This window comes from Rhinoderma darwinii, chromosome 6 (assembly GCF_050947455.1).
Source record: "Rhinoderma darwinii isolate aRhiDar2 chromosome 6, aRhiDar2.hap1, whole genome shotgun sequence".
Classification (NCBI taxonomy): Eukaryota; Metazoa; Chordata; class Amphibia; order Anura; family Rhinodermatidae; genus Rhinoderma; species Rhinoderma darwinii.
Window position 1 is genome coordinate 133,295,623 of NC_134692.1, and position 60,245 is coordinate 133,355,867.

The following is a 60,245-nucleotide window of genomic DNA, read 5'->3' on the forward strand; positions in this document are numbered from 1 at the left end:
CCGCTATGCCCATCACCGGGGGGGATCTAGAGCTGTTCCGTACCATTTGTGCCAGAATTTTACCCGATTGGTTGCCCAGTTCAAAATGGGATTGTTTGCTAAAGAATAAGCTACGCGATGTCTTATCCCTCAGGATCTGCAAATACTGTCTACCCAAATCCAGCCATGCATTCCGGTTAGCTGGTGTGGGATCCTGAACAAATGCCCCTTCCGCCTGTGAACATTGATATGCTATGTCCTCCTCCTGCAGGGCGGATGCTCGTTTTACATAGGATATGGAGGATCGGAGACACCCCCTTAAATAGGCCTTGAGGGTATCACACACCAGTGACCGATTTTCCATCTGAGCATGCGCTTCTATAAAAATTGATAACTGATCCGGTATGCGATCATTCTGTTGGATGAGCTGAAGCCAAAACGGATGTATTTTACCCATCCCCCTTCTGCCTACCTGTGGCCTTTTTAATGTCAATAATATCGGGCTATGATCCGAGATCCCCCTCGGTAAATGATCCACTGATTCTATCCCCTGGAAAACCGCATGTGATCCAAATATATAATCAATTCTGGACAGCGCGTTGTACTGCAAGGTGTGGCATGTAAATTCTCTGATCCCTTCATGTGTCACCCTCCACAAGTCTATCCATCCCATTTCCTTTACCAACATGCTCAACTGAGTGGGACTACCAGGGCCTCTACTCCCATTCCCCGGCAGTCTATCCATACCTGGGTCCATAACCAAGTTGAGATCCCCCATCATGATCACTCGAACCCCGGGGTGTGCTGCCACAAACCGGACGGCTTCCTGAATGACTGCCAATGAGGCTGGTGGAGGATTATACACCCCCATGATCACATATGGGCAATCATCTAGAACCGCGTGTAAAAAAATGTACCGCCCCTCCGGGTCTACACTGGATTGTAGCAATTTCCAACAAAGCTCTGCGTGTACTAAGATGGCCACCCCTCTGGAGTACGAAGTGTGCGAAGCGTGTCCCACCCACTGTACCCAGGGCTTATTCAGAATCGACACAGTGTCCGGTGTCATGTGTGTTTCTTGTAGACACGTTATATGTGGACGCTGTCCCCGCACAGTAGCAAATATCATATGCCTCTTTTCAGGAGACCCCATTCCCCGGACATTCCAGGACATTAACCGTAATCCTGCCATTTCATACTGTTAACACACATTGGAGCATTACTGCCCTGAAACCTATCCCCCAGCCCCTGAGTAACAATTATCCCAGTCCCGTATGCATTGCCCTCCATGACTCGTAGGTATGCAATATCTAAGCCGTGTTCTGCTGTAATGTGAATTGACTCAATATCCTTCATAACAACTTCAAAAACAAACATTGCTCAACAGGAGCTAACCTTTGTAGCCTATACTCTAGGGGGTAGTTTCTACGGCTAGCGTGCTTCTGCCGTAAATACACTGTCTGTATAAGTGTAGCACACCCCCGAGCCAGCATCCCCAGGCCCTTTTAAAGAGACATTTTAATACCTGACGTATAATATCAGTCCCCCATACCTTCAATTTAGAACATATAAGGATGTTACTATGGGCCTTAAACTGCCCACCTTATAACATGGGCCTCATGCCCCCCATAACAAGTTGCAGACAATACGGTACATCATCACATCATTATCTTAGAAGGATACTTTTAGCTGGAACGTCCGTGCTATAAGCAATATGGGGTATCCATGAGTTCCATATGTCAGATATAACTTCCATCCTGCATAGCCACAGCTCTCATCTTCGGGGAGATTGCCTATGCTTTCTTGTAATCCATTCTTCCGCCTCAGTTGGATTCGTAAAGAATATGGCCCTGTCTCCATCCACAACCCGCAATCTAGCCGGATATGCCATCGAATAAGGAATCTGCAGGTCCCGTAGTCGGCGCTTGATAGGGACATAAGACGCCCTCTGTCTCTGCAGATCAGGAGAAAAATCCGGGTATATGGACACAGAAGCATTTCCAAATCGAATCCCTCCGGCCTTCCGAGCTTCCAGCAGAACCGTATCCCGATCTTTGCAGTTCAGCATCCGAGCAAGCAGAGGTCTTGGGGGAGCACCCGGAGGTGGTAATCGTGCTGGAACCCTGTGCGCCCTTTCTACCGCATACGCCAACGAAAATGGCGCATCTGGGAAGGTCTCCTTCAGCCATTTCTCCACAAACTCTCCCGATCTCTGCCCCTCTGCCCTCTCCGGCAGCCCCACAATGCGGAGATTATTACGGCGCAATCTATTTTCCAGATCGTCGGCTTTCTGGCGCCACAAATCCACTTTACGGTGCAGGTCTTGTATAGCCGCAGGCATATTAGCAGTGAGATCTTCCAAGGCCGAAATCCTGCCCTCCGTCTCCGTCACTCTTTCCCGCACATTCTGCAGGTCTTGCCTCAATAGGCCCACGTCCACTCTCACCTCATCTATCTTGGCCGTGAGTGTCGTACGTGTCTCAAGGATGGCTGTCAGCAGCTTATCCGATGCCTCCTGCAACGTGAGTCCCGCATCCTGTTCCGGGGGAGCTGATGTGGATGTCCCTGCCATTGCCGCGGCCTGCCCAGCAGAGCACCCGCCAGCGCCATCTTGGATCACCACGCGGGCATAGGATTTCAGTTTTTCCGCCGCATCCATCGCTTTAGGCGGGCTCATCTTTTTTTTGGGAGATGTCCTTCCCTTCCGACGTAGCTGGTAAGGAATTTTGGCAACTTTCACGGATTACAGTACCGTCAGGAGGATATAATGCAGGATGCCGGCCCGGAGCTATCGCCACACACGTCCTCTCACATCAGTAGCTGGCCACGCCCCCTACTGTTCTTTTTTGACAGAACAGTCTCGGCCTTCTCATTGAATTTGGTCCGCGAAACAACGCTCCATGGCCGACGTAAGTGTGCATGAGGCCTAAACTTAGTCATGACCTCTGACCGGCCTGGGAAAACAGTAAAACATTGATGACCTTTGTAACTGTGTAGTCGTAAAGTTTGGATTATCGGCTTACCACTGGTTTCTTGGGCCTCCAAAGTCCACTAGACGTGTTTGATCAGGATGTGTTTCAGAATCGCAGTTGACCAATAGTGTCAAAAAGGTAGAAAAAAAAATTGTTTCGTATTTTAAAAACGGTCCTAATCTCTGCCCCCTTTTTTAGTAACTTGATAAATTGAAAGTCCAAGAGATTATCTGAATTATTATATATATATATAATTTTGTATTTTTTTTATTTATTTTTTTGCTGTGGCTGCAAATTATATCAGTTTATGTAAAGAAGCAGTACTTACCTATCCTTTCCCCTGGTGATCTGTCGCTGACATTTCAACGGCACTGCTGGTGGTTGTTTACGTATAGGCTACTGCCAATCAGAGGGTCTCAGCGGTCATGTGTTGTATTTCTGGCATTATGCCAGAAATACGATTTGTCAGTGCTGAGCCCTCTGATTGGCTGCAGCAGTCACATGCTACGTGTATGTAAACAATCACCAGGCGTGCCGCCGGAGTGTCAGCGCTGGATCACCGGGTGGAAGGATAGGGAAGTACTGCATCTTTTCTTAATCATTTGCATTCAAAAATTCAGAACACGGATAACCTCTTTAATATATTCGTGTGTAATAGTTTAGATTTGGTACACGTCTAATCCACCCCTTCAGTCTGCACTTACATGGGCAATTTAAATTTCCCACCTGTTTTGGGAACTTAAAGGGCATGTTCACCTTTTGAACATTTCATGTAATAACCCTTAAGAGTTTAGTAACTTTATTAAACCTCATACCATTAGTCTAAAATAAAAAAATTACCTTGTTGCCCATAGCAACCAATCAGAGCTCAGCCTTAATTTCTTAAACTGCCCTTGAAAATAATGAAAGGTGCACTGTGATTGGTTGCTTTGAGCAACAAGATCAGTTTTTCTGTGACCGTTTTGGTAAATGAAAACCCGTGATAATGACTGACATTAAAGAGAACCTTTCACTTCCCCATACATGTGTAGCTGAGTGCAGCACGTAATATGCAGGGCTGCACAAACCCTGGGCCACTTTAAAAAAAAAAGGTTTCCTATCTTCCTCCGTTATTTAGATATCGGTATCATTATAGTTGGTGCCCGATATTTAAATAACCCCCTGAACTGTCAATAGGGCGTGTAATATCGTTGTCACACTGTCCAATCCGTTACGGATAGTGTCAGCAGGAGCGAGGAGAGCGTGTGTACATGCGCACATGCGCACATGCGCAGCTCTGCCGCCACCACGGAACAGAAGAGAAGAAGAATCTGAATGCCGTTCCATGGCGGCGGAAGTATCTTCGGCAGCCGCTTCGGAGCTGCGCGCGCGCTCTCACTCTTCAGCTCTCGGCAGACAAGGACAAGTCTGATCTCTCGCGAGAGTTCCCACAGTCTTGTTCGGCTTGTCTGCCAAGAGCGAAGGAGTGAGAGTGTGTGTGTGCGCGCGCGCACACGCACTCTCCTCTCTCCAGGTCTTGCTGTGACCCAGTCCGGAACTGATTGGACAGTATCACAGTGATGTTACACGCCTCCTTGCCAATTACATGCCCAATTTGCAGTTCAGGGGGTTATTTAAATATCGGGGGCCAAATATAATGGCATCAATATCTAAATAATGGAGAAAGATGGGGGGAAAAACAGTGCCCCAGGGTTTGTACAGCCCTGCCCATTACATGCTGCACTCAGCTACACATGTATGGGCAGGTGAAAGGTTCTCTTTAAGCCAAACATCCCTTGCTGATTTTGTAAGTTTGCCCACTGTCAAAGACATGAACAGTCTAGAATTTTTAGGCTAGGTTAATTTTACCAGTGAGAGATAGATTATATATATATAAAAAAAAAAAAGAAAATCACATTGTCAAAATTATATATATTTATTTGCATTGTGCACAGAGAAATAAGTATTTGATCCCTTTGGCAAACAAGACTTAATACTTGGTGGCAAAACCCTTGTTGGCAAGCACAGCAGTCAGACGTTTTTTGTAGTAGATGATGAGGTTTGCACACATGTTAGATGGAATTTTGGCCCACTCCTCTTTGCAGATCATCTGTAAATCATTAAGATTTCGAGGCTGTCGCTTGGCAACTCGGATCTTCAGCTCCCTCCATATGTTTTCGATGGGATTAAAGTCTGGAGACTGGCTAGGGCACTCCATGACCTTAATGTGCTTCTTTTTGAGCCACTCCTTTGTTGCCTTGGCTGTATGTTTCGGGTCATTGTCGTGCTGGAAGACCCAGCCACGAGCCATTTTTAATGTCCTGGTGGAGGGAAGTAGGTTGTCACTCAGGATTTGACGGTACATGGCTCCATCCATTCTCCCATTGATGCGGTGAAGTAGTCCTGTGCCCTTAGCAGAGAAACACCCACAAAACATAATGTTTCCACCTCCATGCTTGACAGTGGAGACGGTGTTCTTTGGTTCATAGGCAGCATTTCTCTTCCTCCAACACGGCGAGTTGAGTTAATGCCAAAGAGCTCAATTTTAGTCTCATCTGACCACAGCACCTTCTCCCAATCACTCTCAGAATCATCCAGATGTTCATTTGCAAACTTCAGACGGGCCTGTTCATGTGCCTTCTTGAGCAGGGGGACCTTGCGGGCAGTGCAGGATTTTAATCCATTACGGCGTAATGTGTTACCAATGGTTTTCTTGGTGACTGTGGTCCCAGCTGCCTTGAGATCATTAACAAGTTCCCCCCGTGTAGTTTTCGGCTGAGCTCTCACCTTCCTCAGGATCAAGGATACCCCACGAGGTGAGATTTTGCATGGAGCCCCAGATCGATGTCGATTGACAGTCATTTTGTATGTCTTCCATTTTCTTACTATTGCACCAACAGTTGTCTCCTTCTCACCCAGCGTCTTACTTATGGTTTTGTAGCCCATTCCAGCCTTGTGCAGGTCTATGATCTTGTCCCGGACATCCTTAGAAAGCTCTTTGGTCTTGCCCATGTTGTAGAGGTTAGAGCAGGGGTGGGCAAACTTTTTGACTCGCGGGCCACAATGGGTTCTAAAATTTGACAGAGGGGCCGGGCCAGGAGCATTTGGAGGGAGTGTTTGGGCCGGATATACTAAAGCATTAAATGTAGTGTGTGCAAACCTCATAGCACAGTAAGAACACTACAACCCAATTTATTAACTGTCTTTCAAATGTGAAAAATAGCCCTTATCAGTTAATAAATTTGTCTCAAGGAATATGCAAGATATGGCATTTACATACTATTTCGCAGATACTGGCTGATATTGTACTCTTTGAAAACCGCAACATCTTCTTGGCATATCAGACATACAGCCGTTGATCGGACTTCAGTGAAGAAGTATTTTGTTGTCCACTCCTTATTAAACACTCGGCATTCGCTGTCCACTTTCCTTCTCTTTGGTCCGCTCATTTTCACAGAAGGGCTTAATGGTGACGTGAAACGAAGTGAAAATTAAAGTGAAATAAAGAGAAATACGCGCCACATTAACAACGGTCAATGTGTTTTGAGTGCGCCATCTATTGGGAAAACGTGGGCATTGCAGGGAAAGGGGAAAAAAAAGGAGGTTTTTACTATAATTTGGACAAGTTCGGCGGGCCGGATTAAAAAGCCTAACGGGCCGTATGTGGCCCGCGGGCCGTAGTTTGCCCATGTCTGGGTTAGAGTCAGACTGATTAATTGAGTCTGTGGACAGGAGTCTTTTATACAGGTGACCATGTAAGAGCTGTCTATAAAGCAGGCACCAAGTTGATTTGGAGCGTGTAACTGGTCTGGAGGGGGCTGAACTCTTAATGGTTGGTCGGGGATCAAATACTTATTTCTCTGTGCACAATGCAAATAAATATATATCATTTTGACTATGTGATTTTCTGTTTTTTTTTAAATTATATAATCTATCTCTCACTGGTAAAATTAACCTAGCCTAAAAATTCTAGACTGTTCATGACTGACAGTGGGCAAACCTACAAAATCAGCAAGGGATCAAATACTTATTTCCTTCACTGTAGAACTACAGCCCCTCCTGTGCATGGAAACCGCGTCCCCAGCGGAACTGCAGGTGACAGACATATAATCCAGAGAATAAAGCAAATCTATATACATATCTATAGGAACTATATAAGAGCTATAAGTGATAGATATTGTCAGAAACAATACAACATTAAGATGAATGTTTACACCTTAAAGTGAATCATCGTGTCATTTTTAGGTCTAAAATGTAGTGCTTTTTAATTTCTTAATATATCTTGAAAGTGGTCGGAGCTCAATTTTTCCTGACACAAAGCTCCAAATCTCCTGCATAGAGGTGAAAGATATTATTCTGGCTACCTGCAGCCACCACTAGAGGGAGCTTACTGTATACTGTTCATACTTTCAGCTCCTAAATGTGTATAATTTCGATGTCCTGTCCTCCTGATAGGGCAACCCATTTAGGTCTGTTCTGAATATAACTTTATAGTGACCGGAGCTCTGATATAGAGCTCTATGTCCCCTGCATAGACATGGAATTGAAAGATAGAATTTTGGCTGCCATCACTAGCGGGAGCTCAATTTATATCACTTTATTATTGAGTTAATTTGTGCTTGTACATGGACAAAGAGGGCTGACTGTAGATTGGTTCATCCAAGAGATATATATATATATATATATATATATATATATATATATATATATATATATATAAAATCCCAAAAAATGAAGAGGCAGCACTCCAAGGAAATTGGTGAAAAAAAGTGGTGTGTTTATTCACCCCAGGCAGGCAACGTTTCGATCCGTCTCTATGGGATCTTTGACAAGCCTGATTCTCGTCCGTGTTCTGTGCGTTGAAACAATACACAGCAAACGGACCCATTGGTTTCAATGGGGCTATTCAGAATATATAAGAAACATAGTCAAAATTTTTATTTTTGCACCACTTATGAATGAACATGTTCTTTTATGGTTATTGTATTCTCCCTAACAACCCATACAATGACGTAAATGGTATTAAAAAAATGTAAAAAATAAATAAAACACCTTTCTTTAATTTTTTTTCCCCATAATAAAAATGCATATAAATAAAAGGTGCCGCCTCATAAAGACAACGTCCTTCTGAATGGAAGCCAGGTCTGTAATGAACGGACAGGTCAGGACCACCAGAGCTCGGAACCCACTCTATGAGGTCCATAAGTCCAACGGATTTCTTGGTTGAAAATCTGCAGCCTAATTCAGTAGCAGCAAAGTGGATGAGATTTGAACGGAAATGATGAGCAGAAAAAAAACCGCTCAGAAATGGATCTGCGGAGCGTTTTTAAAAAAAATCCGAAACGTGTCAATTATATTTGTGTAATCGCTGCTTTTGTGTTGCGGGTTTTCCCCCATTGAATTCAACAGGGTGGTAAAACCCGCAACAAATAGCAGATGTTGCGTTTTTTTTGTGGCGGAAAAGCAGTTACACCGCAGAACACTTTCCGCACGACTTTCCTGCCTTTTTTTTACCGCATTGTCGGCATGAAATTTTCTACATCTTTTACTTTGCTGCTACTGTAAACGCTGCGGAATTTCCAGACAGAATTCCGTTGCGGAAATTCCGCAGCATTTACACTACGTGTCAAAAAACCTCGGCCAGTGAGCTATCACTGGAATCGGTAGCCATCACTGGAATCCGCATCACGGTTGCTGTGTAAATGGGGATTTGTGTCTTTTTGCATTTTTTTTCCCAGCTCCCATAGAACTACATTTAATCCCTTCATAACTGACAGCCAACACTAGATGGGCTCAGGGGGGGGGATTAAAAAAAAACAACACAACCCTCCCCCAGTGTTTACATAAAGAAGCCACAAGTCACGTGACGCCCAGCACAGCGGTGACTCCTCTGCTGTTACAGTCTCCTTGCTAGAGATCCACCGATCACGTGACACGCTCTGGGTCATGTGACCTAACCCGGAAGCGGCTGGCTGAGGCTGATGTTTGCGTTTTGTTTCTGGGGAGGGTGGTGACGTCACCGGCTGTCTGGTTGCCACAAAGCTCCTGCTGCACCTGTGCCGCCTGCTGCCTACCGAGCCATGCCCGGATTCCTGTCAGCCTGAGCTTCTTCTCATCATGACCAGAGGGAGGCTGCAGCAGCTGCTGGACGACGCGACAGGAGAGCGCAGGGTCAACCCCGATGCCTGAGGCCTCATCTTACACAAAGACAACACAGCTGAGCCGTCTACATACTACACCATCCATACCAGGAGATGCCAAGGACCCTGCCCTGAGAGGTGAGATACAGCAGCCATAACCTGACATCTAATATACAGTCCCATCGTATATGTCCAGTCGTAGCTACAATTAGCGCGTACATGTCCTATAATCCGATACGAAAAAATTCTGATCGACATTTTTCAGGCGTCCGCGACAAATCGTATTGTAAATGTTCATTAATTTTTTTACATTTTGCTACAATTTAAAATCTTTTGAAACCCCCCTTATGATCAGTTGAACAAAGGGGACCGTAGTGGTCTTCACGGCGCCATAATATTCCGCTCCTAGATCAGAGATTTTGGGGTCTTCGAGCTATATAGGCAGTAACTCCTCGTTATAGTGTTCAGTGGGGGTCTAAGCTCACGATATCCCCTCCCTCCCTTCGGCAACAATCATGCAGCTTTTTACCATACTTCCTCACCCTTGTCTGGTTCTCTGCTTGCTGTCAGTAAATGGAAACCTTCATTGTTTAGATCCTGAGATGGAAAATCTCTCCTGATCTTATCCGGTTGACACAGGTGCATGGTGCGTTACAGTGTATCAGAGCTGTTTCTTATAACGAACTCCCCAGCTGTGTCAGTCGGATCTGAACAGGCGCTGTAGACCGGAAATTGTTCTTGAAATCGGCGGTGATTTCAGGGGATGCTCCCCCCTCATTTCCGTCTATATTAGGACTATGGTACCATCTTGTAAGGTGGGAAGACCCCTATAAACCTGCTCTATATATATCTGCCTGATCCAATAATCGTGCCATGTAATAGGCTGATGATGCTAAAGGTCATCTTCACCCGAGCGATATTTACATATGCTGCAAATCTCTCAGCAATTTAATTTCAATTTCCCTCGTCTCGTAGAGAAGTGATGGATTAGCTTCCTGGTGCCCTGCTGGTGCTAGTGGCGGCATACCCACAGATCAGGGGGTGGCAGTGCGATGTCTCATAGACGCTCGAGTAAGGCTGTGTTCACACTGGCGTCATGATCGCTGTTTTCAAACATATATATACGTAAATCCTGACTGACCCTGTTGACTTTAATGGAATCCGTTGGATCCGGATGATTTTGACTTCAAGAATGACATTCCAGTCTGCGCTATTCTTTCCTTCAAAAAGAGCGACTGCGGCTTTGAACGTCAGTGTGGACACAGCCCTAAGATACCCCTACACTTTAGATCGCACGCTGCAATATTATGTCTGGCAAAATGACGGAAACCACGTGGAAGAACCGTCGAAACCCATTACAGTCAATTAGTTCTGCGGGCGCCGATGGTTTCCGTCACGGATCCCGAGCTTCCGGTATTTTCGCTGTTCCGATTCTATGACCGAGCAGAGGAACGGAAATCCGAACGCTGATGTGAACCCGGCAAAATTGCTCTTTTTTTTACGAGCAGTCAGATAATGCAGCATGGCCGGGGTGCAAATTCCATGCAGCCTGTAGCGGAGGTAGGCGGTTTTATGACCACCCGTATAGTTCACCATATACAGGACGGCGCGCTATGCTGAAGAATTCATAGGGCAAAGGCGTGCAGGATAATTTCCTCACCATTAGCCCTCGGCTGTATTACGGATCTGTAATGCGACCCCCCCCCCCACCCCGAAGTTTGCTATAATCTACTTGCCTGTAGAGGTTAGAACAAAAAACGTAAGCGTGCGAAAACGTATCCGTGCAGTGTAAATATTACGGAGCGCTGAACTGAAGAGATTCTTTGGTTCCTTTTAAATTTCATAAGGATTTTATAATCACATATACAACATGTTAAACAGTGAAGCCAACGTGGCCGAGCAAAAGATACACCGTATACGCTGCGTCGCACTGCGGACATAGAGCTGTGAGATAACAACAAAATAACAGCAAACAGTATTCCAAGGTTGAAAGCGAATCCACGTGCGATTGGAGACCGTTGAGAGCCGCCGTTAAAGGGTATAACTCCCAATATGTGAAGAAGAGATAAGGCTGATATAATAATATATTAAAGAGAGACGCCATTCACCAGATTGGGGCAGAACAGGCGGGGGAAGTCCCGGATGTCACATAGTCACGCCAAATAGACCACCTGGCTGAGAATTTTCCAGCTAAATTAAGCCACCATTTTTTCCACCGAATAATCAAACTTTACCAGATTGACCAATTCCACAAGTGTTAAAGCGCAGGAGATTTCCATGACCTGGCGATCATCGATCTGGCGATCATCGATCTGGCAGCCAGAATGATATGATCTACTTCGTGTCGGATTGCTGAGGGGATATCCGAAAACCAACAAAGCACAATGCTAATGCAGGAGAGGGAGTAATCTTGGTAGATGTTATAGAGCTAATAAGGGTAAGGGCACGCGGAGCGGTCCTGACACGGTCGCAGCGAAATACGCTTTCTCTGCCTCCCATTGATGTCAATGGGAGGTCAGAGACGTAAACGCCCGAAGCTAGAGCATGTCCCTTCTCTTTCCCGTGAGACAGTTTTTCCGCTCCCATTGAAATCTAAGAGAGGCATTTTCGGCCGTTTTTTAGCCCGTTTTCCGACGCGGTTTCCGCGTCAAAAAACTCTGTGTGAACTGACACTAGAAACGGGGAGTGTAAGATATGACTAATTTTAAATCTTTATAAAAATCGAGATTCTTTGGTTCCTGATTGTGTAAGCAGCAGAGCAGGATCTCCGTATAAAGGCTGAGGCTACGTACGGTATATGGGCCGCAGCTGTCGCCTGACAAGAAGTCTGTGTAACACCAGGTTCACGCGTAGCGTAAATACGGCAGATATTCCACAATGGATTTCATTGCGGAAAATCCGCAGCATAATACAGTAGCAGCAGAGTGGATGAGATTTGAACAAATCTCATCCACACACAGCCGGAAAAAAAAAAAGCGTAGAAAAAACGTTCATTAATTCACATGCAGTGCGTTTTTTTGAATCCGCAGCATGTCCATTTATGTTGCGGAATCTCTGCTTTTCTGTTGTGGGTTTTCCCCATTGAATTCAATGGGGAGGTAATGAACCCGCAACAAATATATGTTGTGATTTTTGCGCCGGAAAACCTGCGATTCCGCAGCAAAAATCGCAAGTAGGATTTTTTTTTTTAAAACATGATTACAGTACGGGACAGTAGCCCTGATGCCATGATGCCAGGAGCCCGGCTCCCTGCATTGTGTTCGGTCCGGGAAATGTGGCCGACATACAGACCGTACATCACGGACCGAACACGCTGAAAAAGGTCAAGAAAGATATAAAAAATGGCCCTAATGTCACTGAGCACGGAGGTCCTCGGTAAGGGGCTTCATGTGAATTTGGCCGTACTGGGAGTATATACAGTATGTGTATCTGATAGGTAAGGATATACGTGGATACAGTCCATGTACTGCGCTGCGGAATATGTTGGCATTTTACAGACGCCTGAAAATAAAATCAGGAAAAAATATGGCGTTACAATTTTTAGTTTTATCTGATATGGGATGTAATTCATAATGAGAAGATCTGGACACCAAAAAAATAATAAAGGGGTTTGGGTGGGTGAATAGATATGAGAGAGAGACTAAGGCCTTATTCACACGAATGTGTTTGGCGGCTGTGATACGTGCGTGAAAATCACGCGCGGCGCACGGACCTATGTTAGCGAATGGGGCCGTTCAGACATTCCGTGTTTTCCACGCAGCGTGAGTGCGCTGCGTAAAACTCACGACATGTCCTATACTTGGGCGTTTTTCGAGCATCACGCACCCATTGAAGTCAATGGGTGCGTGAAAATCACGCGCGGCGTTACTGGCAAGGCGGCATACCCAGGTTTAGTCTCAGTCTTCTGCAGGCCCCAAGGAGTGTGGGGGGGATGGCGGCGCCCAACCTTTACTTATATTATCTGGCTTCGCAGCTGGTACTGGCTCACTGGTGGATTGACATTGACTTAAGTAATGCGGCCACGGCGCTGGCTGGAGCACTCATGACTTCCTATGAGAGTCTTACCAACCTCTTATATAGGTTTAAAACTTTGTGTCGGGCGCCCTTACCGTTAAAAACTATTGCGAATGCCTAGAAGAAGGCACAACTCTTAGGCCTCATGCACACGACCGTAGTGTTTTTCTGGTCCGCAAATTCCAGGACCGTGTTCCGTGAAATGTCATCCGCAGTTCATCCGTATGTCCTCCGCAGTTCATCCGTATGTAATCCGCAAAATGCGGATGAAAAAAAAAAAGCCTAGGTAAAACATGACGACAGAACTCATTCCCGGTCGTCGCCTAGCAACACTTCCGCAAATCCGCAAAACTGCGGATGACACACGGAGGTGTATCCGCAATTTCCACGGGCCCATTGACTTCTATTGGCATGTCCGCACCGCATTTGCGGCCCATAATAAGACATGTCCGGAGTTTCTGCGGCACGGATTTGCGGACATGCGGAGAGCCGTGAAAACACGGATAGTGGGTATGGCCACATAGAAATGAATGGGTCCGCAATTAACCCGTGGATTTGCGGTTGAATTGCGGACGCAAAAACACGGTCGTGTGCATGAGGCCTAACTAAAAGATACTACGGATTCTTCTGTTTCCCCCAGGACTCCGTTATGGAACAATCCATGGCTGCCTCACCTGGTGTCCCTGCCGGGAGCGATGATGTGGGCTGGGGTAGGGGTCCGATTTTTAGGCCAAATATACTCTGTGGACAGCGAGTTTGTCTCCTTTTCTGAGCTAGAGGAGAGGTTTGGGGTCTCGAGGAAGGTTTTTTTTATCATTCTCTCCAGTTGAGACATGCCTGCTCGGCTCAGTTTGGATCTGTCACGCCAGCTTTGGGGTTTTCCGGATTGGAGGACCTACTCGGCACCCCAGACCTTCCTAAGACACTTACTCGGACGTATGCCCCGTTGCTGTCCTCTGTAAAACGTCCCTTTGATAGGGCGTACCTGGGGTGGAAGAGAGATATCCCTGATCTGTCGGAGGAGGAGTGGAGGGAGGTGGAGCTTTCCTTTTTTGATTCCGTAGTTAGTGCTCGAGATTTTTTGATACAATCACGGTTTCTGCACAGGATTGACTATACTCCGGTTAGACTTCAGAGAATTGGGGCCTCCGGGTCGGACAGCTGTTTTAGGTGTCAGTTGGATGTTGGCACGTACCTCCACTGTGTCTGGTCCTGCCCTAGGATTTCACTATTCTGGTCAAGGGTTGTAGAGTTTCTGCATGACAACTTTGAGTTTCCCCGGGTTCTCTCCCCTCAGTTGTGCCTCTTGGGCATTATGAATGAGTTAGTACAAGGCTATTATGACAAAATCTTTTTCCGATTTGTTTTGTTCTGTGCACGGAAGGTTATAATTATGGAATGGAAGGCCACGGTGTGTCCTAGTATAGAACATTGGTTGCAATTGATAAATAAGTATATACCATTATATCAGAAATTATACATTAGCAGAGGGTGTCCTGACAAATTCGGGAAGATATGGGCTAGATGGATGGAGATTTCGGACACTGTTGTCTGATAGACAGGTGTGAGTGACGTGTGACTGGTTGTCTGTTTTGGCAATAATGGCGGTCAAATGTTGATCCTATTTTCTTCGTAATACACTTATATGCACCTGTGATCCGTTAAGTTTTCATGCCGGCTTTTGCACTGTAATTGTATTTTTCTCTATGATGATTGTCATTGCCAACTAGTGCGGTTGGTCAGTATGTTATGTATGATTTTGTGCGCAATTTTGCCCTTTTGTACATTTGTATTTTGAGAAAAAGATAATAAAGAAAACCTTTTAAAAAAAAAAAAAAATCACGCGCGGCACACGGACGCACTTGCGTGTGATTCGCGCAACAGTAGACCAAGAAATGAAGGGAAAAATAAAAGCACTTCCTTAATTTCTTTTTCTAAACATCAAAACCGCGTGTCATAAGGATGCCATAGGCGTGAAAATCACGCAGTCAACGCTGATGACACACGGAACTGCAACGCGCCCAAAAAAAATGAGTTTTTTGCGCGTGCAAAACGCACACGTTCGTGTGAATAAGGCCTAAGAGTGTCTGGGGTTAAACTTTAATGAAGATTGCTGGGAACTCTAAGGCATCGTTGACGTCTGCGTGAGGCTCCTAATACAGTGAACAGCCGCTACAAGTGTGAGTAGTAACCGGAATGTCCGGCTTCTCTAGTGAATCATTAGACCGCTGAACTGGTTCCCCTTTAATAGATAAATCACTTCCCTTAATCTTCTTCTTAGGTTATGTTTACACGGCCTATTTTCGGCCGTTTTTCGGGCTGTAAACGCCCCAAAAACTGCAGAAAAATAGGAAGCATAACCCCTCCGAACATCTGCCTATTGATTTCAATGGGGAAAAAGGGTGTTCTGTTCCGACGGGCCGTTTTTATACGCAACCGTTTTGGAGCCGTTTTTTATTGACTATAGAAATCCGCTCCAAAAACCGCCCGTAAAAAACTCTGCGAAAGTCGCGATTGGCTTCAAAACCGTCTGAAAATCAGGAGCTGTTTTCCCTTGAAAACAACTCTGTATTTTCAGATGTTTTTAGTGTAGTGTGTGAACGTAGCCTTAGTGTCTCGGATGAGCCGTCCATATGGGGTCAACGTAGATATTAGAAACGTTGTTACCAGATTCCGCTTAATCCCGAAAAGCCTGGCTGCAGAGTTTTAATAAAACATTTGTTAAAATCATAAGGTTTTTAAAGATTTCTCAACACACAGCACTCCAGCGGTTTTTGGTTTTTTTCCGGAGTGCTTCTTTAAACCCCACTTAAAACTATTAGAATCCATTGAATCCACTGATCGCTACGGGTCCAGCGATCACTGGATTCACTTTGTAATCCGCCGTTTTTGTGAGGTCATGCTCCAGGTGGCCGGAGAATATTCTACACGGACAGACGGGGTCCAACAGAGCAACCCTAGAGGCCCTTTTACACGGGTAAAGGATCGGGAAAATTAGCTTTTATATGCATTCTCGGTCCCAATCATTGCCCTGTGTAAATAGCGCAATGATAAGCCGATGAACAAGCAAACGCTTGTTCATCAGCTGATCGGATCTTTTATGTGGCCGATAAAATTGTCGCTATTCGGCAGCAAGATGTGCTACCGAAATGTATGGGGACGACTGATGGAAGGAACGATCCCTCGTCCTCATACATTACCAATAATAGCTCTTTGTGATTGGAGCAAACTAGCGCTGATCAACACGCTATATAGTCGATCAGCGCTCGTTTTCACAAAAAATATAGGGCCGTCTAAAAGGACCTTTAGAGGGTCCCCGCATTGACTCACAGAGAAGTTCAGATTAATCCAGGAGCCCATTTGACCTTTTTCAGTGGCCTATCAAAGATCTCAAACCAGTCCAACCGGACCAATGACTTCTGATCAGTCCGCCTTGTTATCATTTTGGGCCTGGATTTGTTCAGACAAACATTGGGAGTATATGATCTGTTGTTTGCATAGGAGCGGAGATAAGAGAACTGGTGTTCTGATCAGGGTGGTAGTACTGGGCTTAGTAGGTCGACTTTAGCTATTGAGGTTCATAGATAAAATCAGCTGGTTCGGCAGGTGGGGGATGGGCAGCTATTGATCAGGAATACCTGTCCGGCAGGAGGCCAGCAGACCAGATGGTCCATATATTCACCAGGATGGAGCTTTGTGAAGGGATATGTATGTACCCAAGTATATTGTTCAAACATTCTAATGTTGTCTTCTGTTTGTGGCATTGCAGCTCCGCTCCATTCACTTCAATAGAGCTAAGCTGCAATACCAAACACAACCTGTGTACAGGTGTGGAGCTGTTTGTGGAAGAAAGCAGAATTGTTTTTCTAATCCTGGACAAACCCTTTAATGTAGCAGCCCGGGTGCCATCCTAATGTAATCCACCTCTATAATGCTGCCTAATAGGTGCCGGCCGTCATCTCACCCACTAACTGAGGTTGAAAGCATGTGGGCACCCAGCTGTCTGAAATAGGGGAAAATGCTACATCTTATAGCAGCATACAGGAGGGGCCTAAAGTTTAGGGGCGAGTTCAGACATGGCGTCATTTTTAAGGAATCTGTGACAGTTCAGAAACATAATGGATCTGAAAATCCACTGCACGCCCTAAAATCCGCGCAGATTTTTAACATTTTTTTTAAAGCCCCATCCTCATGTGTTGTACTGTCCATTGCTGCAGATTTTTGGTGCAGAATTAGCATAAAAAATTTGCACGAAATCCGCATTTCAGGTTTTTTTTCCCATCCCCGACGACCCCTTTAATCTGAGATCAGCGGATTCCTGTAAGTCCGGCTACAGAAACCCCCCCAGCAAACGGCTTATTTTGCTTGGGAAAGCCGTGGCTCCGAGAGGGGGATCCCAAGCAGGGGACCCACCTCTATGACATTCAGATCTCCTGATCGGCATAGGAATAAAAGGTGGCCGATAGTGGGTGGCAGCTGTAGTACCACAAGTCTCAGCATGTTATGCCAGCAAGAAGCTATAGATCCTGACGAGCTCCCGCCCCACTGATCGTGCTGTCACTAGGGTCATTGTTTTGCGTTCTGTGGGGGGGTTTATACTCCTCACATGTCCCCGCGTCGTCTCATGAAGGGCAGCCGGATGATCACACATGTACAATTAACAGGCCTGATCTACCACCCGAGGGACGACGCGTTCACCGCCTGTTGCCTGACAACATACAAGTAAGGCTGGATAATAACGTAGTCGATGCCTATGAATTATACGTTTGGCTTGGTCTGGCTCTAGTTGACCGGTTCAGCAGTGCTCTCGACCACAGAGCTTGCAGGTCTTTCATGGTTGAGCAGCAGGGTGGGGGGGATTTGGAGCCGTCGGAGAACCATTGAAGGTGGAGTTGTCCTTTTAAATATCCGCAACTTGATTGCTTCTTATAGAAGTGCTGAGGAGTCTTCATCGAACGAATGGTGTAAGAGTGACAATTGTGGAAACAAATATTTGGGGGACGCCCTGAGCGGCTGTGAGTTCTGTACGGTAAATCGTGTGATTGAATAGCGGCGAGAGAGAGCGACTAAGGGTCTGGGGTAAACTTTAATGAAGATTGCTGGGATCTCTAAGGCGTCGTTGACGTCTGCGTTGAATTCTCTGTTAGGGGCCTCCGTCACCGATCCGGCCGAAAATACCAAAAACAATAACGCAGCATGCTGTGTCAATGGGTTCCATCAGCCGCCAGTGGTGTCCGTCGTACAACGGAACCAACGCTTCTGGTATTTTTGTTGTTTAGCTCCTCTGATGGAGCAGAACAACAGAAACACCGACGTAGGTGTGAACAGGGACTAACCGGTGACCCTCACCCAAGTGGAGTAGGTCTTTGTGTTTTGTGGATCAGAGACGCCTTCAGCACCTCTGATATTTCAGTTAAAGTATATGTATATGATTTTGCTCCATAAAAATATAAATAACTTGCCCCTCCGTCCCTATAAAAAAATAAGAGAAAAAATAAAAAGATAAAGAAGCTGTGCAAAAAAAAAATAAAAAAAGTTACGCCTTCTAAAAAAGTGACATAGGAAAACAGGACGAACCTAGTAAGGGGTTAATGATGGGGTTATTTACTATCCAAACACTCGGCAGTCGGCACAGGAAAGCTGCCGTACAGGTCTTGTCTGTTGTCCGTGTTATTACTGGGGATATAACCACCGCTGTCATGTGGAGAGCAGATCTCTATACTGATAGACAAAATACTGTACAATTTACAAGCCACTTAGACCGTACCAGTAGCCATAGTACACCGTTCTGCAGAGCATCACACCATGCACTAATAGACCCAGGACCTGCAGAGCATCACACCATGCACTAATAGACCCAGGACCTGCAGAGCATCACACCATGCACTAATAGACCCAGGACCTGCAGAGCATCACACCATGCACTAATAGACCCAGGACCTGCAGAGCATCACACCATGCACTAATAGACCCAGGACCTGCAGAGCATCACACCATGCACTAATAGACCCAGGACCTGCAGAGCATCACACCATGCACTAATAGACCCAGGACCTGCAGAGCATCACACCATGCACTAATAGACCCAGGACCTGCAGAGCATCACACCATGCACTAATAGACCCAGGACCTGCAGAGCATCACACCATGCACTAATAGACCCAGGACCTGCAGAGCATCACACCATGCACTAATAGACCCAGGACCTGCAGAGCATCACACCATGCACTAATAGACCCAGGACCTGCAGAGCATCACACCATGCACTAATAGACCCAGGACCTGCAGAGCATCACACCATGCACTAATAGACCCAGGACCTGCAGAGCATCACACCATGCACTAATAGACCCAGGACCTGCAGAGCATCACACCATGCACTAACAGACCCAGGATCTGCAGAGCATCACACCATGCACTAACAGACCTAGGATCTGCAGAGCATCACACCATGCACTAACAGACCTAGGATCTGCAGAGCATCACACCATGCACTAACAGACCCAGGATCTGCAGAGCATCACACCATGCGCTAATAGACCCATGATCTGCAGAGCATTGCACTATTCTACCAGTTTTCTTCTTCTGGTATGTGGCATCAAAGTGCTCAACTTGAGGTGTGCAAACTTTGCATAGCATTGCACCACGGCATGCTTGTGTCGCAACACTTCGCGTCATTGAACTTTCCCTCCCGCCTGCAAAAGTGTTCCACTCTACCTCATAGGTAAAATTGTAGGGCACTTAATAGCGACAAGTGCTGCGTGTTCATAGACGGCACCTGTAGGGTTTTTTACTCAATCGGGAGAAATAGTCACCATCAAGTACATTGCACAATACATTGGCGCACACTCCTTCAGTGCGTTGTAGGGTTTGAAGGAAACTGATTCAGATGCTTCGAGGACGTCCATATCCAATGGAGAAGTGACTGTCTGTCAGCGTTATACGGCAGGATACATACTAGAGACGTCCTAGGTAGCAAAGGAGATTATAGGATAACGTAAGGACCTGGTTTTCATGTATTTCCTCTTAGGCTCACGCTGTTTTTCTTCCCTATAGCTTCTGGGTGACGTCTGCTGGAGAGATTCACGATGGTCGTGTTACGGCAACTGGGGCTCCTTCTGTGGAAGAATTACATCTTACAGGTAAGATACGTGATCATTGCTGGGCAGGGTATGTGGGTGGTATTGGCAGACAGTGATTCCTGGGGAGAGGGGGTGTATATATATATTCTACAGGACACTGGCCATTGAATCGGTCACATTTGGGATGTACAGATCCATTCCTGTTCCTATTAGTGTGTATTAAAGTGTAACTAAACTATTAAAAAAACTTTTGACATGTCCTAGTGAAATGTCAGAAGTTTTGATTGGTGGGGGTCCGAGCACTGAGACACTAAAACGAAGCTGCAGAAGCGTTTGGGTGAGCGCTGTGCCGCTCCGATTCCGCTAGTCTTTCCTTGGTGTGGTGTAGGGGCTCAGTAGATAGTCTATGAAGTACGTACACGTTTCTGAGTCAAGCCGATCAGAAACGAAGCAGCGCTCACCCGAGCGCTTTTGCCGATTCGTTTTAGCAATCGGTGGGGGTCTCAGTGCTCGGACCCCACTGATCAAAATTTCTGACCTGTCACTGACATGTCCAAAGTTTTTTTTTTTTTTTAAAGTTTTTAATTAACCTTTAAAGCTTTATAACTGTGTGTTCCGTCCCCACAGAAACGTCAGGTCCTGGTTACGGTGATTGAATTGGCGCTGCCGCTCCTGTTTTCTGTTATCCTTATTGCGCTGAGGCACAGGGTCGAGTCGGATAACCACCCGAATGCTACGACTTACCCGAATGTGGACTTTCTCACCTTACCCAGTGTCTTTCATAATACGGGACCTTGGGAGCTAGCATATGTTCCATCCAATAGTGACGTCGTGAGGAAGATTGTAGGAACAGTGGAGAAGAAGCTGGCTATTGACATCCGAGGTAAGGCAATCAATTCCTGTTGGTCCCATTTCTCGAGGTGTCATCTTTTTTATTTAATTTTTTTATTTTGGATTGATTTGACTCTTAAAGGCAGTTCTAAAAGTAGATTGTGGTATTGCTGTACCAATTCAAATTGCTCCGATGCATCTAAAGATAGTAAAATTGAGCAATTTTGCAAATAGTCTCGATTACAAAAAAAAATAAATATATAATTATTTTTTTTTTTTTGTGTATACCGCTTCTATGCAGACCTATGTGTCATTTTATGTCCTTGTCCCATCCATCTGCCCTTTGATTCTTAATAACCTACCGACAGTAGAAGAGGGGGCAGCAGGAGTAGAGTAACACATGACTGCAAGATCAGACTACACACAGGTTTATTTGTAGTCTGTAACCATGGAGACACATGTCTGAATAGGAGCTGTAGACACAAAACGGTAGGAGTTAAATGCATAGGGGGGGGGGGGGGGAGTACAAATAAAAGGTGGACGTACCACATGGGTTGGGTTCATCCTTGCCTGACGAAATGGGCGTTTGCTAAATCCTTTTCATGCAGATATCCAGGGTCGGTATAGTTCTTTTATTCATGAATTTATGTGCAACCAAATCCGCATAATTCTTGTTATATTACCTTGTTTGATTCTCCTTCGTCTACAGCTCGCGGGTTTCCCACAGAAGGAGATCTCGAGAAGTTCATAAGACATGACAACCAGTCGGGCAATGTGCTGGCAGCCTTAGTCTTCGAACATACTTTCAATAACAGCGATGATCCGTTACCACTACAGGTAATGATTTAGGGTCTGATAACAGATGATATGGGAGGGGGATAATCGTGGGATGACCTCAACGCAACCACTATGTATCTGTAAGGGACCGTCTCAAAAAGTCTGACCAAGTCTACCTAGAATTATGTCCCCGAGTCTTCCTTTTGCGTGCAGTCTTGTCCCCTACAGATGCTGCAGCCATTTATCACATAGCTGTCCTGGTATGGTATATAGATTTGCATGAAGTTACGTTCTATAGCAATACAGACTTCTATGCCATTCTAGGTCTTTGGAAAGCTGGGTGATAAGCCGTATACACAGATTTATGGTGGTCACAAGAATAGAATAATTAAGACACAATCTGCCTTCTCTATATTACTTGGCACAGGTCCGCTACAAGTTACGGTTTAAATACAGCCCTCGCAACGTTCCGATCAGTGAGCAATCTGGACTTAACCCCAATGTGGATCGGAACTGGCACACGAGATACTTATATCCACTCTTCCAGCTTCCAGGGCCTCGTGAGCGGGGTGATCCAACTGGAGGCACACCAGGTGAGATTGTTGTTTTTCAGTCGTCTGTTGCTGTATTTGTAATAATAATAATCTTTATTTATATAGCGCCAACATATTACGCAGCACTTTACAATTTAGAGGGAACATGAAACAAACAATATCAGACATTACATAGTGACAAAGTTCATTTAGGTTCAAACCTGGAGAGTGAGGACCCTGCTCGCAAGAGCTTACAATCTATGAGGAAATAAGGGAGACACAAAGTGTAATAGTGTTTGTTCTGTACAATGGTCCGGCCATCTTTTATACACATGTGGTGGTAACATAAAGCTGCATGAGCCGGTCACCAGCCAGTACCCGTGTATGACGGACATGAAGAGAAGGAGTGTGAGGGAATCTTATTCTGATGACTAATCTATAAGGGGGGCCATGAAAAGGAGTCAGATTAGGGAATGTTATAGGCCGGTCTAAATAGATGTGTTTTCAGGGCACGTTTAAAACTGTGGATATTGGGAATTAATCTGATTGTCTGGGGTAGCGCATTCCAGAGGACGGGTGCAGCACAAGAGAAATCCTGGAGACGGGAGTGGGAGGTTCGGATTATGGAGGATTTTAATCTAAGGTCGTTGGCAGAACGTAGAGCCCGAGTAGGGTGGTGGACAGAGATGAGGGAGGAGATGTAAGGAGGTGCAGCACTGTGGAGAGCTTTGTGGGTGAGCGAAATAAGTTTGAATTTTATTCTGAAGGGGGTGGGCTACCACGGCAGTGACTGGCACAGGGTAGAGGCGTTGGTGTAGCGGTTGGTCATAAAGATGAGCCTGGCTGCTGCATTGATGATAGATTGGAGGGGGGAGTTTGGTGAGGGGAAGACCGACAAGAAACGAGTTACAGGAGTCAAGACGAGAGTGAATCAGAGCAACAATGAAAGTTTTGGCCGTTTCCTCCGTAAGGAAAGGGCGGATTCTGGAGATGTTTTTGAGGTGAAAATGACAGGAGCGTGAAAGTGATTGAATGTGAGGAGTAAAGGAAAGATCTGAGTCAAAAATAACCCTGAGACAGCGGGCGTGCTGCTTAGGAGTTATGGTAGTGATAGAGACAGCGGGCGTGCTGCTTAGGAGTTATGATCGTGATAGAGACAGCGGGCGTGCTGCTTAGGAGTTATGGTAGTGATAGAGACAGCGGGCGTGCTGCTTAGGAGTTATGATCGTGATAGAGACAGCGAGCGTGCTGCTTAGGAGTTATGGTAGTGATAGAGACAGCGGGCGTGCTGCTTAGGAGTTATGATAGTGATAGAGACAGCGGGTGTGCTGCTTAGGAGTTATGGTAGTGATAGAGACAGCGGGCGTGCTGCTTAGGAGTTATGGTAGTGATAGAGACAGCGAGCGTGCTGCTTAGGAGTTATGGTAGTGATAGAGACAGCGGGCGTGCTGCTTAGGAGTTATGGTAGTGATAGAGACAGCGGGCGTGCTGCCCAGGAGTTATGGTAGTGATAGAGACAGCGGGCGTGCTGCCCAGGAGTTATGATAGTGATAGAGACAGCGGGCGTGCTGCTTAGGAGTTATGGTAGTGATAGAGACAGCGGGCGTGCTGCTTAGGGGTTATGGTAGTGATAGAGACAGCGGGCGTGCTGCTTAGGAGTTATGGTAGTGATAGAGACAGCGGGCGTGCTGCTTAGGAGTTATGGTAGTGATAGAGACAGCGGGCGTGCTGCTTAGGAGTTATGGTAGTGATAGAGACAGCGGGCGTGCTGCTTAGGAGTTATGGTAGTGATAGAGACAGCGGGCGTGCTGCCCAGGAGTTATGGTAGTGATAGAGACAGCGGGCGTGCTGCTTAGGAGTTCTGATCGTGATAGAGACAGCGGGCGTGCTGCCCAGGAGTTATGGTAGTGATAGAGACAGCGGGCGTGCTGCTTAGGAGTTATGATAGTGATCGAGACAGCGGGCGTGCTGCTTAGGAGTTATGGTAGTGATAGAGACAGCGGGCGTGCTGCTTAGGAGTTATGATAGTGATAGAGACAGCGGGCGTGCTGCCCAGGAGTTATGGTAGTGATGGAGACAGCGGGCGTGCTGCTTAGGAGTTATGGTAGTGATAGAGACAGCGGGCGTGCTGCTTAGGAGTGATGATAGTGATAGAGACAGCGGGCGTGCTGCTTAGGAGTGATGGTAGTGATGGAGACAGCGGGCGTGCTGCTTAGGAGTTATGGTAGTGATAGAGACAGCGGGCGTGCTGCTTAGGAGTTATGGTAGTGATAGAGACAGCGGACGTGCTGCTTAGGAGTGATGGTAGTGATAGAGACAGCGGACGTGCTGCTTAGGAGTGATGGTAGTGATAGAGACAGCGGACGTGCTGCTTAGGAGTTATGATAGTGATAGAGACAGCGGGCGTGCTGCTTAGGAGTTATGATAGTGATAGAGACAGCGGGCGTGCTGCTTAGGAGTTATGATCGTGCCATACACAGAGATGGAGACATCAGGTTTAGGGAGGTTATTTGTACACACATTGGCTATTTAACCCCTTCCCGCACCTTGGTGTAAATGCACGTCCAGGTGAGCAGTAACTTCGCGCACCTGGGCGTGCAGTTACGTCCGCACTTTAACAGTTAACCGCCGCGCGGCGCTACACCGCAGCGGCGGTTAACTGTGCAGGGTGTCAGCGGGGAGGAAAAAACTAAAAAGGAAAAGAAAAAAATGGATCAGTCCAGAAAGAGTTAATTACTTTCTAATGAAAAACCATTTATGACCACACGTGGGGTATTGCCGTACTCGGGAGAAATTGCTTTACAAATGTTGGGGTGCTTTTTCCTCCTTTATCCTTTGTGAAATTGAAAAAAATGCAACATTTTAGTGGAAGAAATGTTGATATTCATTTTCACGGCCTAATTCTAATAAATCCTGCAAAAGACTTGTGGGGTCTAAATGCCCACTATACCCCTAGATAGATTCTTTAAGTGGTGTAATTTCCACTTTTGGGAGGTTTCCACTGTTTTGGCCTCTCAGGGGCTTTGCAAATGCGACATGGCACCCAAAAACCATTTCAGCTAAATTTGAGCTCCAAAAGCCAAATAGCGCTCCTTCCCTTCTAAGCCTTGCTGTGGGTCCAAACAGCAGTTTATTACCACATATGGCATATTTCTGTAATCGGGAGAAATTGTTTTACAAATGTTGGGGTGCTTTTTCTCCTTTATTCCTTGTAAAAATTAAAAATGGCTACCTTTTTTTCAGAAAAAAAGTTGATTTTTACCTTTACAGAATAATTCCAATGAATTCAGCAAAACAACCGTGGGGTCAAAATGCTAACTTTACCCCTAGAAAAATTCCTTGATGAGTGTAGTTTCCAAAATGGGGTCACTTTCCGGGGGTTTCCACTATTTTGTACCCTCCAGTGTATTTCAAACGCGACACGGCACTGAAAACTATACCAGAAAAATCAGAATTTCAAAATCCAAATGGTGCTCCTTCCCTTCTGAGTCCTGCTGTGGGTCCAAATAGCAGTTTATTACCACATATGAGGTATTGCTATAATCAGGAGAAATTGCTTTACTTATGTTGGGGTGTTTTTTCTCTTTTATTCCTTGAAAAAATTAAAAATTTCTAAGTTTTTTCAGAAAAAAAGTAGATTTTCATCTTCACAAACTAATTCAAATAAATTTAGCAAAAAAACTGTGGGTTCAAAATGCTAATTATACCCCTAGATAAATTCCCTGGGGGGTGTAGTTTATAAAATTAGGTCACTTTTGGGGGTCTTTATTGTTTTGGCCCCACAAGACCTCTTCAAACCTGACATGGTACATAAAATATATGCTAAAAAAAAGAGGCCCCAAAATCCACTAGGTGCTCCTTTGCTTCTGAGGCCGGTATTTCAGTAAATTACCGCACTGGGGTCACATCTGGGATATTTCTAAAAACTGCAGAATCTGGGCAATAAATAATAAGTTATATTTCTCGGTTAAAACCTGTGGTATAGAATTTTTTTTATTACAAATGAATTTTCACCTCTACTTTGCTTTAATTCCTGTGAAACGCCTAAAGGCTTAATACACTTTCTGAATGCTGTTTTGAATACTTTGAGGGGTGCAGTTTTCAAAATGGGGTGATTTATGGGGACTTTCTAATATATAAGGCCCTCAAAGCCACTTCAGAACTGAACTGGTCCTTGTAAAAATAGCCTTTTGAAATTTTCTTGAAAATATGAGAAATTGCTGCTAAAGTTCTAAGCTTTGTAACGTCCTAGAAAAATAAAAGGACGTTCAAAAAACGATGCAAACATAAAGTAGACATATGGGGAATGTTAACTAGTAACTATTTTGTGTGGTATAACCATCTGTTTTACAAGCAGATACATTCAAATTTAGAAAAATGCTAATTTTTGCAATCCCCCCCCCCCCCCCACAAATATATACAAAAAGTTAAAACATAATAAGACCATCAAATGTCCCAGCGACAAAGCTATATGGTGGTATTGTATATCAGGAATGGCTCTCATGTAACCAGGGTAAAATGTCTAGACCACAGTCCCAATCCTAACCAGAACCAAATGTTAAACCAAATATACGTGAATAAAGTCAATTACCTGGGACTGGCATGATGAATGCTGGAACACTCACTAGGGAGACATCTCGACGCGCGTTTCGCACCCTTCGTCACCACTAAGGCTACTAACTTTGCAGAAGAGGCTTATGGCGTTGTATCCACCGGGCTGCTGCCTTTCCTGCTTTGTCTCCCACCATCGCCACATACATAACTGGAGTGACCCTGTAATAAACCATCCCTACACTGTTATCAGTCATGTGTAAACCAAGCTCCTTGCATGGTAGGAAAGAGTAATAAAAAATGGTAGCTAGAAATGATGCATCATGTGACCCCCATACAAATATAATAGAACACCGACTGATAACGGGTGGAAATAAGCACGGGAATATGGACCTAGTAACTTTCTTTTGTGGTTGATTTTATATATATATATACATAGCATTTTATTCTCCCCTTCCAGGATACTATAGAGAGTGCTTTCTGGCTGTGCAGCACCATGTGGATCGGGCGATCATTTACTACCACGCCAACGAAACCGGGCAGGCCCTTCTGGATAATATTGATGTCTCCGTCCGACGGTTTCCCTTCCCACCCTACGTCAATGACCTTTTCATCCTGGCTATCCAGAATCAGCTTCCTTTGCTGCTTATGCTGAGCTTCACCTACACCTCCCTGAGCATTGTGCGCGCTCTGGTCCTGGAGAAGGAGCGGAAACTGAAGGTGAGGGCAGTGAATACATAGAGGCGTCCAACTTGGTAGACTGAATTGTGAAGGTTTATTTTTTTGTGATCGGTGCAGTTTTTTTTGTCCTCTAATAGACTGTATGAAAATGTTATAAGGCCTATACATTGACATGTATGTGACATCTCTTACAGGAGTACATGCGCGTGATGGGACTGAAGTCCTGGCTTCACTCTACCGCCTGGTTCATCCATTTCTTCATATTACTTTTGGTGTCCATCTTTTTCGTCACTTTACTTCTGTGTATCCAGGTCAGTAAAACATCTATCTCCGAGTAGACCTGATCGATTAAATTGTAAACCCAACCTTGTAGCTATAGTTTTTATTTACGGAATATTTCCACTTTTGCAGCATTTGTTTTTATTGATCCGATGCATCTAAAATAAAAAATGAAGCAACTTTGGAAATAGTCCTCATTTAAAAATCTTTTATCGATTTGAGTATGCAGCTCCTCTGCAGCCCTATGTGTCTCCATGGTTACAGACTACAAGCAAACCCTGTGTAGTCTGATCCTGCAGTCGTGTGTTACTCATTCCATCTACTTCTTCTACTCTCTCTTGGCTAGCAAGAAGATGGGGTAGCGGGAAGGGAATAACATATGGCTGCGGGTTTGTTTTTAGTCTGTAACCGACATCTGTGCAGGGAATTGAAACATCGCCCCATCCACATCAAGAGGCTTTTATCCCTACATTTAAATGATCAGCAGGGGCGCCAGAGGTCGGACCCTCACGATCATACTATAGCATATCACTAGGATATGCCATCACTTCTTATGAGAATGCCCCTTTTGGGTACAGGAACGTTATATAGATTGTGCACTTTGACTTTACTTGGAATCCATCTTTAATCCCTCGCTGCAGCGAGAAGGAACCGGCACATTCTTACAATCTTGAAGAACTCGGAGGATCGCGGAGCATTTCCTTTTACTTTCAGGTGACTAATGTGACTTTGTTATTTTCACCTTTCCTTTCAGACCAGTGACCAGGGGGCAGTGCTCACTCGAAGTGACCCCACTGTGGTCTTTGTCTATCTCCTGGTTTTTGCGGTGTCCACCATCTCCTTCAGTTTTATGATCAGCAGCTTTTTCTCACAAGGTAGGAACACTTTCTGTCTCCATCTCGGTGACCATTAATGATGATGGTGAAGGTGACATCTGTACCGTCTTTTTTTTATTTCCTACAGCAAACGTGGCAGCTGCTGCCGGTGGGTTCCTGTATTTCTTCTCCTACATCCCCTACTTTTTTATCTCCCCTCGTTACGACAGGATAACCCATAGCGAGAAGCTGACATCTTGTCTGATTTCCAATGTGGGCATGGCCATGGGCGCACAACTTATTGGCATGTTTGAGGGCAAAGGTCAGTGTGAACCAATGTATCTTTATTCTTCATTGTTCTTTTTCTCTATCATTTCTTATTGAGGGTTCACGTGAAGGTATTTTTCAGTCTATAGAGAAAAGTCAATTCCAAGGAGTCTTATGTCGTTGGTTTCTACTTAGGTACGGGAGCTCAGTGGTCAAACTTGCTGACCCCAGTCAGTGTGGATGACAACTTCACGCTGGGTCAAGTCATGGGAATGCTGCTACTTGATTCTGTTCTGTACTCCGTCATCGGGTGGTATGTGGAGTCTGTTATGCCAGGAGACTATGGAGTTCCCCAACCTTGGCACTTCTGCTTTCTGGTAAGAACCCATTTCACTTCTGTACCACAATCTGCTCAAACCGCAAAATTCTGATAAGGAAACTCTTTTCCAGTCTTGAAGCCCTGAGGTCTAATATTGGAAGCTTAAAGGGGTTTTCCACCTTCTGACAACTGATGACCTATCCACCGGATAGGTCACCAGTATATTATTGGTGTGGGTTTGACACCCGGACCCCGCACTGTTAAGCCACTCCGGTGGCCTGCTGAAACGGATGTTATGTCACATAATGCTATGTACGGAGCCGTAAGTAGTTGGCTCAGTACATAGCATAGCTGCAGAACTGCAGGCAGGCTCCTATTCACTTAAATACTGCAGTACTGCTGCTCGGCTGCTATTCCATGGCCGGAGCCAACTACTTCCGGCATGTACGTCCGGTGCACAGAGGCACCAGACCAGCTGATCTGTGCGGGACCCGGGTGTCTGACCCCCACAAAACATGTACTGATGACCTATCCAGTGGTGGAAAATCCCTTTAAGTGTCAACTGGAAACAAAAATAGACAATACTATGTGAAAAAAAATACACTGAGGCGTGTTAAGCTGTCCATTTTTCACATTATTCAGCGAAATTAAAGGGGTTTTCCAGTCCTAAAAAAATGATGGCCTGTCCTCAGGATAGGCCATCAATACCTGATCAGAGGTGCTCCGACTCCCGGCACCCCGGCCAGTCAGCTGTTTTGAAGGGGCAAAGGCACTAGTACGAGCGCTGCTTCCCCTTCAATCCTTACCTGCTCGTACTGTGAATCGCCAACACAAGTAGCCACGGTTCACAGTATGGCAGAGAATGGGAGAAGGCTGTAATACTGTGAACCGCTGCTACAAGTGTGTTGGCGATTCACAGTATGAACAGATAAGGAATGAAGGGGAAGCATCGCTCTGAGTGCCGCTGCCCAGCTTATCGACAGGAGTCGGACACCACTGATCAGGTATTGATGGCCTAATCTGAGGATAAGCCATCAATTTCTTAGCACTAGAAAACCCCTTTAAAATGTTCCATTACTTCTCGTGGGTGTCTTTGCAGCCTTCATACTGGTGCGGTACTCCCAGAGATGCAGAGTTCATAGAGAAAGAAGATGATGAAGAGCCCGAAAAGTCCTTGAGGGGAGAATATTTGGAAGAAGAACCAGCAGACTTGATACCAGGCATCCGTGTTAAACATTTAACTAAGGTGAAATTCTACATTATGTCCACTAGATGTCACTCTGTTTCTCCTCATTGTAGGTTTTCTAAAGACGTAATATCATGTCGTCTTCTTTAGTTCTTAATGTGTTACAATCTCAGTCTTTAAGCTTGAAGAGAACCTCTGGTTTCAGCTGTGTATCAACATACAATTCATGTGCGTTACAGTCCCATTCATTCCTATGGCAGGGCTGTCAGCATTAATTCGGAGATCCAATCAAGAGCGCCAGGGCCCCTTCGTTCAAGTTGGGACCCCCACTGACCCCTTCTGAACCTATCTTCTGACATGTCTCTGCGATATGTCAAAAGGTAGCTAAATCCGAAGAGTTACTTTAAGTTATATCCCAGTTTGAAAACTTATATTCACAGTTTATTCTATTATATTTTATCTAATAAAAGTATTTGAACTACATTTTTTTTATTTATTTTTTATACATTTGACCGTAAAAGATAATATTCTGATTATAATCAAACACCTCCGGTCATTTTGCTCCTTTGTTTCCCAGACATTCCGCGTGAACGGAAAAAGGCGCGTTGCTGTGCGGGATCTCACACTTAACATGTATGAAGGACAAATTACTGTACTGTTGGGACATAATGGAGCTGGCAAGAGCACCACTTTATCTATGTTGACAGGTATGGGATGTTATACACTAAAAAAGATTCTCTTTTCCCTTTTTAAATGAAAAATAAGTCTTCATAGTTTGTCAAAATTGTTAAAGGAATTTTCCGTATTTAGCCAATTCACTTGAAAGGGTTTGATCTGCAATACCAAATGCAGTCCATAGACAAGGGTGGCGCTGTTTCTGGAAAAATACTGCCAAGTTTTTCTAATATCATAAACCAATATAATTCTTATTTCTGTCCATTGCATTAGGCTTTACGCATCGCCCTTTTGTCTGTTTTCAGGCCTTTTTCCTCCATCATCTGGTGAATGCTACATTGGAGGGTACGAGATCTCTCGAGACACCGCTCTTATCAGACGCAATCTGGGCCTTTGCCCTCAACACGACGTCTTATTCCAGGGTCTTACTGTGGAGGAGCACCTATATTTTTATGCAGCGGTAAGAATCATTAAACCATAAGCAAGCAATGTAACTTTGTAAAAGTCTTATGTGCCTAAAACGTACTGATTTTCATGTCTTTTACAGCTGAAAGGATGTCCCCGTTGGCGCTGCCCAGAGGAGGTGGAGAAGATTCTGCAAATCCTAAGGATTGAGGAGAAACGTAAAGCTTTGAGCACTCAGTTGTCAGGGGGAACTTGCCGTAAACTATCCATTGGGATTGCCTTGATCGGAGGGTCCAAGGTAATCGCAGCACGCCACGTATGCAGCAGATATCATATTGTATATTATTTACCTGATCGATCTGAATACGATCTGATCCGCTGCAGGTCGTTATGCTGGATGAACCTACTTCTGGAATGGACCCGGCCTCTCGTAGGGACACGTGGGAGCTTTTACGGCAGCACAAACATGACCGATCCCTGCTCCTCACCACGCATTTCATGGATGAAGCTGATATTCTGGGGGATCGAGTTGCCATCCTTGCTCAGGGACAGCTGCAATGCTGCGGTTCACCGCTCTTTCTCAAAAGCAAATATGGTGAGGGAGGGTTCAGTTTAATCTTCAGTTTATTACCTGGTTGAGTTCAGCAGGCCGGTGGTGATCTCTATAGATTTGGAAGCAACGGTCAGTGGTGTAAGCCCATAGATGTCCATAGATCTGTGGACGTATCCTTTGCATCAAATATCTAGAGGGAAATTAAGAATTCCACCCCCCTACATAGGTTTTGTTATTTGAGCCCTATATGTATGTGAAAGGGGTTTTCACACCATAGAAAGTGATGGCATATTGTTAGGACCGAGAGCAACCCCCACACTCTATATGAATAGACTGCAGCGCTAGCAAAGTTCTGTGGGTATTTCACACGTTTCCCTACTCAGCCATCCTACCGGCCACCCACTGCAGCAAACTGTGATGCAGTCCCATTCACTTGAGTGGCGATGTGTTGCGTTTCCCTGCTTAGCGGGTGGTAGTAGAACATTGTTGTGCAAGAGAAAAGCCAAAGGGACCGCTGTCCCTTCATTCTCCAGATCAGTGGGGTACCCAGAGGTCGGACTACTGCTGGTCAGAATGTTCTGGCATAACCTAACGATTCTATGATGGGAATACCCCTTTAAAGGGAATGTGTCGCTAGAAATTTTTAAATTTTTCGTATATAAATGATTACACATTGTTCTAATTTTTTCACAAGTCAGGAAATATTATAAATTCGATTATAATTTATAACATTTCCATGTGCTGGTCACTAGAGGGAGCAATTCCCAAAATTGCAGCATTGGCATGTGGTAAAGCAACCTCATTGCTTTATGCTGAAAAATTTGGAGTAGACACACTCGCTCTAGTGAGCTCAAACAATCCCCCCTCCTTTCTCCTGGCTAGTGCCAGGAGAAAGTAGGGGGTTGAATGTTCAAACCTCCTACACTGTGTGCCGCCATTTTTTGAGCGAATGCAGTGTGTAGGAGGATTAGATAGTGGTAATTAGACAGTATAACACGAACATACACACGCATCACATACACAAACATAACTTACCTGCTCCTGCCGCGGTCGCTGTCGCCGCCGCTCCTGCCTCCGCTCCTAGTCTGAACATATGGCCGGAAGCCGCAACCGGAAGTAGTCGTCTTACTGTCCGGCCGCAGCTTCCGGTCCACATGAAAATGGCGCCGGATGTCGCTCTGCCGAAGACCTTCCTTTTGGACTGTGTGGGAGCGGCGCATGCACCGTTCCCACACAGACGGCGTACAGCATAGTGAATGGAACGGCTCCCGTTTGCATTCTCTATGGGGTTGTATGTGCCGTATTCCATCTCTGTATGTGTCGTTAATCGACACATACAGAGATGGAAAAAAAAAATGTCAGCCCCCATAGAGAAGTAAAAGAAAGAAAAAAGTACAACACAAAAACACAAATAAATAAAATATATTTTAATGACATAATAAAAGCAATCACATATAAAAAAAAAAATTTGTGACATTTAATGATTGTCATTGCCGTTGGGCTATGAGCCACTCCGACATCAATAAAGCAATGTGTAAGGTGACTATTATATGGGTCTTTGAATAACCACAGAGCAGATATTAGCCTGGTTGTATGCTTGTTAGTATTAACTAGATTACCTTACCCACACGCGGAAATATGGTGGGACTCTAACTAAAAGTTTTGCATTCTCTTTTCCTGTCTCGTTGGTCTATAGGTGCTGGGTACCATATGGTGATGGTGAAGCAGCCACACTGCAAAGTGGAAGAAATCACAGACCTCATTACCAGCTATGTCCCCCATGCCACTTTGGAGAGCAATGCTGGGGCAGAACTATCTTACATCTTGCCCAAGGAGAGTACCCACAGGTAAGCCTTACATAAATGACATTTGGGCCTATATCATTATTGTGCAGATACCAGTCTTTATTTCAACTAATATTGGCTGTGAAGGGCAAGTTGGTACCACAGACCCTGATACCCAGCCGGGGCATCTGTGATTAGTATTAGATTTATCATTGACGCTTCTCTTCCTTAGGTTCGAGCCGCTGTTCTCTGAGCTGGAGCTTCGTCGCGATGAGTTGGGTATTGCTAGTTACGGAGCGTCAGTCACCACTATGGAGGAAGTATTTCTAAGGTGAGGATTTTATTTTCTCTGTCCCACATTTTAATGTCTCCAATGGTTTTTGCCTTGCCTTCCGTGGGAAATATGATTCGACTTGTTTTTTGTTTATAGGGTGGGGAAGTTAGTAGACAGTAGTCTGGACATACAGGCTATACAGCTTCCCGCTCTCCAGTATCAGCATGAGCGACGAGCCAATGACTGGTCTGCTGAGGAATCCTGCTCCATGAGTGACTGTACGGAGGACAGCGGAACATTGATCACCGAGGATTGCTCCAACATCAAACTTAATGGAGGGGTGAGCGCAAGTACAGACCGCAGTAGAATGGACTATATTATATACTGGGGTGTTTAATAATACCGCAAAAGATGTCATGAAACAATGTCTCGAGTTTACATGTTGCTCTTGGCAAAGCAGAGATAGCATCTTATTCTGTATGATTCAAGACAAACTTTAAAGGCTATGTCCACCTTCAGAACCACATTTTTATTGTTCCAATGCATCTAAAATAAAATAAAAATTAGGCAGCTTGGCAAAAGAATAGTCCTAATTAAAACACTTCTTAACATTTTGTGTCTACAGCTGTCATGCAGACCTATGTGTCTCCATGGTAACAGACTACAAAAAACTCACATGCAGTCTGATCCTGCAATCTTGTCAACTTCTTTTTGCTAACCTACCTATTGTATGTTAGTAAGAAGTTGGGGACAGTGTGACTGCAATATCAGACTGCACAGGGTTTGTGTGTAGTCTGTTACCATGGAGACACACAGCTCCTATGAAAACCTTTACCCACAAAACGGTAGGATGTTTTTAACTAAGTCTAATTGCAAAGTTGCTTCATTTTCCATTTTAGATACATTGGAGCAATAACAAAAATGGTAGCAAAGGTGGAGTTCCCCTTTTAAATTCTCACTTTGTGAAGAATTTGTGTAGCCACCCCTTGGCTGCTTCTGGCCTGTGTCTACGGTAGATGTTGTTGGCTTCAAGTCGTAGTCCTTCGTGCTAAATAGTATCTGTTAAACCTTTCTATATTTTTCTTCCAAATAATAATCTCAAAAAAGTAAAATCTCTATATCAACAGAAAAAAGTCTATAGAAGATATCCTATTTTTGATGTCATTGTGTACGTTATTCCTCTTTTCTTCTTTACCTTCCAGTGTTCCCTCTGGTGCCAGCAGTTCTATGCCCTTTTCGTAAAGCGAGCTTCTTATAGCTGGAGAAACTGGAAGATCGTTGTGGGGCAGTTCTTGGTTCCCTTGGTGTTCACCACTTTGGCTCTGGTTGTAGGAAAAACGTTCCCTGGACCTCAAGACTCTCCACCTCTGGAGTTGAGCTTGGCACCTTACGGACACACAGCGGTGCCATACTCGCTGCCACCTAATGCCTCTCTACTGCTGCAGACCCTGGCAGAGAACTTCAGGGACCAACTGGATGAGAAGCACGCTGAGCCTCAGGAAGTGATAGGTATGTTATGTTTTCTTTTTCTCAGGTGTTGTGATGGACAATGTGACATATTTTGCGTTATATGTGCTTTTAAAGGGATTGTCTAGTCATATGAAATTGATGGCCTAGCCTCAGGATAGGCCATCAATATCTGATCGGTGGGTGTCTGACTACCAACACTATCGTTGATCAGCTGTTTTGAAGGGGTTGCGGTGCGAGCGCTGCTTCCCCTTCATTCCTTATCTCCTCGTACTGTGAACCGCCGCTATAAGTGTCTCAGCGATTCACAGTATGAGTAGTGACAGAAATGAAGGCGAGTCGGCACTCGTACGATCGCCGTGGCCTTCAAAACAGCTGACTGGCCCGGATGACGGTAGTCGAACCCCACCATTTAGATATTGATGGATAGGCCATCAATATCTTATGACTGGACAACACATTTCCGTTTGATACTTTTGATCCCAGTGTTCTAGACTACTATAATTTTAGGGTATGTTTCCTCCAGATTTTATTGAACCTCTTGCAGTACCACTTTTAACCACTTGGTGATGAATATTTCGACTGTCGATCTAATAGGATCTCCTGCTCTAAGGTAGCTTAGTCCAAAGTCTACGTTTTTCAAGTCGCCAAAAAATTGGGAATAAAGAATCCCTAAAGAAATGTCAGCACTAATAGATCTACAGAATATTTAGTTTAAAAAAAAAATAGGTACTCCTTAGGCTGTCTTGCACTGGAAGACCCCTGTTCATATGCCCCATTAGGGAATATAGATTCATAGGCGAGAGAACCCAGAGGGAAAAGCCGCTGCAAGGAGTTGCTTTTGCTCTTGAGGTTGCCGCTCCAGCATGTATTGTCACTCATTGACTCCAATGGGCACAGTGCAATACTACATGGACCCGCTGGCAGTTACTCTGAAATATCAGCTGGTCAGCCCCGGCGCATCTAGTAGCTGATCCTTGGTGATCGACTCAATGTTGTGGAAGCTACTTTTAAGAAAAGGTGTTGTCTCAGGTGGTCATCCCCTATAAGTCCTAAACCTTGGCTATAGAAATCTGTAGAGCAGCAGAACTTGAGACCTGGCGGGACACTATTTCTTGCTTGTACAAACAATATCTTTGTGATGCACTTTGTCCCCCAGCGGATGTTGTATGGCAAGTCGGCAGCACCTTTGTGTTAATTGTATTGTTGCCGTGTCTTCAGGTGACCTTGATGATTATCTTCTGCTGAAGGCAACCGAAGAGGGCGCCTTGTTTGCCGAACACTGCCTCTGTGCCGCAGAGATCCTACGTGTCGGCTCGCGTTACAATGTCATTGCCCGTTTCAATAACCAGGCTTACCACGCGGTGGCTGTTGCACTCGCACTGGCTGATAACACTCTGTTCAGATTGGTGGCCGGCGCCAATGCTTCTATTTCCGTAACAAACTACCCTCAACCACGAAACACCACAGAGACTGCTCGGGATCAGCTTCTTGAGTAAGGAAATGTTTATGATGTGTCGTCTTTAAACTATATCCATTTTGGTTGAAGATGGGTTAATGCAATAAAATAGTTAAATTAATTTCTTGTCAACAAATCATCAGCGTCCGCTCGATCAGTGGTCTTAAGCTGTAATGTACAACACCCAGTATACCCTGATAACCTGTGGCTCCAGGCACCACCACTAGGGGGAGTTAACTTAATCTACAGCTAGTATTGAGTGGGAATTATATAATTCTGTATGCAGTGAGCTCCCCCTAGTGGTGGCTAAAGGTAGCTTCTCTTGCTTATAGAGTTTCGGGGCTTTATGGGAGACTTTTAATATTACCTCAATGTTCTAATAGGTCATATGGAAACGGGTTGTTCTTTGCAGATACCTCGCTAATGCTAAATACCGCTTTTCTTCTCTTCCACAGGGGTCAGACGGGTTTTGCCATTGCCATTAATCTTCTATATGGAATGGCGTCCTTGGCCAGCACATTCTCTCTGTTGCTTGTTGGGGAGAGGGCGGTGAAGTCTAAACATGTGCAGTTTGTGAGCGGAGCATCTTCGTTCAGTTACTGGCTGTCTGCACTCACGTGGGATTTGCTAAACTTCCTAATCCCATGCGCGCTCATGCTTGTAAGCGACCCATGTATTGTCATCTGAATTGTCATGATTTTCACATCTTTATATTCTAATGATCTATGTTTCTATATTGTCCACCTTTTAACATCAGGTCATTTTCAGGTCCAAAATTTTGTTCTGATAAATGTCTTAAAATTTCTTAAAATTCTGACTGCCAGCAGCCACCACTAGAGGGAGCTTTTAAAACTTCATAACATAGAATCCATTATATTAGTGCATCCATAAGATGTCAAATAAAGGTAAGTTAGTGGGTGCATTTGTTCCTCTAAACAGCTTTTCAAAACGAGGAGAGCAAAATCTGAGTCAGACGGGGCTTGCTATGTAGCGTCTACCTGATTTTGGCCCCCACTATATCTTTTGTGCCATTTTGGCTAATAGTACAGCGGATGCGTTTCCATACTATGTTGCCCTTGATCTGATGACAGATCCACCTATAGACAGGAGATACTATATTGTTACCCCCTAATTTAGAGTTACTTGCAAAAGAGCTACGTAAAAAGGCTTGATCCGTTTTACCCTTGCCGGAAATCAACCGCTGCTGCAACAAATATTGGAGGTGCATGAGACACTGACATGGCCCAATCTGCCGTAGGTCACTTTCTATTATTTCCTATTAGAAGAAACAAGGTAAAAAGTCACGTTCTGGATCTGAGATTCTGTAGCTGCAGTTCAATACTAACCCCATACCGCTCTCCCTCCTATGTATGACTACTATGGTCTAACCTCTGCCCTCATTATACTTCCAGGTGGTGTTCCAGGCCTTTGGCGTGCGTGCGTACACGGACAATCACCACCTCGTGGACGTGATGCTGATGTTACTCCTGTACGGCTGGGCTGTCATTCCTCTTATGTACTTGTTCAGCTTTCTCTTCACCTCCACTGCCACCGCATACACCCGGCTCACCATCTTCAACATTTTGTCGGGCACTGCCAGCTTCTTATCCGTCACTATCATGAGCATTCCAGGTAAGATCATAGATATATTCCAGACAAATTCCCTGACCTCTGTAGTCGATCGGTGGGGGTCTCGGTGCTCGGAGCCCCCATCAATCAAAACTTCTAACATGTCACTATGAGAAATCCAAAGTTTTTTTTTTAAACGTTAAGTTGTGCAGGATTAGAAAAACATGGCTGTTTTCTTCGAAAATCGGTGCCATACCTGTCTACAGGTTGTGTGTGGTATTGCAGCTCAGCTTTATTCAAGTTCATGAGTTGAGCTGCAATACCAGACACAACCAGTGGACAGGTATGGCACTATTTTTGTAAGAAAAGTGGCCATGCTTAGCTAATCCTATTAAACCACTTTAAAGTAGTTTGCTCCAAGTGCAGAACCCCTGTCCATATACCCCAAAAGGTGGTCTATATAATTCAATGGTCAGTAATACTATATATGCCTTTAGCAGGCAGATCAAACTGTGATCAGCTGAACACTGGGGTGAACGATATATAATTTTTTTAAATACATTTTTTTTAATTCAACCATGTAAATTTGACAATCTCTGCATGTTTAGTATATGAAATCAGAAAAATGTGTCCTTTCTCACCTTTACATTTCTGTTTATTCTCCTCAGCCCTGGACTTGGTGGACCTTTCTCACACCCTGGACCTCGTATTTTTGGTGCTCCCCAATTATTGCCTGGGACGATCGTTCAGCGACTTCTACCAAAACTACCATTTCATAGAATTCTGTACTTCATTTATACCGTTTTCAGAAATTATCTGCCAGAAACTGAGTAAGTCGTCGCCAGCGGCGGTTTTACAAGCAGTCGTGACCCCAGCGGCTGCCGTTTACAGCTTGTGTCTCTGGAGGGGCGATTTAAAATGTTACACCCAGTGTGGCTGACTCCATCCATTAGTAACCTTGTCTTTATATCATTCCTGCTTTCTATTCCGCATCACTCCACCTGATTATATTGTTCACTATTCTATTCTCTATGTGCTGGCTTTTATTTCCAAGGGTTCCTGCTCTGAAGCTTTGTGTCGTACATGTCACAGCAGATTGTTTACTTGTATGCCCCACCCAGTGTTGTCCGAGCCACGCCCCGTGTTACCCTGGGCCACGCCTCGTGTTACCCTGGGCCACGCCTCGTGTTACCCTGGGCCACGCCTCGTGTTACCCTGGGCCACGCCTCGTGTTACCCTGGGCCACGCCTCGTGTTACCCTGGGCCACGCCTCGTGTTACCCTGGGCCACGCCTCGTGTTACCCTGGGCCACGCCTCGTGTTACCCTGGGCCACGCCTCGTGTTACCCTGGGCCACGCCTCGTGTTACCCTGGGCCACGCCTCGTGTTACCCTGGGCCACGCCTCGTGTTACCCTGGGCCACGCCTCGTGTTACCCTGGGCCACGCCTCGTGTTACCCTGGGCCACGCCTCGTGTTACCCTGGGCCACGCCCCCACAACTAACCCAGTACTGTATACTCCCGAGTGCCCAAACCTGGTGATCCAATAAAGCTCCTAAATTGTTTTAAGTTGTAATGTTCACCACGGTCTTCACACTAGTGCCCCGTATTACCTACTCTGCCAACCTGCAGATATTTCATGCCGCACTCTCCATGCAGGTAGTAGTTTCAGCACGATTATAACCTCTACATACAATTTCTCATACCGAATAGTGGCAGCCACATAGCAGTGGCTTTAAAGGGGTTGTATGTGTTTAGAAAACCACGACTGCTTTCTTCCACAAACAGTGCCACACCTGTCCACAGGTTGTGTCTTGTATTGCAGCTTGGCTCCTATTGGGACTGCGCTAAAAATATCACACACCACAGGTATAACGCAATCTTTGGAAGAAAGCAGACATGTTTTTCTAATCCTGTACTACCTCTTTAAAAGCAGCCATGATAGTAATGAAGGTTTGAGATCACGATGAGAATGCCCACCATGTCGCCACCAGGGATGGCTGCTTACTAATACAAAGGGCGGTCACTTATAAGAGAACATAATTAAATGCTGGTTATCAAATGTTCTGTCCTAGTAGAGGAAGTCGTATGTCTATGATGTTCAACCATATTTCTACTTTCCAGATATCACCTATCAAACCAACTATTACTCTTTCTCCTCTCCGGGAGTGGGGCGCTACTTGACATCTATGGCTGTTCAGGGCTTGGCCTTCCTTTGCCTTCTCTTCATTATCGAGAGCCAAGTCCTCTGCCAGCTTTGCCGGTTCCGGCGCCGGGTATGGAAGTGTGGGGGGTTATATAATAGTGTTAATCTTATGATACTCTATGTGAAAGTCTTTATATCGCCTTATGCTGTCTGTCTTCATTTTTGCAGTCTTCACCCCCTGAGTCGCCAGTGGCTCCTTCCGAGGACCGGGATGTGGCCGATGAGAGGAAGAAGGTGTTGGAGTCTCCAGTGGAGCAGCTCTCGGAACTTAGTAGCCCTCTGGTTATCCGGGAACTCAGCAAGGTCAGTTATAGTGGTCCTACTCCTGGGACCCCCAGTGCTAACAGGAATAAAGGGGCTCCATTTCTAGTTGGTGCTTCCAATTCTCCGCTTCATTTCTATACTGAGGGGCTGCCAGAGCTATGTGGGTGACGATGGGGGTCCCAGAGGTCAGACCCCCATCTATCATACTTTTATGACCTGTCTGACTACTTTTTATCGTATCTGTGTCTAAAGGTTGGCTAGTAATAGGTTTTTACCTTCACACTTACATACATCATTCAAGTTAAATGGCTATCCCAGCCATCAACAGTTATCACCTATCCACAGGTTAGGAGATAAATGTTCGATCGGTAGAGGTAAAAACACTAGGACCCCCAAAAATTGTTAGAACATGGGACCCTATTCCCCTATCACAATCCACCAGAATGACTGAGGGGGGGGGGGGGGAGCATACACCCTGTTTCTGTATACAACACTATGGGAGGTACAGAGGCAGTCGTGGATGGATAAGCATTGCCAGCTTGAATACCCTTTAATTATTTTTAATTCCGAAGGTTTACGGCCGCCGCGCTCTACTTCTTGCCGTTGACCGCATATCTCTGGCTGTGGGCCGTGGAGAATGCTTTGGGCTGCTTGGTTTCAATGGGGCTGGTAAGACGACCACATTCCGAATGCTGACTGGAGATGAAAGCGTCAGCTCCGGGGATGCCTACATCGATGGGCACAGCATCCTACAAAACACAAAGAAGGTAATTGGGAGATTGTGTGATTGAAGGAAAGAGGGCATAGACCAGACCTTGTATTTTCTTTAATTTGCCTTCCGTCATTCTCTTCTGAATATCCGACCCTCTTGCTCCATGTCCTTCTGTTTTTAGGCCCAGCAGCGGATTGGCTATTGTCCACAATTTGACCCTTTACTGGAACATATGACTGGCCGAGAAACCCTGTGCATGTACGCTCGTCTTCGTGGAGTCCCTGAGATGTACATTAATAGCTGTGTAGAGAACATGCTGCGGGGGCTTCTCCTGGAAGCGCATGCTAATAAACTAGTGAGGGCTTACAGGTGAGTAGGTGTGACGCGTTTTGGTTTCTTTTCTCCTATGATGAGAATTTGATTTATTCTCACTCGCATTTCCCAGTGGTGGAAACAAGAGGAAGCTCAGTGCTGGCATTGCCCTGATTGGTGGTCCACCGGTCATCTTCATGGATGAACCTTCTACTGGAATGGACCCGGTGGCCCGGAGACTACTGTGGGATGCTGTGACCAGAACACGGGAGAGTGGAAAGGCTGTAATCATTACTTCACATAGGTGAGACACCTTTATAAACCACGGAGTGTGTGGAGTATGAAAGAGTAATAGAAAGTTCTTAAAAAAAGAATCTGTCCTGCAGCATGGAGGAGTGTGAAGCTCTTTGCACTCGGCTCGCCATCATGGTGAACGGTCAGCTCAAGTGCCTCGGCAGTCCTCAGCACCTGAAATGTAAATTTGGTAGTGGATACACACTACTGGCCAAGACTTCTAGAGGCGGACATGATCTGGTGGCCTTTAAAGATTTTGTGGAGACAGTCTTCCCAGGTGAGTGTGTTCATAGTAACAACGATATTCTACTCACAGAGCAATATCCTCAAAACAACCATGATGGCAAGTTTTAAAGCTGCTGAGGTTCTTGTCTCCCGTGAAATATGGTGGCAGGAGATGCAGCAGGCAGATTAGGCGGTACTGTTGCCGATGACGTCAGAAGCCTGCTAAGCATCAATAAATCCTTATGAAGTGAGCTCCCCCTAGTGGCGTCTGCCATATGCTAGCATTTTTTTCTTTTAGCCTAGCTGTGTGGCTGCTTCTCCCAATGGTAAACTGGCAGATGGGCCCCTGTTTTGGCCAGGTCCGTACTAGCGGTCCTTTCTGTACTACCCTGAAGGTCGCCCTGCCCATGACCGATTATTGTATAACCAGCGGTGTATGTTTTGTTGTGTCATGCAGGCAGCCAGCTGAAGCACGAGCACCAGGGTATGGTCCATTACCATATAACAAACCAGCACCTGAGTTGGGCACAGGTAAGAAAATCATATCGTGTTGTTCTTCTGTGCAAATCACATATATTGAGATCTATTCCTAAAACCACATATAATCTGACAGTCTGCATACCCTGATATTGGGGAGATGCTTCTCATATACCAGCCACCTATCGTTCTCTCCCCCACTCCCCAAGTGATTATGGAGCAGGAGGAAGTATCTGATATTGGAAAAGACATAAGTTGCTTAATATCCTTAATCCTCAGCTTCTTATTCCGTCTATATATTCTGTATAAAGTCTGTAGACTTTTGTGGTCGGATAGGAACGTGTCCTCGTCCATCCTGCGCTCACATCCTATTAGCTTGGGCTCAAAAATAGAGCTCTACTTGCCCCCAATTTTTCAGTTACTTGTTAGTGCCATTTCCAAGATCCTCTGCTACCCTCTACTAACCTACAGCTGAAGCCTGTGCTGGACATGGCAACATGATCACTGAGCAGCGCTGCCATGCGGCACAAGGCAGTGGTTGGCAGTCTGAAAGCAGAGAAACTCCAGGTAACTGAAACGGTTAGCGCTGCGTCATTCTGGCCAAAAGCTGAGATTTATATTGTGATATTTTGGATCGCAGTCATAGTACCAAGTTCCCTCCCTTATCCGCCCTCCGGTCTGTTATCATTGCGTCCACCATGGCATCACATAGGAGTCACGTTACTACAGCAATGTCACCACAGCGTGCCATGATTGGCGGCCGTAGTAACGTGCACATTTTTTTTAGCTTGGTACTGTTGATGCCAGGGATTTCTACGTTTATTGGATCCCTTTCGGCAGGGAAGATTGAGGTTACAAGACCAGCGTTCATAGTGTGAAGTTTGTCCGTCTGGTCTAAAGGCCCTTTTACATGTGCCAGTTATCGGGCAAACAAGTGTTCACAGAACGCTCGGTCCCGTAAAACCGGGCAACGATCAGCCGATGAACGAGCAAACGCACGTTCATCGACTGATTGCATCGTTTTAAATGCCCACATGATAATAATGGAAGGTGATGAGCGATCTGAGTAACGAGCGCTCATCCCCATATTAGCTCCTTGTGAAAGGAGCAACAAGCGCCCATCAATGAGCTGGCTCGTTGATCGGCGCTCGTTTACACATCGGGCCGTGTAACACTATCTTAAGTCTCAAGACTGCTAACGGTTTTGGTTTTTTCCACCTCCTTTTACAGGTTTTTGGAACCTTAGAAAAAGCCAAAGAGAAATTTAATCTTGAGGATTACTGTGTGAGTCAAATCTCACTGGAGCAAGTCTTCCTGAGCTTCAGTCATTTCCAGCAGCCGCCCGAGGTGGTCGTAGTATAGAAGAACCTAAACATTCTGTAAGAACCACACTGTTTGCTGTGAAAAAAATCTCCATGGATTACAGGCACTGCCTTTGGTGCAAATGGACTTTGAATCTCAACAGTGACAACGTCTCTGTCCTTTGATGCCCTCTGTTTACCCTCCTGACCGATCTCTCCGTCCACGGCTTCGACTTTTGTTGTCTAGCCAAGACTTGCACCTTCCTTTGTAGAAGAACCTATGTCCACCTCCGTCTAACCATTTCAGTGTGAGAATTATCCGTCCATCCGACTTTGTAACCAGCTTATCCTCTGCTGATGACCAATCTCCTCCAGTGCCTCCTTCTCTCATACAAAATCCACTTTGATGCCCTCCGCCAACCCAAACCCCCCCCCCCCGTCTCGCCATGGTCTCCGGTATTACATCCGTCATTCTATCTTGGGAGTGACTGCACTGAAATCAAGATTTACCACTGACAACTGCACACTAAACGTATGAGGCGCTGACGGATCCATATGATGATTGTAATATTGCCCTAATTGTTTTATTGCTGGAATGGAAATTGTCGATTACTACGTTGATTTGAAAGAATGCAATTTTTTTTATAAATTTTTATTTTAATGAATGGATACTTAAGTTTAAAGGGAGTTTGATAGAGAAGGGAATTATGAATACTACACAATGTACTTGTCATTGCAACTGCTGTCTTATCATTACATGGTCTTAACATCTACTCCCACATTGCCTTCTAGCTCTGAGTGCCCAGACACGGGTGCCAGGAGTTTTAAGGAACGTCCGCTTTAACCTAGGGAGTCGTTTTTCACATTTTAGCCTTAGGGTATGTTCACACGAGCGCATTACGTCCGTAATTGACAGACGTATTTCGGCTGCAAGTCCCGGACCGAACACAGTGCAGGGAGCCGGGCTCCTAGCGTCATAGTTATGTACGATGCTAGGAGTCCCTGCCTCGCTGCCGGACAATTGTCCCGTAATGTAATCATGTTTTCAGTACGGGATAGTAGTTCCACGGAGAGGCAGGGACTCCTAGCGTCGTACATAACTATGATGCTAGGAGCCCGGCTCCCTGCAGTGTGCTCGGTCCGGGACTTGCGGCCGAAATACGTCCTTCAATTACGGACGTAATGCCCTTCTGTGAACATACGCTTAGAGGAGAAGAATGTCCGAAGGCTAAAGTGAATGTATGTGCTCTGTATGGACAGCGTGCGTGGTCGGCACTGATATGACCCTCGTTGATAAACTAACCCCCAAAGCTTGTGTGAACAACCAGGGAACAATGTGTGTGATGCTCCGTCCGGTCCCTTTGTCCTTGGAACACGTTTTTACTGCTCCAAGCAAATATTTGATTGTAAAAACTCAATAAATCTTATTTATGCTGCTCTTTTGAAAGCCACAGACTTTGTTTCAATTATTCTATGGGAAAACACGAAACCAAGGACAGGAGGTTCACGTGTTACTTATCGCCACTGACATAAGCCGGGAAGTTAAAACGATCAAAATATAAAGTCATTGTTGCACTGCGCTGAAAAAATAAAGTTCAATTAAAGGTTGTGTATACTAATTATTTTTATTATTGCTCTGAAGTTGAAATAAAGCAACTTTGCAAATGAAATAGATAAAAAGTATCTTACTGTTTTGTGTATACAGCTCTTATGCAGACTAATGTGTCTCTATGGTTACAGACTACAATCTAACTATGTAGTCTGATCTGGGCAGAGGGAAGGAAGTCACTACATGGATCTGACGCCACTTAGGTTTTGTTTGTAGTATGTAATCCTGGAGACATAGGTCTGCATAGGAGCTGTATACACAAAATAGTAAGATATTTATCTATGAAAATAAAAATAATCAGGTAGCCTACACCAGGTCAGATGAGGTCTTCTAGTGTATCAAAAATACTGCAGATACTTTTATGTTGTCACATTCCAGGTTTTAGTGAGCACGCTCCAGGCCAAAGCTGGATTTACAATTCTTCAGAGCTGAAATCTCACAGCATACCTTGCTGCCTTTATGTCTGCACAGAGTTTGCACTGGTGATTTTGCATTCCTTTAAAGGAATTGTTCACAGGTGGAAGATTTGTTGCAGAAAGTTCAGCATCTGAATAGGGTTGTTTCTGCAGCATGTGCATGGATTTCGGCAAACCTCATTCAGACAAAAAAAGAGACCACATTTTTTGTAACCAAGCTGCCGCATGTGAACCTACCCCTTACACGTTTATGGGTGTGTCTGTAAACAAGCTTGACTGTTTCCAGTAACGAGTAGCAGAATTGTGAATACAGCTCTGGGGTATAATACAGGCTGTAACTCATGATCATTACAAGATAAGTAATACAATGTATTTACAAAGTTAGTTATGTAGATTATATATAAACGGTAAACTGTTTGTGTTGGTCTTACTACGATCTGGACCATTGCAGTAGACTGTAGATTCCATTTCAAATAAGCAAGGTGCCCCATCAGTCCCTATACATGTAGAAATGGAAAGCCAACCCCACAGCCACGTTACAACAGACCAGGCTACACTATAGAGAAATATTATGCCTGTTCATATGTATTGTATAGACTCAGTGATCCCTATTAGGACCAATACTGACGCTATTACATCTGGATGAGCAGAGACGTGTAATAAGTACCAGCCGGAACAGTGTTCAGCCTTTGGGTGATGAATCCTGAAGAAGTAAAAGTAATTCCGAAAAGTATACATTTATAGCACCGTTTCACATTTCAGGCAAAACAAACTTTATTTAGAAAAATAGACATTTCCCGCTCTGTACAGATCCCTCGAATACAAAATAAAGGACAAGACATGAGGGAGACCAGTTGTGGGCATCACACAGATTCACAGCTCTTGGGGAGACCTATTGATGCAGATCGGAGGACGATAAGGGGAAATGACGCGTTGGCTGCAAGCAGAAGAGAGTTAATGGGGGAGGGGATCAACGTGCGTGTAAAACCATTGGGGTTCAGACTGAGCAATCGCATCACTCAACGTCAAGTTTGTATAACTATTGCCCCTTCCATAATCTATAGTGCAGAAATAGAAAAGCCATGGCTCTCCAGCGGTTGTAAAACTACAACCCTCAGCATCCCCCTGCTGCATGCTGGGAGTCGCAGAGAACCACAGGTTGCCAGTCACTGCTGTAGTGCATAGTACCACCTTGCTGGTGCCCCCTTCCCCTCTGATGATGGGTTTTGCCATCTAGTGTCCAGTAATAATCCCCTCCCATTGTGGACGAAGCCCAGAGGTCATCACGGCCGGTATCCGGTCCCTAATGGTTCTGTGCTTTCTCAGGTAACCTTGAATACTGTAATCCTCGTAGAGCACACATTATGGAAGCAGTCACAGAAAAGGCACATTGTCAGCACAGCGTCCTGCTGCGTCCATCTTGTCGATTCCTATTGTGTGACCAGAGCCACCGTACATGGACAGATTCTTGGAGGCTACTGCAAGGATTAAAAGTGTGCATATTAACAATAAAGATGGGAAAGTCTCCTGGGATTCTTCAGGCGCAGTTCTCAATATTGGCTAGAAACCGTTCAGCCCACCAGTCCTCAAGATCGATAGGAACAAAATCTGTAAAAGGAGGCAGGGGAAGGAAATGGTTAAAAGATAAATCTACAAAATACATGACTTCCCTAAGCCGGTGGTCTCCAAAAGGTGGTTCTTGACCCATTGGACCTACTACTGATGAATGTTGTGTTCACACGTCGCGGTCAAAATGCGTTTTTTGGCCGATGTTTTTGCAAATTGACAGATGTGTGAGCAGAGCCGCCAGTTCCATAGAGCCTGCGGAGCATGTTTTCTCCCCACAGGTCAATTCTGAATCAACCAGGTGTAGAATGTGGACATGGAGGGCCAGCCAAGCGAGTCCATGAACACAAGCAAATGGTGATATTGGGACTCTGATCAGGCTCAGCCACCCATACCCTGGTCATTCAAGGCTACAACTAAAAGGCTATGGACATCTTTGACATGGAAAAAAAAAATGATTGATTTTATTTTACATTTGTTAATGGTTACATAGAGTTAAAAAAGTGGCACTAGATTTCAGGATGGATTCTTCTTCCATTATTAGACCCCTGATATGCAACCTCCTCCTATTTTCTGATTTTTCTCAGGTGAGGGGAGGTGTCCCCACCCAGTAATACATGCTGGATGTGAGTTCAGTGACTCCAGGATGCTACTACCTTCCCTAGCTCTCATGTATCAGCACAGCTTCATACCTGTACTGCTTTTTTTTTTTCCCTCCAAGGAGAAAAATGTGTGTGATTTTCCCCTTGCAGAGATCTGCAGTGGGTTCCCTTCTGCACTGAGCCAGTGTGATCTCTTCCCCCCCCCCCCCCCCTATCTTTACTATTATACAGTTCATAGGCATCTTCCGATCTTAGGTACTTATGGCTTATCCACAAGAGGAATCTGCAAGTTTCACCGGAGGTCACCAGGTAGAGAGGTGGCCAGGAGTTATGGAAACAGCAGAGCACGCTCCGCTATGCCATTTCTATAACTCTCATAAAATTGAATGGGAGCTCGGTTGTTTCTGTAATTACCGTCCACCTCGGCCCTGATGATAGGTGCGGGTCACAGAGGGAAATGCATCTATCAGATATTTATGGAGGAGGGAGGGTATATAACAGCAGCAGTGTACTGTCAGAATTTTCAGAACAACCAGCTATGGACCCAGATACAGTTGAATACAATGGTGGAGCAAGAAGCTCCCTGCTCTATCCTTCACTCTTTTTCCTGCCATCAGCAGCTCACCGCAGGTCGGTGCGATAATGTCATCGCGCCTGCCTTCACCCAGCCACAGACTGAGGAGGCCTGCAGAATTATCTTCTCCGTTCATCGTGGGAATGGGGCATAACTACTGTTTGGGGGGTACTATTACCAGACAACATGGCATCTATGATAGTGTGTGGGGCACCATTACTGTTCAGGGCACTATCTGTTTATCACGATAATAAAAGAAAACCGCTGTATGCCTTTAATCCTTAAAATAAAGGGGCCACTGTTCTGCATTCCCGTCACATTTTTCCCTGCACCGTGACACTAGGCTGTGCAGAATCGGGCGTGCATGGACAGGGTTAGAGGTGTGGCTTAAAGGGAATCTGTCAGAAGTTATGAGGCCTTAAAACTGCTGACAGAGCGATATAGCGGAGGGGGACATTGTAAACAAACCTTTTGTCTCGGTCATGCCAGTTGCATGACCGATAAACTGATGTGACTGCCGCTTCGGGGGATTCATACAAGTGACACACTCTGCTCTGAGTGACAGCTCTAGCGGCAAATCAAGAGGCCTCTTGAGCTGTCACTCAGTAGAGGGGCGGGGCCAGACACTCGCTATCACTCCCTAGTCTCTGGGGATGTATTTCATCACTTCCTGTAGACTATAATAATCTATGACATTTCTCTGTCAAATGATTCCCATGTATTGCAGCTGCCATAAAGCACACACATTACGCTATATGGAAGTTTAAAAAAAAAAAAAAGTTATATATGATATTATTAAAAAACATTTATCTTCTACAGACTTACATCAAACTACTGAATTTCTGGGTTTTATCCCAGCATGGAAATAGTTGCCGTGTCACATGGGCCAGAATTTGGCACAATGACAGAAAATAAAAAATAAACTATTTTGCCCACTTTGGTGGGTGACTGGGGGGGGGGGGTGAGAGTCAGCGCTCTTTAGACCAAGTTCACACGGATGGCGACGACGTTCCAGATTTCACTCACATCATTGCAAAGAGTGAAATCCGTGGAAAAATCTGCAAGAGATAGGGAAGTCCGAAGACTTTGACACTGTATTTAATTGGAGCAAGTTAAACCCCATTATTTTACTTTATACCGTGTTTTGTTGCGGAATTTCAGTGCGGCGTCGGTGTGGAAACAAGGCCTAATAGCTCCTTCTTATCCTCAAAGCAAAAACCTTATGCGCCGCTCGCAGAAAGCGATGGACTTTGGACTAGGAGGTGGAATCTAGTTTACCATTTACTGTATGAGCAGAAAACCTTGTAATAAATGTTTATAAGACGGTTTATTAAAGAAAAAAAAACGTTACATGTTAACAAGCAAAAGAAGTGCGTGGGCTGTAAGGAAACGCTCCGGAGAACGCAGGACTTCTTTACAAACCCAAACAATTTCCACCACAGCCGACAATCCGAGATCCACTTTTAGGCCGGGTTCCCATTTAGCGTAAACACTGCAGAATTTCCGCAACGAAAATTCCGCAACATTTACAGTAGCAGCAAAGTGGATGAGATTTAGGGCCTGTTCACATCAGCATTCAGTTTCCGTTGATGGGTTCCGTGAGACCTTTCCATCAGAGGAACCCATCAACGGAAAGGCAAACGGAAACCATAGGTTCCGTTTATCATTACCATTTATTTCAATGGTAATTCTTCTGTTGCTAATGGTTTCTGTTTTGACGCAATCAATAGCGCAATCGGCTACACTATCGATCGCGCTATTGATTCCGTCAAAACAACAGAAACCTTACGGAATGGAGACAAATGGAAACAATTAGCAACGGAAGCATTACCATTGAAATCAATGGTAATGAAGACGGAAGCTCCAACGGAAAGGTCTGACGAACCCAACAACGGAAACCGAACGCCGCGTAAACGTTAATAAATTGACCTGTGGTGTGCAATTTAAAACCACAGCATGTCAATTCATGCTGCGTTTTTCTTGAATTTTCATTGAGTTCAAAGAGAATGCAAAACCCGCAACAGAAAGCCGTTGCGACTTTTGCGGTGCAATCGCAGCAATTACGGCGTAAAAATAAATAAAACATACTTACCCAGAATGCCCTCCCTCCTGCAGTCCAGCCTCCTGGGATGACATTTCATCCCATGTGACCGTTGCAGCATCACATGGCCTGCAACATCATCCAGGGAGGCCAGACTACACGCAGAGAAGAAGAGGGAGGGGGCGAGTATGAACTTTTTTTTTTTCCACAGCGGTAATTCTATTAGAAAACCCGCACCACAACGTGGTGCAGTTTTTCCGGACAGAAGGTGCTGCAGGTTCCAAGTCGGATACACTGCGCAGTTTTTACCCGTGGGAACCCGGGATAAGGCATTTGTCAGTGAATATGCTGCTATACATATTAAGGCCTTATTCACACGAACGTATCCGTTTTTCGCGCGCAAAAGCTCAGTGTGGCATCTGTATATGGTGCGCGGCTGTGTGATTTTCACGCAGCCGCCATCATTATGACACTCTGTTTTTAGGTTTACAAACACAAAAGCACGTGGTGCTTTTCGGTTTTCATTCATTCTTTTTACACCGTGTGCCGAGCGCGATTTGCACGCACCCATTGACTTCAATAGGTGCGTGCTGCGCGAAACACGGGCAAGTATAAGACATGTCGTGAGTTTTATGCAGCGCACGTACGCTGCGTGAAAATCACGAACAGTCTGAACAGCCCCATTCACTAGCATAGGTCCACAGCAGCCAAAATGGTGCAAAAGAAATGTTGTACTGTCACGCTAATAGTCGCTGAAAAAAAAAATCAGCGGACTCTTATGTTAATAATAGCGCATGCGCCCGGGTTGCACTGGCACGGCTGGCCCTGGTTGTATGGAGCCACAGGGATACGGCTATACAGGCTGCGCCCTGGGCATGAAACACTTTTTTTTTATATTAAAGGACTAGGTAAAAAAAAAAACAAAAAAAAACCACCTCCAGCGCTCGCTGAACTTGGTGCGGCTGCATGTAAACATTGAGCGGCGCTTAGATCCGTACGCAAGACTTCCTGTACATTGCACAGAGCGCATGTCCCTGCTACGCCCGTTTTACAAACATTTATTGCACAGCAATGTACGGACCTGAGCGCCACCGCAAACTTTACATGCTATGGCGCTCAGATCATTAACTCTTTGTACTCTACAGTCAAAGTGGATCAGTGTTTACAATGGCATAATAGCGTCCAAGGACAGGACTGCCCATACCTTATATAAATACATTCTAGCGTCCATTGGAGGGCCCCCCAACAACTGGCTGTGTATTTAGTGTCACACGCAAATTGACATGTCAGTAGCGATCCAAGATCATATACTTTACGGATTTGTGATCTCCTCATGTACCGATCGACTGTCTGAAGATCATTTTTACTGAATTTCCCCTTTAAGTGATGAAACTGTTAATGTAAGAAGCTAAATTTCAATCTGTAATAGGCCCCACCATGTGCCATTTATAGTACGGGTGTCTTCTAAGATGGCAGAGAGTCCCTCAGGCATCAGAGCCCGGGTGCGACTTACCTCAGCACCTGTAGCTATGCCCGATAAAAGCCCCGGCCTAAACTATAGTCAAAATACACGACCTGTAGTAACGTCATTTTTCATTGGTCGTCATGGTTACCAAGAAAGAGAACAATAGGAGTCCGAGGAACTTGGTGCTAGAGGAGGCCGGAACTTAAGGACTGAGCCACTTTTCCAGATTACATGGCCCATTTACAGGAGCTTTCTACGTCATAGGACTTCCAGCAAATGTGTGAAGACTCGTCTATCAAAGGGTCAGTGCTAAAAAGCGGATACCCGTTACTGCCATCGTATGGCACTGAAGGAAACGTAGGGAAAGTGGCAAGAAGAAGCAGCATTGCTTACCCATGAAGAAAGGTAAAACAGGTTTATTCTCCATTCACATCCAAAGCGAATATACAAATTCTGCTGGTTGGTAAATAAAACCGGACAATGCGACTTTACATCTTGGCCCTGTAGCCTTTTCTGAAGCTTCCACAATAAGTTGTTCTAGGACCACATCAGAATCTAAAATTCAGCTGTGGATGTGAATAGAGCAGAGACCTGCAAAAGGTTGCCACATCTTGCTTATATTTCATAGATACATTATATATAATGTGTCAATTCATTCAGCTGTATGAGCGGTCCATGTCAATCATGTATATCTTTTATGCCAAAACTGGATCGGATCTTTAAAGGGAGACCAGCGAAACAGTGTTCACATCAGCGTTGCCCTTCCGTTAAGGGGTTCCGTCTGAGGTTTCCGTCGGGTTAACCCCTCAACAGAAGGGCAACGGTACAGATGCATATTTAAAACAAATCAGTTTCCCTATGACAACACTTCCTGCTCTGTGTTGTAGCTGCAAAGTGTTATAAGGAGGGGATCTCCTATCAAAACAATAAAAGCAGTCTTCTAATTGGTTAAGAAAAAAAATAATTATATATATATATATATATATATATCTTGCAATATGGCTCACTATCACCATAGCAACATTTTTAACACTTCTATTTCTTCTTAAACAGGACCGGTCAGCTCCCCTGACATGTCTGTTTTAGTCACTACTTGTATTCCCCATGAAATAACAATTCTGTAGAATGTTTTCTTAACTCTAGGTTATGCCATTCCTCTGTTATTCCTCCTAGAAATGTATGAATAAATGAACAACTGGGTGCTACCATTCTCCGTGTCACAGGGGCGTGTCCCTACTCAGTCTGAGTCTATAAGAATTGATTGGATAGTGTCAGACTGTAGGGACACACCCCCAACTGGTAACACCCAGTTGTCAATTTATTCATACATTTGTAGGAGGAATGACAGAGGAATGGTACAATGCAGAGTTCTAAGAAAAGATGATCCAGAATGGATTTTTTTGGGACTTATTTAAGTTATAATTTCAGCAATAAAAGCTACAATGTGAAAGGAGAACATGCATTAAGGACTCTTACTCTTAGGAGATGGACTTGGAGTTTGATCCTGATATTGCTGGGGTTTACATCCGTTGATTTCCGGCTTCTCCAGCTGATGTTCCACCTCCTGCCAGGCTGAGGAGACAAGAAAGCTCAAATTTTATTTTTTTCGGTAAATGTAGGGGTATGTGCACACACACTAATTACGTCCGTAATCGACGGACGTATTTCGGCCGCAAGTACCGGACCGAACACAGTGTAGGGAGCCGGGCTCCTAGCATCATACTTATGTACGATGCTAGGAGTCCCTGCCTCGCTGCAGGAAAACTGTCCCGTACTGTAATCATGTTTTCAGTACGGGACAGTTGTCCTGCAGCAAGGCAGGGACTCCTAGCATCGTACATAACTATGATGCTAGGAGCCCGGCTCCCTGCACTGTGTTCGGTCCGGTACTTGCGGCCAAAATACGTCCGTCAATTACGGACGTAATTAGTGTGTGTGCACATACCCTAGAAGTGCTTATAGCTTTTAGGTCTAAGCTACATGGGGACTGGCAGTCACGCACTAGTCGGAGTAAAATCACGGGACTACTGCAAGCGCAATGGTTTTCTTTGGGAGGAGGGGAAAAAAAAATAAGTAAAAAAATTATAATTTCCTATCAGATACCATTGCACTCCTGTGATTTTACAGCGACATGTGGGGAATCCCAAGTCACACTTCGCTAGGACCTTAATGACAAATCAGCAGATTAAAAAGGGACTGACAACTTTCCTCACAGACTAGAATCCCCATTAAAACTGGAAAAGCAGCTTTTCATAAGCGCCTTCGCCTGCAGCCATACAAGTATTCCTACATGAGATTCGTGGATAACCCCGATTTTCACATCTAGGGCAGACAAAGCCGGAGAAAAGGATCCAACTGGATTGGATTTCTCCGGTCACCTTTTCGTTGAATCCCAGCTTACTCCACTGAGGTTAATGGCAGAAATCTGGACTGGGCGATCCATAGGGCAAATGCGGGGCATTAAACTGAAGAATAAGGGTATGTTCACACGCAGTGACCAGAAACGTCTGAAAATACGAAGCTGTTTTCAGGCGAAAACAGCTCCTGATATTCAGAAGTTTTTTGGTTTTTTTTAACAACTCGCGTTTTTCGTGGACTTTGTTTAACGGCCGTTTTTGGAGCTGTTTTTCAATGGAGTCAATGTCAATGTCCTGCACTTCTTTTGATGAGCCGTCGTCGTTTGACAGCTTCAAATGAATGGGCAGATGTTTGCCGACGTATTGGAGCCGTATTTTCAGGTGTAAATCGAGGCATAATACGCCTCGTTTACGCCTGAAAATAGGTCGTGTGAACCCAGCCTAATGGTTACGGATAGGACTGGAAAGAGAGGATCGCTGATCATCGAAATATGCAGGTAACAATCAGTTTGACCGCTTGGTGCGGCCATACATTGCACGGTGCACGGTGCCCCATTCATTGTAATACTACGGGGGGGGGGGCAGCTTCATTCCGAGTAGAGGCTTTCCAGTTGGGACAATCACTAACTTGGCTCTTAGAACAGGCCATTAGTCCCTTTACGGGGACCATCCTACACTGCAGTCAGTGCCCTTTTTCTTACCCTGATATACAAAGCGGACGTTCTCCTCGTGTGCTGGGGTGTAGATTTCTTCTTCTGATGTGGGGCTTAGGGATGCGCTACGCTTGCCGTTCACACGATTGAAAACTAGTTTTGGAGCTGAAGGACTGTAAGAGAAAAGAGATCCAGGTCAGGGACAGTGTAATCCAGGCAGTGTCCTATAGCAACACACACACACACACACACACACACACACACATATATATCACTACATTTCTATTTGGGTGCAATCACACGTGGCAAGGTTTTCCATAGTGGAAAAATCCACTGCGGAAGTTTACATCATGTATTCCTACGGGTGGAAAAAAAAAATCTGCAACATGTACATGGGTTCGATTTCTATGTGGAATTTTGCCACTGCGGAAATATTTTCCACAGCGTGTTCTGTACGTGTTGCGGAATGTATTATAAACTTCAATACTATGTGAAATTCTGCACGGAAATATGCAGCAAATTATCCACAAAATCCTCAAACATAATTCTGCTGCGCTATAAGGCCTAATTCACACAGGTTTTTTTTTTACAGGCGGAAAAATCTGCCTCAAAATTCCATCAGAAATTTTGTGGCAGATTTCAACATGCCTGCACTCTCTTTCAGTACGGGACAGTTGTCCTGCAGCGAGGCAGGGACTCCTAGTATCGTACATAAGTATGATAGGAGCCCGGCTCCCTGCACGGTGTTCGGTCCGGTACTTGCGTAATGACCTCGTGTGAACATACCTTTATTATATACTCAGGAATTGCTAATAATGTGATGGTGAACCTGCGGTCTAATAGGAGTAGAGCTTACTCAAGGTCAAACCGGAGGACTATGGGTCAGACAAGCTTCAGTCATTGAAGCCTATACAACCGCTGTCGGAGCAGTCATATTGGTTGTCATCCAGCTTTCCCAGTAGCAGATAGGACGGCCGCATAGGTCTAAGTGACTACAGCTGTGCAGAGCGATGTCAAAGAACCGTGGCCGCAAATCACCTCCGTTGAAATGTGACCTAATTCGGGAAGTCCTCACGCCACAAAGAAAAGACCATAGCAGGGGCGAAACTTGTTTCGAATGGTAAGAATGTACCAAACTTATTTTTCTAATGGCGGACAACTTGCAGGAGGGGGGGTCCTATTGTAGGCAAAAAAAATACTAAGAATGTCCGCTACAGCTCACCTGGGCAGATGGCATGGCCCACGGTGATCTGGCTAAATGTGTTCATTGCTTTTCAAGCTGAGAGTGGTCTAGACAGGGTCCCCCACTGTGACTCCTACCCAAGGGCCCACCTATAACTGGAGCTGGCCCTGAATCAAACCACAAATGATTGTTAAACCCGAATCCTCCCCCCCCCCCCAAAAAAAAAAAATTATATATGTATATGATCCCATTGTTTTTGAATTTTCCTCTAATCTTCTGAAATATCGGCACCGTACGTGGCCAGATTAATACCGAGCCACGATCCTGCTCCAGGATTGTTCACACATAAATACATGTGACCCGGCAGACAGTCAGTATTGTAAGCAGACACTGAAGGGTTAAAAGAATCCAACCCCCGTCTCTCCCCCTTGCGTAGCCACGCCCTCCCTGTAAAAACCATGTGACAATGACACCGTGCGCATGGTAACCTCTGCACAAGGTCACGCAGCGCCGATGCCTTTCACCCCCACGTAAATTAAGCTCGGGTGCCAGCGCCGATCCCACTACAGCTGTGCACTTTGGGAAGGGGTTAAAAAAAAAAAAAATGCTTAAAATCTTACACTGGTCCTTCCAGAGGGAATGCTTATTAGAATGCGCTTTTAACCCTTTCCTTGCAAGAGTGCACAGCTAAACAAGAGAGGGTGGAAAACTGGGGGGGGGGGGCCACCTCTATAATGCAATATTCCAAAACCCACACGGACTGACCTTGGCAGTGGGTCCCAGCCGTTGGACAAGGTGGGGATCAGCAGCTGCTGCTTGCTTTTCAGTTCTTGCAGCTTAGTGTCAACCTGCTGCTTGGGACCTGGAAAGGAGACAAAATAAGAGCAATGTTTTAGATAGAGATAAATAGGAAAAGACTAAAGAGCGCTACATTGTAACATTATATAATATTACAGACTGCTCCGTGTGACCGCACAGATATAACAAACGTAGCATCAGTTACAGGGCATAGGATACAAGCAGCGGACTGAGGAGTCTTGTAGGATATGCTGCTGGGGAGGGGGCAATACTGGTCCTATGACCACTGCAGGAGTGCGTAATAAGAATATAATACACACATGCAGGCAGGGTTACCTGTTCTCCTCTGGGTGGTGAGCTTGCTGGGTCCTCGGGTGATGGTGTACATGACGGGGAGGGGAGCACTTGTAGGGTGAGCTGCCCCCTGGTACCTGTGGGATGAGCAGGCTGCCTGTGACTTTTGACTGCAGCAGCTGGCGCTTTAAGAAGGCATGTGCTGTAGGACACGCCCCCTCACCACTCTTAAAGGGACCTCGCTGCTGGCTTATCTAATACATTGTGCAACAGGAGTTGCTGCTGCTTGTAGATACTGGTTTGCTTTGTTGTGATGTCATTCTAGGCAGCTCGCCGTATATGAGGCTTTCTTCACACATTTCTTCTGGTGTTTTGTTTTTTTTTGTTAAAAAAAAAACGCACGTACAAACCACGTTTTTTTTTTGGTTTATGCATTCAGAATAGTGTCATTGTACCTGCGTTTTTACCAATGCAAATCATGTGATTCAAAGATTCCTCTTTACAGCACAAATTATTCGTGGAAAAAGGCCAGAAAAAATAAACGCAAGACATATTAAGGCCCCATGCACACGACTGTAGTTTTTATCCGCAATTACGGATCTGTACTTGCGGATACAATACTGACACATTCATTTCTATCGGCCACAGAAACCTTCCCGTATATTTACGGGTGTGTGTCCGGGCCGTGGAAATGAGCCACAAAAAATAGGACATGTCCTATTTTTCGCATTTACGGACCGTGCTCCTATACTTATTACTATGAGCACAGTCCGCAAATGTGGGTGACACTCCGCGGCCCGTCGTGTGTATGAGGCCTTACACATGCGTTGTTTTTTACTGCAAAAAAACTCCAGGAAAAACACAACAAAAATGTATTTTTCTTAAACAAACGCTGTGTGTGATGGTCCATTTACACTGGGTGAAATTGGCCGTAAAAAAGAGCGCCGCTCAACGAAACAGCTCGTTGATTGGCGCTCGTTTGGTCATTTCACAAGGGGCTATGATCAGTAATGTATGGGGACGTGGGCTCGTTACTACGATCGCTCATCCCCGTACATTTCCATCATGCCGGCAGCGCGTCTCCTTGTTTACACAGTAATATGCGCTGCCGGCAACGATAATATTTTATGCTGCCTAAACGATAGGATCAGCTGCTGAACGAACGTTTGCTCGTTCATCGCCTGATCGTTGCCCTGTTTACACAGGGCAAAGATCGGGTGCGAGCGATCACATGAACGCTTGTTTGTCCGACCATTGGTCCATGTAAAATAATAAAATTGAAGGTAAAATAATAAAGTTGCGTTGTTATATTGATTTAATATTTCCAAGAACTGTCTCTTTAAAAACGCAGCCGCAGTTGAGCGATGTCTGCACATAGACCATAAGGTTGTATAGCATGAGATAGGACTTGCTCCTTATCTATGTAGAGCACAGACAATGGGACCGGCTCATCTTGTATTACAGTGTTATATATGAGTATTGCATCAGTGACAATGTTACTGCCTCCGATTTACATCTGTTTAATCCACAGTTCTACATAGGAAAACATGACCTGATAAAATGATAAGCGGCAAACAGCCACCCCTTATCTAGTAATAAAGTGGTTTAAATCCAATCTGCCCAATTTACATTTATTTTTTCCACCCTAATTTAACGAGTTAAAAGAGCGGGATCGCGCTCGAGCACGATCCAGCTCGTTACTCTGAAGTGTCGGCTGTAACATGCAGCCGACACCGGCATCGTATGGAGCGGGTTCACTCCGTGAGCCCGTTCCATACTTCCCCTACCCGACTATGGCGTATGGATACGTCAAATGTCGGGAAGGGGTTAAAGGGTTAAGTGTGGACTGCCATTGTTGTTCTATGGCAGCTGCCCCTGAGCATGTTGGGATTCAAGGTCACAACCAGCATCAGAATGACAGATGAAAGATTGTTTTTGTTTTTTTTTTTTAAAGGAAGGTCTCCAATCGTCAGTAAGGCTTCGTTCACATCTGCGTCAGGGTCCCGTTGTGACGTTCCGTCGGAGCTTCCCATCAGGACGGGATCCTGACTGACACAAACAGAAACCCAACAAAAACGCACTGTGTGAACTCAGCCTTACTCATAATCCCATTATATTAGGGAATTGGTATTTATGCGATTCCTAATAGATTATTTAAAGCATCTTGATAGGTTCGGTCGGACATTTCATGCAACACAAAGGATTCTGGAAAATCTACTATCAGCCGTGCTAATCAGGACACAAAACAGAGAACACCCCTGTAATGACCTTTACTGAAGGACGTCCTTGGAATCTGAAAGTCCCCGG

At 45.1% G+C, this 60,245-nt stretch overlaps 2 protein-coding genes across 3 annotated transcripts; one reads left to right on the forward strand and one right to left on the reverse strand.

The window, feature by feature from the left end:
• The first annotated feature begins 8,863 nt into the window (after positions 1–8,863).
• ABCA3 (ATP binding cassette subfamily A member 3) lies at positions 8,864–45,312 on the forward strand. Its single transcript, XM_075830419.1, has 31 exons — positions 8,864–9,208; positions 20,141–20,226; positions 20,794–21,049; positions 21,707–21,834; positions 22,202–22,367; positions 27,319–27,578; positions 27,734–27,850; positions 28,573–28,693; positions 28,782–28,955; positions 29,096–29,277; positions 30,319–30,465; positions 30,983–31,112; positions 31,386–31,540; positions 31,628–31,783; positions 31,870–32,080; positions 33,735–33,885; positions 34,055–34,153; positions 34,253–34,436; positions 35,299–35,605; positions 36,785–37,058; positions 37,478–37,682; positions 38,435–38,654; positions 39,260–39,421; positions 40,714–40,865; positions 40,964–41,098; positions 41,632–41,826; positions 41,953–42,140; positions 42,217–42,387; positions 42,470–42,654; positions 43,060–43,133; positions 44,310–45,312. The coding sequence occupies exons 2-31, from the start codon at positions 20,173–20,175 to the stop codon at positions 44,439–44,441; spliced, it is 5,091 nt and encodes a 1,696-aa protein (XP_075686534.1). The 5' UTR covers positions 8,864–9,208; positions 20,141–20,172; the 3' UTR covers positions 44,442–45,312.
• A 1,842-nt stretch (positions 45,313–47,154) lies between these two features.
• Positions 47,155–58,122, reverse strand: MCRIP2 (MAPK regulated corepressor interacting protein 2). Of its 2 annotated transcripts, none has more exons than XM_075830421.1 (5): positions 57,981–58,122; positions 57,612–57,708; positions 55,712–55,836; positions 54,130–54,225; positions 47,155–47,883 (listed from the first exon to the last, which is right to left on the reverse strand). In XM_075830421.1, the coding sequence occupies exons 1-5, from the start codon at positions 58,030–58,032 to the stop codon at positions 47,780–47,782; spliced, it is 474 nt and encodes a 157-aa protein (XP_075686536.1). In that variant the 5' UTR covers positions 58,033–58,122; the 3' UTR covers positions 47,155–47,779. The 2 variants fall into 2 exon arrangements, with proteins under 2 accessions (XP_075686536.1, XP_075686537.1); XM_075830422.1 differs by having other exon boundaries at positions 47,791–48,013.
• Positions 58,123–60,245: the final 2,123 nt, after the last annotated feature.

Coding starts and splice junctions, on each gene's coding strand:
- ABCA3 (XM_075830419.1), top strand. CDS start 20,173: ATGGTCGTGTTACGGCAACTGGGGCTCCTTCTGTGGAAGAATTACATC. Junction 21,050..21,706: donor GCTGGCTATTGACATCCGAG/GTAAGGCAATCA, acceptor CTTCGTCTACAG/CTCGCGGGTTTCCCACAGAA. Junction 31,113..31,385: donor CACTTTATCTATGTTGACAG/GTATGGGATGTT, acceptor GTCTGTTTTCAG/GCCTTTTTCCTCCATCATCT.
- MCRIP2 (XM_075830421.1), bottom strand. CDS start 58,032: ATGTACACCATCACCCGAGGACCCAGCAAGCTCACCACCCAGAGGAGA. Junction 55,837..57,611: donor GGCTGGGACCCACTGCCAAG/GTCAGTCCGTGT, acceptor TTTCTCTTACAG/TCCTTCAGCTCCAAAACTAG. Junction 47,884..54,129: donor TCCAAGTCCATCTCCTAAGA/GTAAGAGTCCTT, acceptor TAATCCTTGCAG/TAGCCTCCAAGAATCTGTCC.